Source organism: Mastigoproctus giganteus, chromosome 5, assembly GCF_048544385.1.
Source record: "Mastigoproctus giganteus isolate SK-2022 chromosome 5, ASM4854438v1, whole genome shotgun sequence".
NCBI classification, from domain to species: Eukaryota; Metazoa; Arthropoda; class Arachnida; order Uropygi; family Thelyphonidae; genus Mastigoproctus; species Mastigoproctus giganteus.
The window spans coordinates 93,553,560-93,625,648 of NC_143579.1; the positions used below are offsets into that span (position 1 = coordinate 93,553,560).

The 72,089-nt window shown below is 37.7% G+C and overlaps 1 protein-coding gene across 1 annotated transcript; it reads left to right on the top strand.

The window, feature by feature from the left end:
- Positions 1 to 4,807: 4,807 nt before the first annotated feature.
- LOC150085569 (spondin-2-like) lies at positions 4,808 to 50,707 on the top strand. The gene is made up of 4 exons (XM_090374114.1): positions 4,808 to 5,040; positions 31,296 to 31,507; positions 42,510 to 43,059; positions 49,333 to 50,707. Exons 1-4 carry the CDS (start codon positions 4,866 to 4,868, stop codon positions 49,536 to 49,538), a joined length of 1,143 nt encoding a protein of 380 aa, XP_090230240.1. The 5' UTR covers positions 4,808 to 4,865; the 3' UTR covers positions 49,539 to 50,707.
- Positions 50,708 to 72,089: the final 21,382 nt, after the last annotated feature.

The window sequence follows — 72,089 nt, forward strand, 5'->3', positions numbered from 1 at the left end:
GTTATATTGGGATGGTATTACTCTGCTTTTAATACTGCAATTCCACGTAGATTATGGACTAGTACAGTTGTTTACTGCTCTTTCCAGTACAGGGAAACACGACGAGGCAGTTTGTTGTTGAAATAAGAATGATATATCTCCATTAAATTCGAGCTACATTTCACTCATCCGAGTCCTTCCTACTCAAATCAGTTACAGCGAAATCAGGCACGCGAAAATTATTCCTTTGTTTTCGATGTAGTTTTGTAAACTCTATAATTCAATTAATTGCGCAATTTAATCACTATCTTGCACAGTTTTATTTTTCTTTGATGGAAATTCACAGAAAGGACAGTTAAGAAACATAAAAATATAATAACAGCAATTTCCCTTGTTTCTTCTTAGGTGATTAATTATTATTGCTCCTGTCAGCAATATGTAAAATTCTATTAATTCGATCGTGATTTATGTATGTAAAATGTTTACCCAATAAAATATGGTTTAATTATTTAAACGGTGCCGCATAATGGGAATGACATTTATCAATATAGAAAACGTTGATTGCAACGAATTTCGAGTATCTTATAAAATTAATAATGATTATCATATCTGATAATAACCAACAAAATATTGTACATTCTCTTATATTTTCCTCTGATTATCTTTATCCCTCTCTAAGAGTGGGGTTTCATGGCCAACATGGCGCTTATCTTTCAGTAAAATTTTTCCTTAAGTTTTTTACCTTCTGCTTTACACCTTAATAGTCTACCAAAGTGTAATTACCATGAAAATATCTCTTTAATAACAGGCAGGCTGGTTTCTTGACGAACGCGAGATGTACGTGGTGCAAATCCTGTTTCATTACGCAAGCTTCTAATGGGAACACATTTATTTAGAGATAACGTCTGCCTGAATAGGCACAGCACTCGACAACCCTCGTGTTAAAGTGAAGACACTTGTCTGCCTTTTTTTAAAGCTTTCATATCTCGTTTCTACTTCATGTGTGTGATCAATGTTTCAGAGGGTTCCTTGTCTAATGACCGAAGTTCATAAGAGTAGAAACCTTTTTTACAGCCAAATTGAAAATGACGGATGGTCATGACATTGAAAGGAACAAAAAATTAAATGAATCGTAATTGCATGTTCAATTCAGAATCATCTTTGACAAGAGATATGCCGCTAGATGTGTATGTTAAATTCTGGATGTGTGTGTCTGTGCGCTGTATGAATCGTAGTAAAATGAACATTTGTTTAACTAGACCCAAATTTTGAATTTTCTCCTATTTATTGGATTAAATTTCTGTATATAATCTTTTAATTAATCCCCCGGCCTTACTGGTGGATTTAAGTGGAGTGTGGTAAGTGTGGGATGGTATCATTCTCTCCTTGAAACCTGCGTGTTTTTTTTTATTTTATTTTATGATAATGAAAATTACTGCTAACAGTATTACTACTAATGATAGAATTAGTATTTTAATAACTGGAAAACTAATAGAATAACTGGATAACTAATAGAATTTCCCCATACAACCCCTCAGTATTTTCACCACCCTTTCGTCATACTCATTTGCGATAAAGCACGTGTGGGTTGTCATTTTTTTTCAGGGTTATTCACTGGGATATTTGTAGCGACATTTTTTCAAAAGTTCTCACTGTTTTAAGATTTCTTTCATCTATGTAAGTACTTCATTTAACATACCTTCCCCATCGGTAAAAGTCAAAATTCAGAGGCCACAAAATTCGAGAAATTCCTAATGCTACAAGTAAAAAAAAAGCATATAATGGGGCACTGTGAGAAGGAGAAGAAGGAGGAGGGAATGTTCTAAGGACTCAGGAAATGCATTCAGTATTCGAATTAGAAACTAATAGATCCAAAGAATGAGAACCAACTCTCATAGCTAGCGTAGTGGCTAGAATCACTGCGATTGCTGCAAAGGAAGTGTGGGTCCAAATCCCGTTTGGATGAGATTTAGGTATAAATTTCTTTTCGATGGGGAAAACTTTTATGGGATTTTTTTATTTCACACCATGGTCCAGTTAGTCTGTGTCGACACACTGACGCTTCGTGGTCTTAGATACCTTGACTCACATTCAAAACAATCCACTTAGACTCTCGTAAGAATTTGTGTATGAGCAACGACAACTTTTTTTTTTTTTTGAGTGATTAAAACGTAAGATGAGACTTCTCACATTTCAGGACAAAAGCATTAAAAATAACTTCCTCTGCATCCCAAAAAACAAGGTTTTTACCCCCTCCACTCTCAGTGTTATTTTAATTCTGGCCAACTGCTAACTCTAAAAATCTCACAAATCCATCAGCATGAGATATTGCTCCTACATCTGGGTAAGTGCCTTTATAAAAATCATCAACTCTACTAAAACGAGAGCGATCAGCTTAATCATTTGTTCCTCTCTTACAGACTTTCTCTTCCAATTCGCGCATGTCTTTCCTACAGCATTTCTGTGGGTATTGTTATTCTGCAATTTGTAATTTTACCCTTTTGTTCTAAATCAGAGGTGTGCGTACTTTTTCAGAATTTTTTCTTACGTCCGGAATTAATTGGCATGCTGTAAATGTAAATAGCGGTTAGAAACATTACAAATTCAATATTATTGATAATAATATATGCAAATATAAAAATATTTTATATACAAGAGTGAGTCAAATGAAAACCAGAGATTTCAGTTGTCGAAATTTCAGTTAAGCGCCGAAATCGGTGTGAATTTAAGCGTTGATACTAATAATTCCACTGAAAAATGGGACACCTTGACTGACCCATCACTCTTGACGTCTTATTGACAATATGGTGTTCATAATGATTGGTGCGTCTAAGCTAGCCTAGCGCAGTGATATGAAGAGGCGCACGAACTTTAAAGTAAAATAAAGAACGATTTTTCTGAAAAAATAATTGTTGGTTACATTTGACTCCATGTTGGACAACGTTTGTCTGCTGTTTCAGTCAACAAGAGTTAAACAGATAAGAACGAGATGAATGCAAACGAGCCATATTGCTTGAAAAATATCAAATAAGCAGCAAATGTTTGGAAAAGTGATCAGTTATTTTTAAATGAGAATAACTATTTAAAAACTTACTACCCTCATTATCTGGGGTACATTATAAATTAACTATTTATATGTTTTTCTGATTCTTTAAAATACTGCTGATTGTAAACACTAAGCGCACTAAAAATCTTGATCTGTGATTGGTAAAATTTCGGTCATTATTATTTATAGTATTTATTATTTTATTATTGTAATTTTTATATGTTGGTACGAGATTAAGACGCTGTCTCATTACATATTACAAAATAAAAAAATACAAAATAATTTTAGAAAATGCATTTATGTATGACAGGAGGTACACATTTCAGTTTAGTTGCCCATTGATAAGCCAGAATGATTAATAATCCAAGGACCCATTAGTGGGGAAAAAGAAACAGTCTTTTCCATTGTTCAGTTGATTAACAATGGACGCCATCAGTTAAGAGTTTTCCTGTTGTTTGACTTGAGAAATAAGAAGACGGAGGAAACTTGGTAACTTAGGACTTCACTTTTAAAACATATACTTTTCAAGAAATGCATTATTCCATAGGTGGAAGGTTATTCCATAGAATTGAAGTAAAAGAAATGAATGGTGATAAAAAAAAAAAAAAGTATTTCGATGAGTTTGGGATTGATGCGCAAGCAGAGCTGGTTGCTGCATGTTATTGGATTAGAAGGTACCGAAGGAATTACACAGGAAACAGCACTCAGCAGAAACTGAAAGTTTGTGTGACAGGGAGCAGAGTGAACGGGGTGAAGGAAAATTCACTGATTAATCTTATCGTTCTTTTAATTCAAGGATTTCATGATAAATTCTGCAAATGTGGGAACAGCATTCTATGAATCTTCCCACAAATGGGAAACTCTGTTCAAAGGATACTATTCTTGGAATATTGATTCTGTTAATCCTGCTAAATATTAAGGAATCTATAATTATGGTATGAATGTGAGATAAATTCCAAGAAAAGTTATAGAGGCTGAGATTTATTTTAATTAGATAAGTTTCTTCTTTCCAAGAAATCCTGGGATTACTGAAGGTGAAATACATTCGTTTTGCCAGATATACAACTGAGTTATGTGATCCACCGTCGAAAATTTTAAAATTTCTGACCTTATACAAAATACCCACACACAGACTCTAGAAAAAATAAGAACACATGAACCCTAGAGGGTGCCCGCGTAAACAATTCGAAATTTGAGACTATTCTTTATTTTTAATTAAAAATGATATGGCTATCATATACAGTAGTTTAAGGTGATAGCTTGCAGGCGCTCAGTTTCAAAAGATAATCTAATTTAATGTAACAGGACGGGGACCAGGAGTTGTCCTGTAGTATTTCGGGTCCCAAATAACTATCTTATTTTCCTAGGCCTAAATTCGGTCCAAGTATTTCAAAGAAGTGCTTGTACATTGTTGGATCACATTCTTTAAATCGTGTCGGGGGAATCCATACATTTATCCACTTATGACGACTTCTACTCTCTGAGGAATTTATTTTTGTTCGTTGCTGTTGTCGTTTAAACCAACAGTCTTAAGACAATAAATTTTCCTGTCTAACAAGAACATGCTCAAAGTAAACGTATTCTTGGCAATTTCACATGTTTAAACTATTAACGCCTCTCTCTATTAGCAATTAAAAACAGCCTTGAAGGGTGAGCCAACTCCTTATTAAGCGCGAGCAGCCAATGAAAATACTATGGCGCCATCTCGCGGCCACCACTGACAAGCGTTACCAACTTGAATACACGTGGTTTCACGTAGCAGCTTACTTCTTATATAGGAGGCCACGTGCGTAGCCAGAACAGGAGTGTAGGTCAAAGGGTTCGAAAGCTCTCATTCACAATGACAATGCTTTGGAGTGCGTGCTTACTTTATGTGTTTCATGTGGCATTCTCCGATTGTCCACCAGATAGAGTTCTAATGTATAGTGTGCACCTGAGTACGGAATGGTCAGAAGATAAATTTCCTAAACAGTATCCCAAGTGGAGACCAAACGCTCAGTGGTCCACTGTCATAGGTAAGCACACTGTCGTTTGGTGGGTTTCAGACACGCAATGTATTTTGCAGCTGGCGCGTGCAGGCGAACGTAATAAATTACTTATTTCTAACAATGAGAGGAGTTTGGATTCGCTTCACGTCCGATTCCATGTTAGAAAAATGACCGACTTCTCTCTGCGGAACGGCAAACGTGCATGTGATTGTCAATATGTGTTCCTTAATTAAGGACTGTTGATTTGTGTTACCAGAGGAGAAAATATGTGAAAAATGTTAGTTTCTAACGCCTAGTTATTATTATTATTGTCTTTATTGCTATTACCCCGTTCTTTCCTTTCCATTGCAAGTCCGTCTTTCGGCATGCTCTGATGGGCAAGAATAGGTAACTTGCATTTTTCTGGAAGGTCTGATTTTCTAGTTGGATGCTGGAGTAAGTTTGGAAAATGTGCATAGATATTTGGGTTCTTAAAACTCAATTTCTTTCGTGCTTTGTTGATGGTGCTGCTACAATTCTCCTCAATTTTAAGAAATGTGTAGTTATTTATAATGGGCATGTTATTCATTGTCTGCTATGACCTTCAGTCTCCTAGCAGGATGTGCACCATGGTCATACGATCCGCATAGTGCGCGAACTGTATGGTTCCGCCTACCTAACAAGGAAATCTCTTTCTCAGTTGAATGATTAGCATGCATTCGCCCGAATCATCACTCCTTTTACCTTTCCCGAATATCCATAAGACCAATAAAACTATTTCAGACGATGTCCCTGGATCGTACTGATATCATTATTATTGGCTGAATTGCAGTTTGCTTGACCTGACTTCAGTATTTTTATTGCGGTAACATTAAAATTGCTAGGTACTATTTATATATTAAAGTAGCCATTTCTTATTCGTTTTCTTTTAAAGAAAGAGCTGTAAGCGGTGAGTTGAAGGAATTTCCATTTTCCTCAATGATGGAAATACGACTTCCTTTGAGAAAATATGAAGTTATTGTTTTTCCAACGTTCTTAGTACGGGTGTATTCAATAAGCAGTACTGGATTATGAAGATAGTTCTAAGAAAAAAACAATACGCTATTTATTTATTTATTTGCACATTAAGGCAAATAACTCAGTTACATTGTGCAAGTATATACTGTATATCTTTTGCATATTTAATAAAAGTATTCAAAAAGACTTATATGAAATTGAACTTTAATGAATGGAACATTTTAAAAACAAAAAATAGCATAAAATAATGCAATGCACCCTGAACTTTTGAACTTTGTGAACAGTAACTTTTTTTATGTTTTAGAGGACCCGCCTCTCTCTTGATCTTACTTTCTTTTTTGCTCTTTCCTAAGGTATAGCAGTTATTTCAGAAATCATATATATATATATATATATATTTGCAATTATATAGTGAATTAAATAAATAAACGCATATTTAGTTGGAAGGTTTTTAAATTAATTAATTAAATTGATGGGAAATAGATCTCCAATCGAATATGAAATATTATTAATGAGTAATAAATAATTATTTTGCTGTCTAATTGTAAATGTAAATTGCTATTTGAGTATTATTTTCCATAGGGTGATTGAAATTTAATTGAATTTAATTTTAGACATAAATGAATTTAATTTTAAGCATAAATTAAACTTTTGATTTAAGCATAATTGAATTTAACAATTCAATTATAAACGGTAAAGTTTAAACTTTAACATTTGGCATTGTTTAAACTTAAAAGAATGCCAAATGAATATTATGCTGGTCGAGTCTGGTTTGACGGCTTAACCAGGCATTGCAGAGAACTCCTTTTGCGTAATCGTGAGGACCTTTCCCAGCCATTACAAATGGCTTAACTCGAGAAAAGCTAGACGCTGTTTTTAATATGGACGAAACAGGTAATACCCTCCCCCCCACCAAACGTAAAGTGTTGGCTGGCTGGTGCATTCACATGGTAGCCCGTTGTAGTGCAGCAGGTTCATATATTCTGACAGCTGTTATTTCCAAAGGATTCAGAAAGAAAGAAAAATGAATATAAAAGAAACACGCCATTGGGAACTGCTGTGTTCATGAGAGAAACTGGCTATAGTAATGGCACTGTTTTTCATGCTTGGTTCGAATATTTTTAAAACTTCAGCCTGCTGAAAGAGTTCCCTTATGCTAACTGGGCATGCATCGTATGTGAAATCCTTATGTGCTCTTGAATTTTGTGTAAGCTATGACATAACAGTGCTCTGTCTACCAGGATATTACACTCATCATTCACATCTTACTCTTTTTTGGTGACAGGGAAACAAGTTTATTTTTAAAAGTAGAGTCCGGTGGTATCTTTCAAGGTATTTTCAAAGCTTGAGGGTTAGCAGCAAGAGTATCGACTGCTGGCTCTGAAATCATAGACACAGGGATCTATCCATATAGCAGATCCGCTATTGAAGCTCAACTAACAGCATCACAGTTTTTCAAGCCCAGCATAAAATGATAAGAATATTGGAGACGTCAACTGCTAACCTGCATCATAATCAACAAATGAACCGCCTAGGCATTTCGGTGCAACAGCAATGAAAGAATTAACGTTAGCGAGTCATTCAACTAATTCTAAAGGGTGAAGAATCAACTGTTTCAACAATCTTGCCAGCTACAGTGAAACGGGCAGGTCTTGTAGTATGGAAAAACAAACTGGATGGCTCAACATGGCCTAAGTTGCTGGTGCACAACAACAACAAACGAGATCAAAAAAAAAAAAAAAAAACCGCTAAGCGCATCACTTCTCCAGATAATCTCAATCCAAGTGCGATGAAAGAAAATTGAACGAAAAGAATTAACAAATAAGACCTGTATAAAGGCAAAAATATACATCAATATCGTAATCTCAGGGCCTATTGAATCATATTACAACGACACTGTGTTCTTTTTGCGGGAAAATTTTTTATACCCAATCATCGTCCCAGCTGGTTCAATCTGTTCAATACGCGCTGTGCTGTGCAAATCGTGGTTTTCGTGAGCATTGTGTTGGACCTACAACAAATTAAATTAATAAGTAGAAAGTGCGCAGCACAGATTTCATTTGCTAATAATGAATTAAATTTCTGTACTGAATCTATTTAGTAAAAATAATTTTTCCTGAAATGATCCAATTCACTCACACTTATGGGAATCAAACAAAAACATGTAAAATAAAGCCGTATGGAGTATAAATTTAATTGCCCGATTCATTTTCTTCGTTGTATATGCCTAACACCGGCTCTACCTCTAAGAGTGAGAAGGGAAAAAATAAGAAGTTAAGGTGGGAAAATTGTGGTAGAAACAACGGAGATGTGTTTAAATTCGCAGTTTCGAAAGAGGTGTCTCGGCATATCGATGTTCTGCGGATTTTCGTATTGACATATTTTTCATGTTGGCTAAAAATATATCACATTTGTTGGAAACACAAAGAAAGAAAGAAAGAAAAAGAAGAAAGCAAAACATTAAAAATTTGAACTAAATTTGAATCTGTTTATGTAAATGTCTTCTTTTATAGATGTTTTTCTCATTTCATCCAAACATCACGGTGTCTCAACCAAAACATATCATTCACAAGAGGTCCCCCATTTTAAGAGCCATGCCATGGGTTGTTTATCACTGTTACCTATTCGGGAATTTAAGAAATTGATGCAGCAGCAAAACTTCCACCTGCTTCAACGCTCACGCAAAAGACTAGGACTCTCCGTTTGCCTAGAGAAACTCCTCGATTGGTTTGAAATATTTACATTAGGGCTCATCAAACATGTTTCAACCCCTCCCGTACTGTGCAAAATCATAACGATGATAGATAGGAATGGATGAGAATATCAGTGATATGGATAGTGGATAACATGCTATTAAGCAGTTTTTGAACTTCCATCAATTAACCAGAATGTAACTATGTCCTAAAACTTCTGTAACTATCAGAAGAGAAATGTCAAAATTCATAGAACCAAAATTTTAAAATTAATATTTCATTTTCCTGTAATATAGCCTGTTCACTGAGCGTGCATTTTGGTCTGGCTTTAGTGGGCATTCATTGTCTGGCACAAGATGCTGAAACACCTAGTCAGACCATCTTCAAAAGCAACAGTACTTTAAGATGTAGAAAATTCGCATTACACCTAGAAAAGAATTGCCCAAGGTTTTCGCTTTAAAATTGTAGGACTTCAGGATTATGGTTTGCAGTAAGAACAGCTCTGAACTGTACTGTTTACTAACAGTAAACTGGTTTAAACTAGTAAAGGATATTATTCGTGGTGTTCTTTAGCATCTAATAATTGACAAGCGATTATTCAAACGGCATATTTCTAATTCCTCTTAAAGTTTGATCTGCACTCTGGGTTATGTCGTGGCTGAAATTTAATTTTTGTTATTTCAAGTAGCGCCTTCAAATCTTTGGTTAATGATGTAGGGAACTGTGCTGCCAAAAACTGAAACTTTTTAAATAAAATTCCTCACGCTTATGAATTTGTGTGGCAGTCATTGGAAGAAAGCTGTGCTGAACTTTTAAAGTTGAGTAAACCGAGAGGGGGTGCACAAAGTACTATTGTACCAATTGAAATGGAAGTTCATTAGTAAATAGTATTGTTCAAACTTTCCAGATGCATAATTTTTGCAGAACATGAGCTATAACGATACTCAAATAATCAAAAAAAAAAAAAAAAAAAAAACTAAATTGGCTAATGACTACGCATTAACAACTTAATTTAATTAGAACCCTTCCCTTTTTTATTTTTTTTAATGGAACGCAGTTATAAAATCAGATTTTTTTTTTAAATCCGTTTTTTCGTAAAAAAATTTAATCGTGACGCGTACATACGAGGCAAATAGAAACTCGAACTTTTTTATATTTATTTCTCTGTATTAAGAACGTTTCGGGCTTATTTGTGAAAATGGAGTCATTTTGAAGTTTCTGAGGAACTTAAGAAAGAGTTTGAGGAAAATGGCACGTTGTCTTAAGTCTGTTATTATAAACAACACACTGTAATTTACCACTGATGTGTGCTTTGTACGACTTTTCTGTTTGTCTCAAACTCCTTCCGCAAGGTAACTAATGTTACTTAAACTTTGGGCTACATTAAATAAATCATAGTTCGTCTGAATGGCAAGACCAGTTAATATATTTCCTTGTTTGCAAGCCTTTTGCGCATGCGTAGACCCATTTCCGAGAAGGCGGTTGTTGGAAATCGAAATGGAGCCAGTTGAGAAAGAAGATATGCAAAATTCCTGTTTCTAATCGTTTCTACAATGATTCTAAAAGAGCATTCAAATGCATTGTATTCCATGGCAGGCGACTGACTCATCGCTATTCTCACGTGCGGCGATAAAATAAGAAAAGAAAAATAGTAATAACATACCTTTTGAGCTAACTACACCCTGCAGCGCCACGCTGTCTCAACGAAAGGTCATTCTGTGATGAAGAGACAGGAAAAGGCGCCGGTTGCACAAACACCACTATTAGAAGTTCATTTAGTTTATGTGGTATAACAGAGTATAGATTACAGAAGCCTTTCTTAAAGTGAGGTCCACGGACGCTCAAGAGCCCACAAAAATACCTCAATGAGTCTACGAGTGATGTCCGAAATTTATTATGCGTACTGAAAGTGCAAGAAAATTTACAGCACAAGAGCAATTTTCTTAAAAGTTAAAAAAAATTATATTGGCGATTTTTATATAAAAGGTTGCATTTAAACATATGCTTTACAGTGCTGGTGGTGCAAGTTCAATAATTAAGTACAAAACAAACTTGTCCACAATTATATTTTTCATCTCAGTCTAATAAAACCTCACTGGAGATTGTTTAAAAAAGATCGTTGACGAATATATGAAAACGGAGGTCCTGAGGCTTCTGTGGTTTAAGAGTTGCTAAATTAACAGTAAATTTTTCAACGTTGTTTAAAATATTTTGCAAAAATTTATTTGAATTTTCTGAATTGATCTCGCCTGTTAATTGAGAAACATTGTAATAGAAATAAATGCATTTAATTATTATTTTATGTATTGATTAATTTATTAAATGTAATTTATTCTGGTAAGTTACTGTTAACTGTAATAACAATTAACTGTTAATATCCAATTTACTGTTAACAGTAAATTAGATATTAACAGGAGTTTATTTGTACATTAGTTGGGAAAAGTGTCATTTGTGTACTTAGTTAAAAATAAATGAAGCGTGTGCAAAATGCAAACATAGTGTGAATGTCATTACAAGTTTTCTCTGTCATTCACTTCCAATAACAGCTACTTCTTAAGGAGAATTACGTGGCCTTTTCAGACATTGCAATCATTCGTGCTTAGTTTTTAAAATCTTATTATAGTCTTAGCTGTAATTATAAAAATAACATTAAAAATAGAAAAACAACAAGAAACAACCGAAGTCATTGTTTCTTGTCGTGGATTTTAAAATATTTTTTTTTAGTTATTGTGCCAAAGCAACAATGGCTGTCGCTGATGGTATCCAAAAATTGTGTTCATTCTGTGGTTGGTTTCCCTGTTGTTCTGCTTGAGAAATCCGAATCTCTGGGGTACTGAGGGAACACTGCAGCTATTGACTGAGACAGACAAGACTGGTCTAACATTAACATTTCTACGCCATGAGAAAAGTTCATAAAAATTTCTACTCTTAGAACGATTTCTAGCTAAGTATCATCCAAAATTTAGCTTCTGTGGATTTGGAATTGTTGGTTATCTTTGATTTGATTATTTATCGTCTGGACCTTTTTTTATACCATTTAGATGTTACGATTTCTAAATTAAATTTTTACCTAATCAACAATCTTTTTCTCACTGGTAAACTTGTTCTCCACCCTCGGTTTAGCCTAAAACAGCACTGGAAAGCTTCTGAAACGAAGCAAACTGATTTTTTTAAAGGAAAAAAAAATAACTTTCATCGGCTATTTTCACTCTTTATCTGAGTTAATTGGTCTCAGGCGTGAACAGCAAGAACCCCCAACCCCCAAAACTCAGGTTTTTCGTCCAGAAAAACAGAAAAATCGACCAGTTCTCACATGCAATTTGTGGACAATAATAAATATAGGTAGATGAGCTGGTTCTTTGGTAATCCTAATATGACAGTTTTTATGCAAATGTGTGCAACTAAATGTATAGTTTTTATACATTTAGCTGTGTAAAATTACTGGCTGTACGGGGACAGTTTGTATCGCCTCAGCTCATATTACAACCTTTATTTTGATTAGACAAAATTTTAATTTAGAAATCGTGAAATCTAAACGGCAATAGCCAGTTTTAATATCAAATTTAAATTGAAATACCCTGTATTATCTCGTGCTATTTTGCTTTTGTGATATTAAATTTAACTAGTCGTATTTTTCGTTTTTAAGACGCTGCGGTGTGGAAGGCGCACTCTAATTTTGGAACGGTAAACTTAATAAAAAAAAGTTTGAAAAAATTTATTGTTAATACAATGGAAATTTTAAAGTAAAATTCAATAAAATCAAAAGCCAATAAAGAAAAGTATAGGAGTATTACTCTTATTATTTTAGTATTATTCAACTTCAGATGCATTACTTACTTGATCATCATTATCTTCAACTTAATCATCATTATCATCAGCCTCTTCGTTAGTATCACTGTCACTCTCATACAGTAAATGATCTTCAGTGCGATCCACTGCATTACTTATACCACATTTTTAAAGTACTTGACCACAATTTCAGTCTTAATCGTGCCATGATTTCAGCATCTATTCACACACTTGTGCTATTGATGGACGTTTCATCCTTCCCGTAGGAGTCATATATATCATCCGCCATCAATTTATTCCATTGCTCCTGCATATTATTCTTGAATGGCTTATTGATGCTTATATCTAATGGCTGTAACTGGGAAGTTAAGCCACCCGGAATTACCACCAATTCTGTGTTCCTCATTTCGGTCAGTTGTTTGTTTTCAGTCCTATGTTCTCTAAACTGATCCCATACTAGTAGAGCATTTTTACGCAGTAGTCCACAGATTGCTTGGACCAAACTTTCACGAACCAATCCTTGATTCATTTTTTATCCATCCATCCCTTCGGTTGTACAAGTACGTGAATTCCATTTGGTAGTTTATCTCTCGGTAAAGTTTTTCTTTTAAAAATTAACATTGGCGGAAGCTTGGTCCCATCAGCACAGCAAGTTAAAACCTTGGTGTAATGTGTCTTTTCATGTTTTAATAGGTATGGATTTTTGCCCTTTTAGACTTATGGTTTTATTGGATGGAACATCAAAAGTCAACGGAATTTTATCCATATTTCCGATTTGGCTAAATTCCTAGTTGCTTCATTTTCTGGGATTAAGGACAAATTTATGGAAATCTAATATTTTCTGTTCGTACTCAGCAGGCATTCTCTGGGCTATTCTACTTCTTGTGCTTAAATTAACCCGTTTCTTTTCATGAAGCGATAACACTAAGATTCAGTTCCTTTAAAGTCGTGTATCCCAATATCAGCTGCTCGTTTCCGTGCTTCTGCCATTATCATTTTAATACTCACTGCAATACCCATCTCTAAGTTCCATTATCCAACTACAGATTTGCCATTTAGGTAGACTTTTATACGAAGGTGGTCCGAAATTTCGTTCTGCTGCTCTGTTCCCGTGTTCTTTGGCATATTGTACTGCTTTTAGCTTAAATGCAATAGTATAATTTTGGCTTCTTGATGCGTCTGCCTTTGATTAGGGCTTAATGTATAACTGGAATTCACTTGTTGGAGTAACAAGTGAATTCCAGTTATATATTTACTGGTAACTACTGAAAAGTGTACTAACGTATAGTAGTTAACTATCCGTTAACTACTATACGTTAACTCACGGTTTTGCGCATGTGCTGTATTTCCACTTTCGGCTTCTAAGACGCAGGGCGATTTTTTTAGGTATTTATAAGGGAAAAAAAAAGTGCCTTATAAGCCGACAAATATGGTATTTTTTCTTGTAAATGCTTTTAATTTTTTCTAAATACTTGACATACTTTAATGAATATGAACCGTAACAAATTCACGCTCTACTCTTTATGTACAACCCTCGAACCATCCGGCTGTCTAGTGGGTGAAACAAAGATTAATAAAAAAATAATCAGAGACTTAGAAGTCTGCTAAAAGCAAAGCAAAGCTAAGCTGAGGGAATATATTTAAAGCCATAAACACCTTTAATATATTTATTTAAAGCCATAAACAAAGAATATATTTAAAGAATATATATATATATATCTTCTATAATATATTTAAGAATATATTTAAGGCCGCCGTAGCCTAGTGGTCAGGCGCGCGGGTGCATAAGTACACGTGCCTTGAGTGACAGGGGTTCAAGCCCGTGACTGCTGAATACGGTGCTGTTTCTTGTATTCTTTCTATCTTGTGAATTCCTCTGACCGTTTGGTCGTCCCGGAGTATAAACAGAAAATTTATTTATTTATATATTTAAAGCCACAAACAAAGATTAATAATAAAAATCAGAAACTTAGAAGTCCGCTAAAAGCAAAGCTAAGCTGAGGGAATATGTTTAAAGCCATAAACACCTACGCAATTTCAGTGCTAACTTACTCTTTCGGGATCACAGAATGAACTAACACTGAGCTGGTGTAGATCATGAGAAGAACCAGGATAATGATGACGAAGAGCCACTAACTCCATCCGAAGGCGACCGTCGAGAGACTGATCATAGCCAAGTAAAAAGGAAGGAGTTTGACAGACCTCATCGAACAACGGAATAAAGCTATTGAGGCACTAATGGATTACTTCTAGAAAAAGATGGCCAAGATCGCCAATCTACCAAGCCATAAGGAGGATGACAAGCGGCAATCCCCATTCAACCTCACCAAGGGGACCCCACCCATCCACCCACTCAGATGAAAGAAATGAAGGCAGGAGGATGAGCGAAGAAGGCACTCCTTGGGAGAAACTACAATGACTCCATCAAGACTACATGGATAAGAAGGCTTCCAACGCATGGTTCACCAGCTGGACGCTCGTCCCCGAGACAGAAGCATTCATGTTCGCCATCCAAGAGCAGGTAATCAACAAGAGAAACTACTGAAAATACATCGCTAAGGATTCCGGAATGACAGACGACATGTCGACGATGCCATCTTGTCTGAGAAACAAGCACATGACCTCAAGATACAGTGTGATCAGTATTGAATTTTTTATTATTTTGATATATCCTTGCAAATAAATCCTTGGACTAATAGTTGTTTAGTCATTAATACACGGCTTAAACAACAGGAAGATATCAATTACAAGCAGCTATAATATCGATAATCCCTCTACAAATGTTTACAGCAAATAGTGGTGAGTACCGATATATTTTCATAATAATCTATAAATTATCTCTTCACAAACTGACGACTATACGGCGTTTCAACCGAAATATAACCAGTTTATGAAGTATTGTCGAAAGGTGGTGCCCATCTCAATGTGATTTACGCAATCCGTAGTTTATGAATCACTGATAGAATAATGGAGTTTGGTCAAACGCAGAAGATGTCATAGTGTAAGATCTGAAAATCTTACAAAAATAAAATATTTTTTTAGACCTTGGAAGTCAGTTTTCCTTTTTGGATTCTTGCCGTTGGTAGAATAATATGGTAATAGCATCAGTTTCAATAACAAGAATTATTCATTAAGAATTGTAAAATTAAAAGGTAGTAGGAATGTAAACAGAAAAATTAGCTTTACATCCGTTAAAACTGAGAACTGTCAGAAAATACTATGGCAATACCCAGCAGGGGGTACGGTGCGACAATCAACTTAGGTTTATGAGAGGTCACGCACCGGAAACGCATTCGGCAAAACGCACACAGTAGTTTCTAAAAATAGACGCAGTGTCACATTTTGTGGTTTTTCTGAAGTGCTATAGAGACAAGCTGTGATGACACAGGAGGAGTTGTTTTGATACATTCGGCCTACATGAAAGAGCTCAACGGATGTCAACAAAGAAATAAAAAAGGAGAGGGGTATTGTGAATCACGTGCTACTGGGCCGGCGGAATAAGGGGTTTTTTCAACAAATGAAATGAGATGAAAGCGAAAGTAAATGTTAGATTGGTGAAGTCACTAGGAAATGGGCGTGACGAAATCGGCACTAAGATGTAGGAAAAAGGCAGTGAAAGTGTGGCAAGAGACAAAAAGTTGAGATTTTTTTTGTGGGGTGAGAAAACATGGTTTAAGACACTAAGTTGAGTTTTGGCGGTGTGAACTAAAATGGTCTAAGAAAAAGTAAAAATTTTGTCGGTGTGAGGAAGAAGGGGAGAAATGTTTTAGTCGGTCAGAGTTGAGCAAGTGCTGACCAGTTGAAGATGAGATAGTGAGTCAGTGTGAGTAAGTTGAGGAGTTGTAGTAAAGATTAGTGTTGGGAAAAAGGAGAAGGACGAGGAGAGACCTGTGTGGAGCTATGTGGTTGTGTGGGTTGTTTTTGTGATGTTTTTTTAGAAATGGAAATAGTCAGCGGACACAGCAGTTAAGATTTTGGTCAGGGTAAATAAAAGAAGTGAGCAACAGTTAAAAATTGAGGGTTACGTCGTCTTGGAAATTATGTGTAGCAGCACCTGAGTTTCTGAGTGTTAGGAAGAGTAAGGAGATAAAGCCATTCCGAAACAGGAGAGGAGCATCAAGCGGGCCGAATAAAATGGAGCTGGAACCACCTCGCAGCACAATTACCAGTGCCTAATTCTTCAAGAAAAGTAAGACGTCGCCCCTGATAGAAAAAGATAAGCAGAACCTGACGGGAAAGACGGAAAGACATAGGGCAACGTCACGCCGAGTTCAATAAGTAAGTGGCTAGATTATATTAGTACCCTCATACATATATAAAGGACTGTAAGGACACTGATAATGAATTAAAAGAAATTTAAGAAAGATAATGTGAGAAATATACAAAGTACATAATGTAAGGATAGGTTAGTGAAGAATTAGTGTTGGAAGACGTTAAACAAAAGGGAATAGATAGATATACAAATTTTGTATGATAATCGTATTGTTTTAGATGATGTATAATTAAAGAAATTTTGGAAGGGAAGAATAGGAGAGACATTAGGAATAATTATATTACTGTATGTAGGCCCTGTTGTAATGTAAGGGTCCAGTAAGAGTTTAATGACCTAACGTTGTTGTTGTCATGACCAAATGGACAAACGCTAGTTTGAAAGATAATTTCAATTGTATAAGTTAACTTTGATTAGAGAAAGTCTGTCAATTATATCTCTAGGCAAGAAGAAAGTATTATATAAATCAGAGGATACGAGTATAGACACTCAAATTGATCTTCAGAGTAAGAATGATTGGTATTGAAGGTGTAACATTAACAAAATTTCCTAAAAGAGTTATTAGTATATGAAAGGAGTGAATGGAATGGAATTGATATTTCTTGTTTAATTGATGCAGTATCAAATATAGGTAAGAAGGAATGGAATAGAATTGATATTTCTTGTTTAATTGATGCAGTATTAAATATATGTAGGATGAAAGGCAAATGGAATTGATAACCCTTGTTAATAGTGTTTAAAGAATGCAGTATTAAGTATATGTAGGAAGGAATGGAAAGGATTATGATATTTCTTGTTTAATTGAGGCAGCATTAAGTATTTCTAGAATGGAATGGGATTGATATTAGCTTGTAAATGATTTTTACTAATGTATGAACATGATATATATATATACACATGTAGGTGAGACCTAATCATGTTGTCATGTGTATAAATTCAATTAATATTTGGTTTTCATTATGCTCATGTAAATATGTTTAATAAACTGATTTGTATATACAACATTTGTGTGGTTTCTTTGTTGTTCTGAGTAAAAGTCTATCCAAAGGGAATTAAACACATTAAGGAGCTTTCCCCTTGAACTTGGAATTTTCTGTAAAATAATAGTCAGATGCGCAAGTGGGGAGGGGTTTATTACAAAAGATATAATAATATAAATAAGATAAAAAAATATAAGTATAAACATTTATTTCCCCCCCCCCACAATAGGCTGGAGTATCACAACATCCATACACTTGGTGTATGGATGGCAGTAATCTATCCTTGGGTACTAGAATAGCATGTGAAATAGGGTCCATTCTGTTCAGTAAACTTCACCAAGGAACAATGGCCATTTATTTTAACTGCTCGTCTAAACATAATGATTGAATACTATGTAGCTGTGATGTACAGGATGATACGAATTAAATCAGGTAGCAAAGGCTTGACTTCACTAAAGACGGCTTTGTGTTTTACAAATGGTTGCATTCATTCCATTGAACGTAGCTATCTTAGGGACTCCTATGGATTTGGCTTAAGAACATCGTGTGGCATCAATGGCAGATGGACTTAAAGTTCCGCTTACTTGCTTATTCTCGCAGAGTCCTTATCGCGAATGTGAAATTGATAACGCCCCTTTCCCTTTTGCATGGATAGCTTCAGTTTAGTGGATATGGACTAGTGGTTTTAGCGTTGGGAGTTTTACGGGTTTCTATATCATTAGGAATAGACCATTGACAGGTTTTCCCTCTATGGAGAGGAGATCCTGAGACCAATAGTCTTTCAGTACTCCACAGCAGTTGGAGAAAGGTTTGTTTTCATGGCTGATAATGCCCAGCCGTATAGGGCACATCTGGTTGATAACATTCATAAACTGATCTTCTTTTCGTAGGAATTTCATATAGTAACCATTAAATAACTATGTAACCTTTGAAGAATTGCAACATCGAATATGTTCCTAAAGTCGAGACAACTCCTTTTAATAGTTTTGTAATGTAATTTTTGTATTGGTGAATTTAAAAACAAAAAACATTAATCCGTTCTCTCTCTGTCTCTCTCTCTCTCTCTCTCTGTCTCTCTCTCTCTCTCTCTCTCTCTCTCTCTCTCTCTCTCTCTCTCTCTCTCTGATTCACATATCTTTTCTCTTTGATAACATTACATTAAGAAGTAAGTTGTTTTAAAATTACTTAGCTGGACCAATATAAGTAAGCCTATATATCTTAACTTATCTCATTATATCTAATTATGCCATGTTCTATTAGCTAATATGGTTGTCTTCGGGCCAATGATACTAAGCCTGTTTTGCAATCAATAAAAATAATTATTATAATTATCACTACGTCTCACTCACTAATTTATTCAGAACTCGTATTACTTCTCAATCCTTCCTCAATGATTATTTCGTGTTGGGGAATGCCTGCCCACCATTTCTGCAACTTTCCCCATTATCTCCCCCTCGCATTTTTTTTTTTTCGTTCATCTTTTCCTTCATCTTTCGCCATTCTCTTTTGTGGTTGCCTTGGGCCCGGTTCCCTTATAATTGCGGCCGGTGTCATGTGTGCTGTCTTGTATGAACTACATTTCTGCAGACATAAGAGGCGTGGTCTTGACAATATGAGTTCCCAAAGGAAGAGCCACTTCCGAACGCTCATTTCCTTGATTTTACTTTTTTATGCGACATTATATTAAATATAATTTATTACGTAATATTTAATTTATTAACTATACAGATATATAAGTTAATATCTAATAAAAAGTTATTATATATAATAATAACTGTCGAGGTTTCAAATGATTTAAGCCTTTTTCTAATGACAATGTAATTAATTTTTTATCTTGGTAAAGAACGAAGATATAAGAGAACTCAATACTATCTCAAATTCCAACCTGGACTTAATTTTAAGCTATAGAATCCTTAATATATTGCCTGGCCACGTTATTAGGACATCATGAACTATTAGTATGTCAGATTGCCATTGGTCCGAATCACTGCGCCGATACAACATGCCACATAATAAGGTATCGAAAAGTGACCCGAGGAATACTGTACCTTTCATGTAACAAAACACCACTCAGTTCCTGGAGTGACATGGGCAGAGGATTATGCTGACCAGCGCGGCTTTGCAGTTCATCCCGCTAACAGTCAGTGGGACTGGCATCGGAGGATTAAGCTGGTCAGGGAATATGCTTGGAGTCTGTCTCGTATTCACCTCAAACCACTCTTTCACACATTTGGTGCAGTGGACGGTCCATGGTTATCTTAAACGTACCGCTGTCCATATAGGGTTAAACATGCAACATTACCGGGCGCACATGATTCACAACGATGTTCGAATTTGCTCTGAAGTTCACGGTGCTCCCCAGCAGCCTGTAGGCAACAGGATGGCCCCAACGCCTCGTGTGGTTCACCTCTGCACGTACACTCTTCCATCGACGCTCAAAAACTAACTCGGGACTTATCGGACCATATAACTTGCTTCCAGTCGTCCTGCATCCATCTTTTGTATTCCCCGCACCATATTTTTCGGTTAGCATCCGAGGTCAGTGTCTTCCGTGAAGAGTTTTGGCTGTATGCTTATCGCATGACGTATGCGTTGTTTTATTCTACGCATCTTCCAGGCTGGATGATGACATTTTCTGTGGTATGGTTCAACGTTAGATTGTCATCCAGTTGCTACCTTACAGTTGATAATCTCTTCCTAGGACTTGGTTAATGCCATATTGGATTCCAGTTTTCTGTATATTAACCAGCTTACAGCTTTCCTTATTGTTTTTGGTATTTGCTTTATCAATTATCTGATGTGATTAAGAAACCTGCAGCGATTTTAAAATTTTATTGTTCTCTTGTTTGTCGCAGGATACGTTTAGTTCATTATGTATAGTGGCGAATGATTTTTTATTTTTGTAAAGATAATTCAGATGAATTTATTTCAAAACGGCCTCTCTCTGTCTTTCGATGCTTCAAAGTCGTATTTGAAGATGAAAGGTTTAGTATTGGATCTCAGGCTTCTAGAACATAAAAACAATAATTAAAATCCTACAATAAACCGTTAGTCGTTGCTTTTGAGATATTGCGGTCTCTCTTTGTCCGATACACTGGTATATTTCTCTGGCATATGCTGACACTTTTACGTTTAAAGTGTGACTAGGTACGGTACCCTATTGCCAGGCTACAATGGCTTTATCCTTGACTTGTGTAACTAATGATTAAGAGCGTCTTTAGTTACGAGGTATTCCTTTAGCATTACAGTTATCAAGTTTCACTTCAGTTGTAAAGAATAGATACAGATTTATATTTGGCTCAAGGTTGGAAACATGTATTTAGTTCAAGGGTAGTTTGGGTTTTTAACACTCACACTTTAACCTATACTCCAAATTCGTCCCTCTCTGACGTCACGGGCATTTTAAAGAATGTCATTGACATAAAACTTGGATGCAGGTTGATTAATCATTGATAGTTTGTCGCTGCAGATTGTGAACTGAAGTCGTAATGAGGGGATGTTTGGGTAACATCAGTTCATTGCATCGAACTTCATTCACTATAAGCATGCGTTCTTGTGATCTGTTATCTGTCATAACTGTATGCAGTTTTCTCCCATTAGATAGCCCTTAATGCTGATTGAAGGATATCAGACAAGGACGTTAAAAAATACTGTCATCATGAGCGAAAACAGCTTGCTTAGCTATAGTGCTAACTAAAAGTTTCTTGCTGTTTCAATAAGTGTTTATAATCTTGAAATGGGGAATATTACTTCTAATATTACTTGTAATAATTAATTCTAATATTACTTCTAATATTCCCCACACGTGTCAAAGAATGGGAACTGTAGAAAGTCCACGTGCTGCTTATAACATGCGAATTTTCGTCAAGCTAAGTAAAAAATCGGATGCAATATAAATGATAATTTATTTAAAATTTTAAATTAATTAAGGGGAGGGCAATTCTCTGTAATTAGTATTGTGCTTATGGAGGCTTGGCACTGTCGGGTTACAGACCACCAAAGATTTAGGGGTTTTCGTCTTTAATTTGGTACCACTGGCCAGAAGGAGGTAGTCGGTTAGTGGCAACCGTTGTCTGTCAGATATATATATATATATATATATATTTTTTTTTTTTTTTTGTGAACAAGATAGGTTGATCAGTTCTTATAACGTGTACCGAAAAGTGCATATTTGTGCCGTAATACAGCCCCAAACTTCCATTGCAACAACTAATAAATTTTTATAGATTGCTTCCCATAAAGGTAGATATATAACATAAAATATAAATAAAACGCCCCCTGTTGCTCTGGCAGAGCAGTGACAAAACTTGAAATAGTTTATCTTCATGTTTATCCTTCTTGCTGCCACATTTACATGCACTGCATATCAGAAAACGCATTAAAGAGTGTGTGGTCTAAACACTACAAACTGCTCCACGAATTCGAAATGATGTGGACAGCTTTTATTTTATTTATTTTTTTCTCGTTATGGGCCGAACCCTTTCATCTCTCTCTGTCGGGGGTGGAATGAGATCCAATGATTACTTCACCGTCCTGTGTGATCGCATTCATTTGACGACGCAGCTACTCTTCCCAGATGGAGATGTCACAGGTCACTTAAACAAGAAATGGTTTGAGTAACCTTGAAGAGGACGTTCTCATCTACACGAACAGTTCCAATTTTACAAATTCAGGCATCCTACTGAGAATCTGTTGGAGGGGAAATTTTAGTTTACACGAACCTTATTTACTGCTGCTATATTCTTGCAACGATTTAACGATCTATGTCGATTTTAAAACGAATCACTATTTATCCACTGCATTTACCATTACCTGTGCTTTTCTCCTTCATAAACACAGTTTAAGATCGATTAAGATTTCTGTTTTTTTTTAAAGACTTATCAATTTCTGAAGCTGATCAATATTCGTGGTGGGCCTATCTGAATATCTATAAAGAGTAAGTCAGCAAAATATCATCTGTAGCTCATATTTCCAAAAGTAAATAACAATTTTAACAAAGTTTTTAGATGACTGTTGAAACGGAGAGATCGTCTATCCCTAAAAGCCTTAATTTTATTTATGTGTATTTTGTATTATTATTTACAGTCTTATTTTCACTATACAGACTGCATATATCCGTCGTCCAGTGCTTCTGGATTACACAGATCAATTAAGTTTTATCGAAAAAAAACCTTCGTATATTTTCAATCATTTGACAAGTAATGTTTTATTGGCTGAATACTAAGGATTTTTACTGAGAGTATGCCCTCTTCCCAGGGGTTCTTTGCAGATGTCATATATAAGTTGGAAAGCCTTAATGAATATTTTTGTAGCCTATAACTGCTTTACCATTACGGGGTTTCTCAACAACATGAAGTTTTTACTAAAAATATCTGAAGAGAGCTGTCGCATCGGACAGAGGGGTGGCTTTGCTGAAGACATCTCACGAACGTCTTCTAATATTTGCAGATTTGCAGTTCGTGACGTTTTCTAGGTTTCTGTGGTCAGCAGTTAAAACAAGGTCATTTTTGTTTCGTTTCGCATTTTATTATGCTAAAGTATCCTGGGATTTTCATATAAAATATAATACACGCAAATGTATTATCTTTCATACGAAAATCGGGAGAAAATGGCAAGTGAAATACTTGAATTATTGAAATAGTATTTTTTGAATTATTGAAATAGTATGCGTGCAACAGTTTTTAATGGCTTCGTTGGTTTAAAAATCTATGGACGTCAATCGAAAGCAAGAAGCATTTCAGATGCATCCCTTCAAATTTAGCAATTCAGTGTGCACCTGAGGGAAATAGTCAATCAGTACTTATTTTGATTTTATAAGATATAGTTATGCAGCTCGGAGGAAATGGCCAGAAAAGTTTGAGGGTTCTTTTTTTTTGTATAAGAAAATTTGAAAGGAGAAAGATGCCTGGCGTAGCGGAGTGGTCAGGAACGTGAATGCAATAGCACTCACTCTTTGAGTAGAACCGGGGTTCAGGCCCGTGACTGCTAATTAGATTAATGTTTGTATTGATGGCTTATTGTAAACTCCACTGACCTGGTGGCCGTGCCGAATTATAAAACAAGAACATTTGATCTAAAAAAACTGATGTTTAAAATCGCTAGTGTTCATACAATATTTTGTCCTCGGGAAGGAATTTGATCCGTTCTTTCGAGCAACATAACGAATAATAATAACGACAAAGAAAGAGCGCTATTTTTTAAGATGAATAAGAGAGGGAGAAGAAGAGAGAATAAGAAGACTGGTCAGGGACATCACCTTGAAATAATCAGGTTTTAAATGGAACAGTTCATGCACACAGCAAAAGTGAGCTATTTAATCGTTGCAATGACGTCAGGGCGGGCATCTGCAGTGTTCCTCATTAGTTTCCATTATGCACTTCATCCGATAAAAGAAACAACTGGATTAAGGAAAAATAAAAGCAGCTTCGCCATGTTTTTGATGACGCATCGAATGCTCACCTCTCTGTCCTTACGAATGCGGATCGTTTCAAAGGCCAAATGCAGAGGGACGTCATGTCCAATAACCTATTCCCATCAAGTCGGAGGAAGTTGTTCATCACAGGGCCGTGAGAGCAGACTTGTGACAGGCCACTATCATCACTGCGTTCGCATCTGTCTGATAAGGGGCGCTTTATAACTAGCCGCGATGCAATCCCTTTTTCACCTTAGCTGTAGGGGGAATGTCAGCACAGTCGCACGTGAGAAGACTGTAGCCACGGTGACTGTAGAGTACACCTGTATAACCTTGGGATTCTGTGCACGAAGTAGTGAGATCGACTATTTCGTATCTTGTATTCCTGTCGTATAAATTAACGAGCTGATCTAACAGTCCCTGATAGCAGTGCACGCTGAAGACGGCACTCTAACAGTACGATAAAAGAGTTCAGAGGGTTTCAGTTAATATGAATTAGAAAATAAACTGAAACTCACAGTAGTAAGATACGTGATTTCTTTCAGAAAGCCTTGAGTACTGCAACTCTGTCCCTAAAAATAGAACTGACTCACAAGTCATCCGTATTGATACAAGAACTTGAAATGGCCGAGTTAAGATCACCATTCGTGTCAGATCTCTGTAAGTTACTGTTATTACTTATCAAACGTCATCAGCCACGCACCTTTATTTTATGCGGGTAGGTTTTAAAAATGAGCTTTCAGTATTTCCACGATGCTGTAGTCTAGGAATCTGTAACATTTTAGGCGCGTTAACATGTATGCATAAGCTCCAGTTGTCTTCATCATGTGCGTCCGTTTGTCTGTCCGTCGATGACGCGAGGAACTTTAATTGGCTTTTTTTCACTCCGTGGCTTAGTTAGTCGGTCTCAGGCGTAGATAGCAAGGTTTTTTTCCCACAAAAATTGGGGTTTTTTCGTCCAGCAAACAGGCAACTCGACCAGAGAACACACGCAATTTACAGACAAATAAATATATGGGTAAGAAATTATGGGTGACCTTAATATAATAATTTGAATTTTGTCCGTCCGTCCGCATGTAATAGAGGGACTCCTAGTAAATGGGTTTCATGAAATTTATATTTGGTTCATATAGAAAGATTTGGTGAGCCATTCCAAATTTCATTAAAATCCGACAAATGGAAATCCGGTAATTATTATTATTTTTTTTCCCATACAATGGAAAAAAAGAAATTCATAGATTAAATGTGGTTTCATGCATTATTGTTAGCTTTAGCAGTCTTTATATGCTTCGCGTGTGTTATGTAAGATTCGTTGCCTCACTTGTTAAGAGATAACAGATATATAGACAGGAGGCAAAAAAAAAGAAGAGAAAAGAATATACGGAGGTGAGTAATAAATATACGTTTATAGTTAAACCGAAACGGCTAAACGCAGAACGTAAAACTATACTTTTATAAAGTGTTCTATAAAGTTATATTCTTAATAATTAACTTATAAGAATATAAGTATTTTCACTTCAATTAATCACTGAAAAAGAAAAAAAAATGCAATTTATTTTTATAAAAATAAAACAGAATACTTATGAAATGTAACACACTGCCTACATTACCTAACTTGTGATAGAAGTATATTATCGGGTGTTTAGACACTATTTAATAAGAAACAGTTCAGTCGATACATTTTCAGCGTGTTTCCTTTGTCCCTGGAAAGCTTTCTTAGCCTCCTCTTCCCCCCACCCCCAACTACAGAAATCTATTCATATAAATGAAAGTACAGTATATTTCGAGTATTACTCTAGAATGAAAAGACGAATCGAGGCCAAATTTTCAACCTATGTTCTTCTGTTGGTCCTTGGGAAAATTTCCGGTCCAGTTACGATTTCACAGTCCTCGTTCCCTACCCCTTACAAAAATCGGCATAAATGAAAGTACGTTTTCGCGTTAATTACAAAAAATGTGGGTTGGTATCAGATTTTTAACGTATGTTCTTTTGGCCCCTAAAATGGTTCTAAGTTCAGTTCCAATTTAATAGCATTTCCTCCCCACATTCCTCCTACAGAAATATTACTATAAATTTGGAATAGGAGCTCTGCTTCATTTCAAAATTTCAATGCTTGCTTAGGATATCTTAGGAATATTTGTAATAAATTTTCAGCCTGTGGTTTCATTTATTTTGTTAAAAATCATGAATTATTACTATTTGAAATGTAAAGCACCATGTACGTTAATTTATTTCAGGTTAGATCCACATTATTTCATTTGGTTGCATTAAATTCTTAAGATATGAGATTTACTGGTGATATAAGAAAAATCTTCAACGGACGAACGGCCATCTTGAAAACAGCAGATCACTGAAAGTCTTCGAACAACACAGCATCTCCGAAAGCTGATTTATCATTTCGGGGTTTTTTGTTGCACTTTTCACTAATTTGAAACAAAATTTGACGCAATTTCGCTGCTAAATAAAACCATTTACTCTGAAATGCGACGAAAGTCACAAAACTCATGTGTTGCAATAAGTCGTAACTCTTTACGACGTCTTAATTTCAAGATATAAATTTAGTCTACAAACTTTTTGATTGTATCTGCTATTAGTAGGAATCATGTTTCAAAGCGAGTGAGCCTATCTTTCTTTTGTCACAATTCTGGAGATTTATCGGAAAGATCGTGATCTCATTTGATGATGCACGTTTTATTAGTACAGGGACCCCTGACGGCAATTGTGTAAAGTGGGTCGCGAAGTAATTCGTTGTGCACGCTTCTTCGCGTAGCTAATTTGAAAGCTTTGCGCGTTTTGAACAAATATACAAAATGCTTTTCGTGTCGGATGAAGCAATGCTTGTAGCCAAGGAAGTGTCCTTTAAGGTTCAGTGGAGTTACAAGTTACAAGTTACAAGTTTCCTGCGTGTATTCTAGCCTAATCTTCTCAAATGGATAGTCAAGGTCGTGATATTTTAATTATCGTGTTTGCTCGTGAAGTTCTTCACCGTTTCCTCAACTGTCATACATGATGTTGGGAAAAAAAAAAAAAACATGCAGACTGTTTTATAGTGTGTAAAGTAAAAAAAAAAAAAAAATACAATAAATGGGCACGTGAATAAGAATTATTGGCTTTAATAGATATTGTTTACAATACAAGAGAAGATATTTCGTTTAATTTATTTAATGGACTATTGTGTTCATGCTAAATAAGAAAGTTGTTTAGAAATAAGAAAGCACAAAGATTGAGAGACAGAGAAGTATGGCAGACAAGATTCGCAGTAAACGGTTAATGGTAAAGGAAAACTGCAGCCATTATCAACCCACTGCAGGATGGAAGCCTCCTCAACAATTCATGTTGAGAGAAATGGATCATAATCTGTCACGCTGGTCCAGTGTGGATTGACAGATCGACCGTATTTAGAAGTCAGAAGCTTGAACCCCGATCTACTCAAAGAGCGTGTGCTACTGCACTCCCGCTCCTGAATACTCGTCTACTCTACGGAGGCCTATTAATGGTTAATGTGTGGATAAAAAGGTAATAGACCACAACGAAGCGGCCCGCTAGAGTTTGAATATTAATGGGGGGGGGGGAATGGAGAAGGGGGTCTGGCCCAGGGAGTAAAGTCATGGGAGACAGGTGCTCCACTGAGATCGCCATAAGAGGCCCATATGGTGGGAATCAATCCTATCCCCGAAGGGGTTAGCAGATAATCCTACCTTAGATGAACTTTACAGCTTGTCCAACCCCAAAAATTGGTAGTTTTTACGTTTTCTTACGTTAGCCTAAGTTAAGAGTGTGACCTCGTTCATCTCGCTATACTCATAATCCAATTTTGATAGTAACAATCTGGATGTCAGGGGTGTCATTGAATGAGCTGGTAAGTTGTTCATTCTGCTTTCATACTTATGGTCTTGAATGTCACTGCTGTTGGTTTAAAGTTTAGAGGTTCAATATTAGTGAGTAATTTAGTCATGTCCGGTGTTGGGCCTATACTAAGGCTTGTGATGGGGTTCACACAGGATGGCATTATTCGCGTGTAGATCTTCATCATGCCTTATAACCTTGAGGTGAAGTTCTCTATGGAATGTTACAGTGCAACTGCCTGAATGTTCCTCCTCTGATTTTTACTTCGGAGTTGAAACACGGATTGCGCAAATTCCGTGAGAGCTAGATGCTAATACTCATCTTGCAAATCTACATCAGGAGAGATGCTCCTGATGTTGCAGATTTTCCTAGACTTTGGAGATTAGCCAGATCCTATATTCCTCGTAGGGAGAGCACGAGTACATTACGTGCTCCCAAGTTCCAGGTTCCCCGCAAGTACAGAGAGGATCCTGCTCAACCCCCATATCGGTTAGCTTTTGTTTAAAGGAACCATATTCTGTGAGTAGAAATGTCACTTGTAGATCCCATGAGAACCAGAGAAAAGTCCGGAGGCAGACGCGAACAGCAGAAGGGAGGAAGAATTTTGTAATGGCATCCTTAGTGTGCTGTCCCAAGAATTCCTCCAAATTTCACGCAACTTTTCAACAATTCGTTTACGTTCCCTTTTGGGGTCACTAGTCAGATCCAGTTGTATGTTCGGTTTTGCGGTGAGCTTCCCTTTTTGAGCCTCTTGAAAAGGACTCTTTTAACTACCTCTAGCTGAAGGGGCAGATAGCCAGCTAGAACCTGAAGGGCAGGTATGCTCACAGTATGGCAGGCTCTGGTAACCGTGAGGAGCACCGCCCTTTGTATGGATTCTAATTTCTTTTGTTCCGGTCTAGGTTAGCTCTGGTGCGCCACACTGCCGCACCGTAGCAGACAATAGGCACGACGATGGATTTGTCACTTAGTACCAAAGTCTTACGCTTGAGGCCCCAGTCCTTCCTGCTGATTCGGGAAATCATATCTGTGTACTTTCTGATTTATGAGATTCATGTCCAAGATGACGCCTAGGTATTGATTTCTGGTTGCAGTTTGATTGTCTTGTTGGAAATTTTTATAAGTGGAGGTCTGCTTAGCTGTATTTGTAGGAACCCTTCAAGAGAATAAAATTTGTTTTGTCACCAGAGACGGAAAGCTTATTTGTAGTAGCCCAGCTCTGTAGTTACTTGTGGTTGGTTTGCTCTGATTTCCAACTGGACCCTAGATTTTGCATGGATAACCAGGACCAGTCGTCAGAGAAGGCAAGGGACGCAGCACACTCGAGGTTCATCCCAAGGAACTTGTCCAGAACAATGAACCAAAAGAGTGGTTCAAGGACCGAGCCTTGAGGGCAACCCCGAGTGACCTGCCAGCCTTCAAGCTGGAATCTGTTGGCAGCTTTCACTTTTCTCTGTATAAGATATAAGTAGATCTATCTGTATAGATTACTGTCTGCGCGGGTAGCACAGTGGTATCGTCACCGACCTCCCCACACCGGGTGGAAAAGGCCCGGGTTCGAATCTCGACGCGAGGAACTTTAATGGATGTTTTCACTCCGTGACTGAGTTAGTCGGTCTCAGGCATAGATAGCGGGGTTTTTTCGTCCAGCAAACAGGCAAATCGACCATATAACACACGCAATTTACAGACAAAATAAATATATGGGTATATATTAGAAATAATGGGTGGCCCTAATATAATAATTTGATTTTATTTGATTTTTGTACAGATTACTGGGGTATTGGATTACCTTAACCTCCTGAGAATACTTGGCCATTACAGATGGTCAAATGCACTTGCAAAGTCCACCATGATGGCCAGGGCATATATGATTGATGTGGCTGTGGCTGTCGGTATAAGGTGTTGGATAACATTTTTTTCTGCTTGTACCTTTTCTAAATTCAAATTGGCGAGGAGAGGCGCCAGGTTGAAGTCGATGTAGTATTTTTCTAACTGAAATGAATTAATTTTTCAAAACAGTTGAAAGAATGGGAAGAAGAGCGATCGGTCTATAAGACTTCGGAATCTCTGGAGGTTTATCTAGCTTTTCTAAGATAAGTTTGATAATTGCTGTAGATATAGATATTATTTGGTTTTTAGGAGCATTAGCAACTAAGGCCATATTGCTCCAGGGATATGCGGTGGTCATTCCCTGATCTTTCCGCATCTTCCGTATTTGGTGGTCACAGCCTCGAACCCCGGTCTAATCAAGAAGCGTGTGCTACGCACTGCTGCTCCTGCCCACCTGGCTACGGAGGCGCCGATAATTGCTGCCTTCCATATTTCAGGAAAGACGCCCATCTCGAGACATGCATTATAGGTGGCCAGAGGTGATGCTGGAATGTTCTAGTAAACTTCTTAATTACATCCACTTCTATCGGGTCATATCGGGGAGTTTTGTTTTATTTAGTGCAGTCTGCAGTTCTTCCAGACAGAAGGGCTCCTCGGTATGATTGGTTGTGTATTTCTCATTTTGTGCAATTATTATCTGTTTCTCAACACTAATTGAACCGACATCTGTAAGGAAAATAGTGTTTAACATGTTGCTCATGGCGTCCTCCCACGTGAGAGTGACCGATCCATCCGGTTTGATTCTTCACCCCTAGGGAGCTTATTTGTCACTATGCGGCAGACAACTCCCCAGGGGTCTTGTTTACCAGTTTCAGAGACCAGCTCCTGCCATGTTTTTTTCTTACTTTTCCTTATGGAGTCATATCGGTAAGTTTCCAGGTTGGTTTAAGGTGCGAAGGTTTGTAGACATCATCTAATTGCTTACTTATTCACCATTTCTGGTGCGATCCGGTGTTCCACTGTACTAAAGCGGGGAAGCAGTTTTCTTTTATTGTGATGAGCAGTTTACTCCTTGGAACCACATCAAGGGCAGTCTGAATGATATTTATGGAGTATGACATCTCCTATCCTGGTCTGCTGTACAGGGAAAGCACATGTATTGAACCCAGGACAGAGGTAATCTGCGCACGGGCCTTGTTGATAGTTATTAGGCGTGTCGTAAATTTGAATTTATAAATTATTTGGATATCGCTATGGTTCAGTGTATTACTCACTTGTGATCATTAAAATTTTCACTGTCCACTTTCCAAGTAGGTCATATTTTTTCACGTTGAGTTTTGGGATGAATTTTCATATGGAATTATTTTTGTGTTCACATAAGTGCAAGCAGTGGTTGGAATGAAAAATGATCATATAAGATCTCTATTCACTTAATACTCATTTTTTCTTCTATATTTTTCAGGTCGTTCCCATAATATTTCCCATCGGTTATGGCAAATGGGAGGAATAGCATCCGACCAGTTAAAGGTGTTTGTTGAAACCGGGAAAACTGACCAACTGCAACAGAGTTCTCAAGGGCAGGACGGAATATTTGACGCATTTTACGCCGCTGCAATTAAAAAAGGAGTAGGTGAAACCTCCGCCACTTTCTTTGTGAATGGTAACCACTCTAAGGTAAGTGGTAAGTTGTAATATAATAAAATAAATTAACATACGTAATTCTGATCTGTAACGATTACAGAAGCAAACTACAAACTAAAAAAAAAATAATAATAATTAAGGAAAATTGATAACTAAGCAATCCAGTATACACGATTGCTTAGATACAAAGATAGATCGATAGATTGCTGTAGATACAAAGATAGATCGATCCGTAAGCTAACTCGTTTTATCTGAACAGCACCTTATATTGAAGAAAGCTCCCTCCGTTCTCGTTTGGTTGCTTGTTTGTTAAGCGCCGAAGATAAAAAAAAAGGAAAACAAGCAACCCCTCGCTTGAGGCTGACTAACTCATCCAGTTGTGAAAAAAAACCCAAAAATATTCCCTTTTCCCTTCTGCAGAGTAGACATATGGAAGAATTACCGATTTGCGCGCTCCTTCTGCTACCTTATGTTGTGATGCCCAGCCCATCACTGATAACAACCGAAGGGCCTTTTTCAGAGTGATTCTTTCAGGATCTGTCTAAGGACCGGTTGATGAGTAGAAGTCAGCTAAGTATGTTGAATGCAAACAGTTTAAAATGAAGTTTGCCACTGGTGATTAAGTAATAACCACTTGTATTGTGGGCCCAAGTAGCCAGACGCGAGAGTGAAATAATGCGCACGTGTTTGAATGGAACGAGAATCAAGCTCGCGTTACTGCTAAATACGGTTAAATATTGTATTCATTGTCAAAATAATTGTAAACTCCTTTGACACAGTGGTCGCGTCAGAGTATAAACAATAACATATTCAAACTCTGCTGCTGATACATTATCCGACATTGGCCGGACTGGCTGTTTTCGACGAAGGTTGCAGTTGCACGGTTTTATTAGCGTGAAACTTAAACTTGGAATTTTCATCCAGAAAATCAGGAAAACGAAATGAACCATTGGACGCATGCCGTTTATAAGCACAATACATTGATACCTCATTCCTTTGTAGATTTGGTTATGGATTTAGCACAAAAATCAAGTCAGATACAGTTTATACACGCGTTAACACAGACTAATTCGTACATGGATATTTCGTCCGAACAGAAAAACGTTCAACTCTATCCAGCAACGAAAATCGAACTCAAGGCAGTTCCACCCATACTGTGTGAAAAGTGCCGCTATCCACTTCTGAAAGAAGATGCCAAATAAGGTTTCAGTATATCGCGTTTCATGTATAGTCAGTCGGTTACTTACTTTTCAGGATGAAAAACACTAATGATAGTGAGGAAAATGGCCCGATGCCTCTAACAAAAGGACAAAAGTAGCTGTATATGATGTGATTGGGCCTCGATAATTACTGTCATAATGATTCAATAATGAATGCCTTCAGTGCCCTTTGTTATTCTTTCGGCGAAGAAATCAAAGACAAATTCGTTGGCCTTCACTAAGATCCTGTTGATTACATCATATTTGGCTATGTCATGAGTTTACATTGAAGTATTCCCCTTTTTTCTTGTTATTTTGCTAGCCTTGTCGATTGAGATTAAACTTAAGAGTTACAATACGTCATACTAATTGTGTTACTTTTGAAGAAGCTCTAAGTAGCCTATATTCTTCCCACTTCTAGAATTTTTAAGCAGCGATAGTCTCAGAGAGCCCTACATCATTTGGTACGATGATCATGAGTTTATTGTGATTAGACAGAGATTAGAGTTATCTGACTGCCAACAGATATTTAACCACAATGCGGTTGATTTATGTAGTGATCCCATGTTCCAGAGTTCTTATACTTAGAACACTGGGACTACTGATAACTTATAAAAGGGAAGGATTTTGTGTTTGCTTAGTTTCTGCCCAGGCAGCTAAAGCCATGTGGGTTCAGTACACATATTGGACAAGTATATTGAGTATATTCTATCATCCGCTTGCTTGTTTTTAGGGATGAAAAACCCGATTTTCTGAATTAAAAAACAAGCGCAACATTCTCTGAGACCGACTACTGAGGCACAGTTCGAAAAAAGCCCATAAAAGATCTTTCATCCTGGGTTTCGAGCCCAGGAATTTTCCACATTGTGTGTGAAAACAGCAAACAGTCACCGTGCAACAGTATCAACACTTGTGGAGGTTGTCTGAGAACTTAAAACTTGTGAGCCGTTAGACATTAAGTTTTTTAAAGTTTTGAGAAAAGTTAGTTCCAGAATATTTGAATTACGGTCCTCTGTTGACAATTCAGCGTCTTACATAGCATTAATACAGGGCATACAGTCTGGGCTGCTGACAGTTGGGCTCTGAAGAAAATTTCAAATTGTTAGGAATACTTTAAAAGAAGCGACTTTATAATTTGATGCCAGTACAAATTTATTTATGCTAACAAAAGTGAAAAGGAGAGGAAAAGGTAAGAACAAAAATTATTAATCGAAAACGTAGATACTTAATATTTTGTGCATACAGACCAGAAGTACGATATGCTAACGCAAAAGAAAAAGAAAACGTCCTTTGCGTGTTTGTTGCTCAGATATGCGGCGGGACTCCTGAAATGAAAGGGTTTTGGGCAGCTGCTCACCGAGCCCATTAGATAAAATGACCTGCATATAGTATGGATAGTTTGCATGGTGTGTCATTTTGGTTCAACGAAGGTTGACCTCAGCAGCAAAATTGGGAACAACGTTTTTTGCTCTTGGCTTTTGTGTATAACCTGTGTAATTTTTGATTTAATGATAAATCCTCTCACTGCTAACGTGACCACTTATAAAGAGGTTTAAGTATCGAAGGAAAATCAATTAATATATTAAGCAATGGTGCGTAGTAGACTTAGTGAATCCTTGAAGATTATCATTGGCAATCTGAAAAAAAAACTTTTTAATATGAAACAAATATAAGGCATTCTTAAAAGTATCGTTAAATGTAAGCCTACAAGTTGTTCTATCCCACTACTGTCTATTGTTAATGAACTATTAACTATAGACAGACAGTATTAACTATTAACTCCTCTGACCGTTTGGTCGTCCCGGAGTATAAACAGAAAATTTATTTATTTATTGTACACATCTAATGCTTATGTGTAAAGTGAAATGACGTTTGGAGGAAACAATTTTCCTTCACACAGTCTCCTTGAGTACATCCTTTTGTTAATAGCGAGTGATTGTTTGCCGGCTTTCGAAATCTTTGTTAAAAATTTCTTGCGGCATCATATTCGAAGAGGACAGCAGACTTCAGATGAACTTTCAACTTCGTATCATTTCCATTACTTTCTAAGGAAGGTGTGATTTACCTGAGCTATTGAAGCAGCTGAAACAGGGGGGACGTTTTAAGGACAAATTCATCTCCGAATTCCCTCCCACTACTCATTCACAACATAATGAACTTCTCAGGTGTGCCAGATGAGAGCGTGCACATTAACATGATTCTCAACGTGATGGTTCAAACACGTATCTCGTTTTAAAGTTCACGGGGTCAACACTTTTACTCACGCCCGGTTCGCTATTACGCCCAGACGAGAGGGAGGAGGATTACAATGTAGAGGTTCTTTCGTTTTGTCTGGTCCACACGCTGTAAATAAATCTGTATCTCCGGGTTCGTGACTATGTAAACCCACGAACCGGGCTGCCCCAGATGCTCTTTGTACCTGGAACTTTATTCCAGGAAGGATAGCATGACATGATGACTCATCGAGTTTGTTGTGACACAGATAATCGCTAATTTGAAACTGTAGAGTTCCTGGGGTTAGCGGACGGTGCTGGAAAAAAAACCGTTTAGAAAAAACATTGTGCTGGGTGTTTATTGTACTAATATCTAAATGTTAATCTTCTGAATGTTAGCCTCTTTCTGCTTTGTGACAGAAATACTTGTACCTTATTACAATGCCTTGTACCTTGATACATTATATTTTGCTCTGGGCTTTTTAAAGAGCAAAATGTAATGAACGTACTGGTTCTGCATGGCCAAAGATTTTCTATTTTAAATGCTTTTCATGAACCGCATTATCTTTAATTTTTAATTGGGCTTTAGAGAATTTCGATGAGGCCGAAATTTATATGAACGGTGCGCAGTTCTTATATACAAATAAAGTGCCCATATGCGAGAGAGACATGCGCGGGCAGAGGCATTTCACAGATTGCGGATTAATGATAAGGTGGCTTATTGCAGAGTTAAAAAATGAGGAAGTTAAGGGTCTGAGATCAGAATTTTATACCCCACAGGAACACTCCCAGGGTACTTTTGTCGCAAGACGACACACAGCTAAATGTGCCACCTTGTGACAAACGTCTCCTCAACAATTCATGTTCAGGGAAATGAACCATAATCTGCCATGCTGGTCCAGTGCGGGTTGGTAGATCGACCGTATTTAACAGTCGCTGGATTGAACCACGGTTTACTCAAAGAGCGTTTGTTACTGACTCAGCTAAAGAAGCCTTCCACCCTGTATTACATCATTACAAATCCCACAACTTCCGGTGCATGTGCGGTGCTTAGTTGGTATGAATGGAAACAACTTGAACATCCAGCAGGTGGTCCGGAATTAGCATCATCGGACTGCGATCTACTTAGAGAAGCAAGGTTTTTTTTTTTTTTTTTTAATTTTGCCTTGGGTTTGATTGTTCTTTTTATTTACGATAAAACGGTTTTATTTTTATAAAGTTTAAGGTTCTATCATTGTTTTATTTAATATATAGATTTAAATTTAATTATAAAAATATTTAATTTATTTCGTATGATGTGATCAATACACGAAGGAACCAGTTTTTTCCTTGCTTCCTTTGTGTATCGTGGCCGGGATATCCAACCAACCGGTTATTCGGCACCATCGTGATATCCAGCCCGAGGCGGGAATCGAACCCGCGCCCTTTGGGTTGCTAGGCAGGCACTTTACCTACCCGGCTAGCCCGGTCGGTTTTTCGTTTAATTATTAAAAATAACTGGCATATATTTTTTTTTGTTGTTCAACTCTAACCCAAATGAAATCATTAATTCCTAGAATTTTTACGACCGCTGTTGAAGGGGAGGGTATCGCACAGTTTCATTCATCATTTCTAGGGCAGTGATATCGCATATTGTGAGACCCTCTAGATTATGCTGTTTTTGGATTAGCACCAAGTGAACTTAGGCCAAGAAGGCTGCAGTGTATCTTGTCTATAAATTTCTTATCTGTTTGGGGAAGGAAAAATCAGTAATTTACTCCATGAAAGCCACCCTCTAAGAGAGGTTATCCAGTGTCTGTTCAGTCTCACTTGGAAATTTCTCGAAACGTTCATCGCATTATTGATGGGATTCGAATTTGCACATATCCAAATCGGTGGCAAGTGGTTATTATTATTATTGCTCTTATATTATTTCTCTCTTATTGGGGGTTCCACCTTGTGATGGGTATTGTTACCAAGTACACAGGGTGGTTGTTGTTATTTCTGGTGTTACTGTTGGTCGAGGAACTCTCTGACTATCCTACATGTGTTCAGGATTGCGGCTTTCTGGAGTTCCTTGGAGATCTATTACTACTAGGCTGTTATGTAGGGTCTTTGGTACCATACCTGTGGTTGACACGATGATCGGGATGGTCGTTACTTGTTGCATATGCCACATCTCTTTGATCTCCTGTCTAGGTTCGTGTACTTCCTGATTTTTTTCCCCATGGATTTTCTGCAGGTTGCCAGTGTTGGGTACCGCTAAGACAATCAGATAGGTAGTTTTCCTTCTTGTCCACAAGGGTTATGTCCGATCTGTTGTGCGGGATTGTCCTATCCGTTATTATGGCGCGGCCCCAGTATAGCTTGTGAGTTTGGGTCTCTAGTACTGCCTGAGGTTCGTACTTGTAGTACGGTACACGTTCTTCAGTGAACTGGTATTTCCTCGCTAACTTCTGATGTATTATCCTGGTTACCTGGTCGTGTCGAGTGTACTCAGTCTGTGTTGGATAGTTTCTGAGGCCAGGTGGCATCGTCGCCATGTGTCATCGAACACTCCAGGCTCCTTGGCGATGTATTTTCTCTACTTCCTGGTATTGATTACGTGGTCTTGGATGGCGAGCATCAATCCTTCAGTCTCGGGGAAGAGCGTTCCACTCGTGAGCCAAGCATTGGAAGCAATTTTACCTATGTGATCTTGATGAAATCATTGTAGTGTCTGCCATGGAGTGTCTTCTCTGCCCATCTTTCTAGCTTCGTTTGTGCCTCCTGGTTGGGGGAGACTCCTCGCTTAGGTTGAGTAGGGTATACCGCTTGTCTGTCTTCCTTATGGCCTGCAGAAGTGCTGCTGTGTGTTTCTGGAAGTAATCCTTCAGGTTAACTATCACTGTCTTCTATTGCTCAATGAGGTTTATCAGGCACCTTCCTCCTTCTTTCCTGGCAATTGTCAGTCTCTCCACGGCAGATTTCGGGTGGTGTTGATGGCTCTTGGTCATCATTGTCCTTGCTTTCTCATGATATCCTCCTGCTCGGTGTTAGTCCAATCTATGACCCCGAAGGAGTATGTTAGCACTGGGACTGCATAGGTGTTATTATTAATATTATTGCCGACAGGGCTAGCCGGGTGGGTAAAGTACCTGCCTGGCAAACAAAGGTCGCGGGTTCGAATCCCGCCTAGAGCTTGGATCAGAGTAGTGCAAAAACTTTGGGAGATGCATTTTGACCACAGAAGCAAAAATTATTATTATCTATACATTAAAAAAGTTTTCCTCCTAGTGATATTTATTCGAGCCAATGGGAGAAGAGGGCGAGGCAATTACGTCACTACAAATGCAATTAATTATTGACAACTGCCTCCATAACGTTTACCAACCTCGTGCACGTGATTCACTGTCTAACATTAATGTTCCATTGTAACGTTTTTTTGTATATTAATGAATAGCATATATTTGTAAATACTGTAGTTTAGTATTTTGTAAATAGTTTAAATATTTGTATAATTTCTAAATATTTCAGTTAAATATTTTAGCCTGCTCTTTCGGATGCAACAATATTACTCATGTATTATGGAACCCGAAGCAAAAAGACTTTTCCTAAGTGGCCTATGTAAATGCAGGTAAATAATTACACAGTGATATTGGCTGAAGTCCAGTACAGTATACACCGGCAGGTACTTCAATGAAAGCGAGGAAGATGGCGATAATTGACAGGTAAAGGCACCTCCCTTTTCTGATTGTTCTGTGTCGTCGAGGAGGAGGGGCTTAGCTAAGGTAGGGTATGGTTGTCCCTCCATTCCGGTATTTTAAAATGGCCAAGAAGGTGTCTCCTCCCGCCGTGGTAAGGAATCGAGTCAGGTGCTCGATTCTGAACGCCAACGAGGCTTGATGGCAGCGAAGCTGCATGGTTCAGGTCCGTGTGTCCCTTTTGCAAGCTCAGTGTTGAAGTTAGTCACAGAGTTGTAGATCATGTCCTTTTATTCTAGTTGGAGGTGTGGAATTTGTTGTGGGAATAGTAGCTTGTCCCATTTTATATTGTCGTTATGTTGCTTGTTCCATTCTTAGTTGCCTTTTGTTACTTGTTCCTCCTTTACCGTTTTGGGTTGTGGATCTTTCTGCATTTGTCACTCCATTTAGTTTCCGGTTGTGTTGTTATTCGCTTGTTGGGCCAGTGTGGCTCGGCGTTTGCCAAACAGTTTCCGTGCAATTTCAGTGAATGCCATATATGGTTCTTTATCGTCCAGGATGAATTGCTCCTGGTCCTTCGGTGAATGCTGTAGTCTTGTCACAAGCTGGCAGTGGATGCCGTCGTATTGGTGGCAGTCGAACATTAAGTGCGACCAGTTTCTGGATCGCCACAAGTACAATTGGGATTTTCAATTATTCCCAGAGTTGTTGTTTGGCGTTTAAGGCGCCATGTCTTGTGAGTAGGTATGCCACAAGACCAGGTGCGTACCAGATTGGTAATTTAGGTTGGAATCTGTCTACTTTGGAAAGAACTTCTTTGTTATCCCACCTTTGATGGAGACATCACATCGTGCCTGCCACGCCTGCAGCAAGTGGGTCTGGAGCCTTCTTTTTTTTTTCGCAATGTGGTTATTTCCTGGGTCTCCGTTGAAGTCAAGGTGTGTACAAGCATTGCGTTTAGCGCGCTCTTGGAGGATGCCTCTCCTCACCATCTCTAGGTTCAAGGGGAGGGTTCCTGCAATGACTTGCAGGGCGTGTGTGCTCACTGTGCTGCAGTAAGCACACACACGCCCTGCAAAGGATGAGTATGTATATAGAATCAAGTATTCTTAGGTTTGCAGCTTTGCTGGCCTTTTTTTACCAGGCACCAGCTGCGTATGTCGCGATTGGTAAGAAGGCTGCTTTATAATAAAACATCATCGTTCTTTGTTACTAAAAGAGTTTGGACACCATTTGATAAACCGCGAGCTTTAATGATCAGATTAATAAGCTGTTATAGTCTTTTGGTCTCCGAGTGAAAACATCGACTTAGAATATTTTTGAAAAAAGAGCGTTTTGACTGACCCCTGTTCTAAAGGTGTTCAGTCTAAAAATTCGGAATTGCAGGTTGGAACTCCAGACCAGCCGGAGCAGTTGTTGGACTTTGATATCCTCGAATCAGACGCTGTTCGCTCTATGGGATAGAGAATTATCGTGCTGGAACATGGAGGGAGCCCAATACCATATAACTGCCAGAGTGTGCACATTAATTCATGAATCGACGACGATTTCTATCTCTGTTTTGGTCTACTGTACTGTTTGCGCATATTTGTATCGCCTTGTTCTTCCATCTTTTCAATATATCGGAAACTTGAATTGTGGCTCGATTTCGTCACAAGATTTAACCGTAATCCTATGCCAAACTCAGATCTAGCTCTACTAACAGAGCCCATCCAGCAAGAAGTGTTGAACAACATTCAGATTACAAAACAACAGCTGATCGTAGCCATAAATTCTCTACCTGCCTCGTCAACCACCGGTGATGATGGAGTTCCCCAATTCATGCTCGAATGCCTAAGTCCGTACATTATTCAGCCACTTTTAATTATCTTCAACCAGTTACTCTCAAACAAAATTTTCCCACAGCAGTAGAAAAACTATCTCATCAAACCTTTAGCCAAAGTTCAGTCGCCATCGAAACCTAAACACTTCCGACCCATCTCCAACTCCTCCAGCCTGCTGAAGCTCCTGGAAAAGGCCTTACTCCCCATCCTCACTAAGCAGCTCTTGCCCAGTAATCCAGCCCAAATTCACTCCTCCCTTCCAAACAGATCAACGATCACCAATCTGCTAGCCACCACGAATACTATCTTGTCAGCATTGGAGAATAGGCAGGAACTAGCTGTGACTTACTTAGACATTGAGGCTGCATTTGATGCCGTCCAAGTAAACCAACTTCTCACTCTCCTGGAATGCCACTTCCAGATCACAGGGAACATATTATGCTTTCTCTCCTCTCTTCTGAATAACAGAGTTATAAAGCTTCATACAGGAGATCGCACCCTTACTAGATCCGTCACCGCAGGAGTCCCACAAGGAGGGGTCCTTTCGGGCCTTCTGTTTTCATGCATTATCTTCCCACTGGTTGCACATTCTCGATGTCTACTGAGCTATGCGGACGATATCAAGATACTCACTCCCATCATCTCCGGTCAAGACCTAGATCTGGTAAAAGTGGAAATTAACGACTCTCTCACCACAGTCACATCTTACCTCTGCCAGTTTGGGCTCAAGATCAATCCTGCTAAGTCCGAATTCATGGTGTATTCATTGAAGCAAATTCCTTCTTCTCTCCAGCCTTCGGTCGGCAACACCCTCATCCCAATTGTGTCCAGCCATCGTGATCTGGGCGTTGTATTCGACCCAAAACTTCGATTCAACGCCCACATGGACATGCTCCTCACACGTGCTTCAAGACTCCGGTGGATAGCAAAACAACATTTCCTTCATATCACAGATAAAAAGATAACCGTGAGGTACATAAGAACAGTTATCTTTCCACCTCTACTCTATGCTGCTGAAATTTGGGCGTCAGCGACACCGTCAATAAAGAAACCACTCTTTGCCACAGAATTCTGGCTCCTAAAGTGGGCCAACAGGAAGCACAACCTTCCAGCTCTGATTCGTACCACGCAGCTTGCCAACTCTCTCGGAATTCCACGGCTTCCTACCTTAGTCGACTACCAACGCCTCCTAGCAACAGTCAAGATGATAACAGGCATAATGGCAACACCTTCATTCTGGGATACCTGTGGCTGGAGGATCCCCCTGCTGCCCTTAGGGCCAATCCCGAGCTCTACTCGCATTCAGCACGACTCCATCTCTCGGACAGGTTCCTTCCTCAGCAGATGTTCAAGCAAACCCAGGCACTGGACGCCGACCTGAACAAATTCGCTGCTGACCGGACTTACGGGAAAAAAATTATGACGAGTAGGACTAATCAGCAATGACTGATGTATACCTTGCATCTGTTCCTGTCTGATTGAGCTGGTGCTCTTATCTCGATGTTAAGCCAGCTCAATCAGATTTAACTCTCGTAAGGACTTCTCTCCTTTGTATTATAATATGTTTTCTTTGTAAATTTACCTTTTTGTAAATAATTGTTCAATTTTCCCGGAAGTTTGGGAAACTGTAAGCCCCTGGCTTTATGGCCGTGAAGGGTAATAAAGATTATCTCTCTCTCTCTCTCTCTCTTATAGTAATATGCGTATCTGGTAGTGGATAAACAATCTATCCCTATGTCCACAAAAAAAATTAAAATTCACCTTATTCATGGATTGGTTATTCCGTTTAATGCCTCTGATCTTATGTGGTCGTCCCGGAATATAAACAGAAAATTTATTTTTTTATAATTCCTCAGAATAAAATTGATTTGTCTACATTCGGTATGTTAAAATGATGCTGGGGGAGATCACGAAAAATGCAGAGTATGAAAAGCAATTTTAGTTAAGCAATACTTTTAATTTTAAATGATCAGTAGAAAATTCAAAATATAAGAACAAGGTTCCATATAGAATAAATTCCACAGAGTTTCTTCTTGTAAAATATTATTAGTTTAGACAAGGCTTTATTAACTGAAGAAAAAGTTTATATTAATTATTTTAGAATTTCACAATTCTGATCGTATTTTATCATCCTTCAGGTTTCGCTGATGAGTAGAATTGTTCCTAGTCCTGATTGGTTTATTGGAGTAGACAGTTTTGATCTGTGCAGCAAAGGTCGTTGGATTGATTCGATTTCTTTAGACATGGATCCTCTGGATGCAGGAACCGACAATGGTTTCACATTTACTTCTCCAGACTGGGAAACAGTTCCCCGTGTGAAGATATCACGCATCACTTCTCAGATTCCAAGTCATCCTGCTAATTCCTTTTACTATCCACGTTTGAAGAAGCTGCCAAGAATAGGGTACTTTCACTTCCAGAAAGTGGCTGAGTTTCACATGAGGAAACCTATTCATAAAGCTAGCAATGGTAGTAAGACGAAGCAAGTAGAGAATTGGGAAGAGAACGCTGTCTATCAGTTGGATAAAGAACCAGTTCTGAAGTCCGAAGTCCAATACGATGCTACAGAGCCACCCGAGCCACGTGGTACAAGTTATCTCGCCAATGAAGAGCCGGGGCTTAATGTCATCGAAACTCAGGAGAAGAACCCAGGGGTTAAACACAAGAAGAAACAACGCAAGAGGAAGCGTAAGTTTTTTAACTGTTTTGTGATCCTTGCTTAATCGATTAAGTTGCATAATAGTGCATATTATTTTTTAATTTCTCACTGGTGATCATAATTAACATCGGAGTTTGTTTTTTTTATATGGAAGGTTAGTCTTTTTTGTCATAATTAATTATCTTAATAATCATATAAACTGTTCCGCTCTAAAAGTACAGATTTATTTATCTGAGTTGTATTATAGTGGTAAGTCATTACAAGCAAGAAAAAATTAAAACATCAGAAAAATATATAGTGATTTAATGCGTAAAACCATCACATAGGAGCGAAGTATGATCTTGCCGTTTTGTTTGTTGTGGCATGGAGCGATATTCACTTAAGGATATCGCTCCATGCCTGGGTTAACTGTTCCCTTAAAATTGCCATGGCCTAGGTTGGTTGAGGCATTGCTCTAAGTTTTCTTCCCATCATGACCCAGAAATGCTTAACAGAAGGCAGATCAGAAATGACTGATGTATTTCTTCAGAGAAAATGTCTGAACGTTATGGAGTTTATAAAATTTGAAAATTGTTTAAATAAAGAGTTATATAACTGTTGAAGAATTGGTAAAATAACAGATCTTAGTCGAGTTTCAGCATAAATTTGACCTGCTGTTTCCTTTAACAAAAACCAGTGGTGAACGGCTATCATAAGAGATGGCACTGTGACATGATTCCTGTCTGATTTGTATTCCTACGATGAATACTGGCAGGTGCCTCTTTCACCAGGGTGTCGCCCCATACGGTCTGTCCTCCTTCTGTCATCGTTCTCCAGACAAACTTTTTCTGACGCTAAATATTATTATTATTATTATTATCTTTATTTTCTCCTAAGAGACACCCGCTTACAGCTATTAACCAGGGGGTGCACATTCATATATACAAATATACGTTATATACATAATTATCTATTTATAATTTATACAAATCAGTCTTTATAAATTATACAATGTCTAAATTATACATTTTCTAAATCATACATTGTCTAATTAATTATATTTTACACATCATTGGCTTATTTTACATGACAGGCAGATAGAAAGAGAGCACAAGCATAATTTACAATTTTTCAAGGAATTAGAGAATGTTCACATCTACAGCACTATTTACATCGAGTTCACAGAAAGAGAAGACGTCCAATATAAACATATCAGGAGCAAAAACAGTCCCGACCAGTTCGTTCTTCATTTCCTGCATTCTCTTTTGTTTCCCTCAGTCGGCATCACTCAACATTTATAGATGGAGTAATGCCTTTTGAAACACTTCGGTCCTGTACCTCTTCTCTGCGCAAAAATATATCCCATTCTTCATTTGAACTGGCTCTATCGTTACACTGCTAAAATTGTACACGATTGGATGTAGTGGGGGATGGAGTCGATAATGCAGAACATAAATCAGTCCTGCCTTTTCCAGTGTATAAGGGTATTTCTTGATAAAAATTAAGAAACATTGCCCCAGTGTGATGAATACCATCCATCTCAAATATAATTAACATGAAATTTTATCCTTTTCAGAGTTAAACCTGTCAGCAGAAGCGTTTTGGTAATTATCCTATCCTGTTTGAATGCTCAAAAATCTGCACGGCGGCTTTGAACGGCTATTCACTGATTCTGACATCAGCCAGTTGTTTCAGAATCTGTTTCAACGTGAACAGCAGTGGCACGTTATCCTATAGGCAACAAAGATATCTGCCAAGCGCAAATTACTGTTTCAAAAAAACTCATTGCTTTTTTTTACTAATATTTTTTAAGTGATTTTTTTTTTATCGGAAACTGAACTTTCTACCTGCCAAGGTCAATAAACTTTACTTGAAGCTTAATTTGAAAATTCCGGTTTTTTTCCAAAATTTGTTTACCGATCATTTTGATGAAATTTTATATTTAATTCTTTCTTAAATATAGTAGTTGAGTTAAGTGAATAATTAGATGGGGCCCCCAAAATTCTATTTTGCCTTGGGCCCCATGAAGGTATAACACACCGCTGGTGAACAGCGATTTGCTTAGTGGACTCTTATACTTCAAAGTCCAATTATGCAATGCACAGAAACGTCGTACGAGCACCTTAAAAAGACTTGGAAAACTGCCTCACCAATATGCCATCTTATTTTGAAATATAGACTGGCCATTAATCCTTCATACTACCCATTCCAACTGCTCTGTGTTCCTGCTTATTTTCGTTTGCGGTTTATACTGTAGCCTGTTTGATCATTAGCATATATCATCGCAATGCACCAACATACCAATTTTCAGATTCCATTAACTCTTTTAGGATTGGGCAGGTTTTCTGGCACTGTGTATATTTCTTACTGTACGATCTACGGCATAAATTGCATGATTGTATACTGTATAAAATATAATACGTGCGTATATAATGTATTATAATGAATATAACTTTATGAAATAAAATATGAGATGCAGCCCTACTTTCCTGCACACTGAGTACAATGAGATGGGAGAGGAATTTGTTTACACCACATATTGATGGTAAGGAAAACCGTCACCTGTCAGCAATATTAATAAAATAATATAATTTCGCAAAACATAAACATCTTTGGGAATCTTAATCTCTTGTAGGAATTCATCGAAATAACCTTTCTTTAATCAAAGAAAGGGGCAAGTTGCCAAGGGACTTCTACTTAAGGCATTTATTGTCCGAATTAGCTGACCTATATGCTGTCGACAAATGAATACTTATCTTGACATAAAATGGCTATCTATTTCTTATTGTTACAAGACACGTTTTCCTAGATTGGTATCAGCTCATTCATATCGCTCAAAGCTATGGAGGAGCCCAGATATACAGTGATATAAACTGGAATATAGACTGGCCATTAACCCTACATAATACTGCAACCCTGTTTAGGCAGAGAATAATGGTAATTTTTGTTTAAAGACTTATTTAATAATTTTTATCAATTGTGTTATTTCACAATGGTATAAATTGAAAATAGGCTTCTTACTCGTTATGAGTAGACAATCAGCGAAAACACCCGCATTTTGCAAATAGCTTATGGTAATTTGACAAATAATCAGACCTCATCTGCTTGGAGCGAAGGTATTCGTTTTCCAGTGGGATAATAGTGTACTCTGCGTGAACTTCTACTTGAACTAACTTGTTAACTTGTCACTTGAACTAAGTTGTCAGTGGAATTTATTTATTTAACTGTCTTTCAAACTACATACTCCACAGCCGACACAGCAAATATTATTAATACTACAGGAAGAAAGTCTCTCTTACATCATCCCGTGATCACGTGAGTTCTTCCATAAAATGCTAATCTTCATTAACATTCCAGTCACGTTTCACGTCGGCCACACGGAGTGACAGTTTTTTCATTGGCACGTGCTAGTTCCTGTAACTGATTTTTTTTTTTTCTCTTTTTTTGGGAGAGATGATGGGGAAGTTGGAATGCTCGTACTTTATTTCCTTAGCGATGCCCATTGTCACCTTTGCCAAAAACATGGACGAACTCGTTTCGGCTTAGTGCGAAATTACAGGTTACAGCAAACAACTCAAACTCAGAAAACGGAACTGGCTGACGTCTGGTAAGAAGCTTCTGTCCAGGATAACCTTCGGTCAGAAGAGGGCGTGTTTTATTATTGCCGCAGCAATGCCGCTACGAACTCCGGCAGAATAACAACGAGGAGATGTTCAGATGAAAAATTTTCCATTTGGAGACTTTGGGTGTTCATAATTTAGTGGATGATCTAGTTATTTAGAAGATACTTAATATTATTTACTGCTGTCCGATGTATTACATGGGCCTTTAAGTTGCTGTAAATCAACTAGCTTGTCTCCTCAAGGTTAATGAAATCGGAATGACTTTTTTCCCTTAAGTCTAAAGCAATATCTTTGCAAATGCAAGCAATATATTAGGCAATGCCAATGAAGGAACAGGATGTAGAAGAATGTCATGCATATGCATAGTTTCGGTCATTTTACATAAGACTTTTTTTATGGCGCAAAGGAGCAGTATTCACCACACCTGAGACCAATTTCATTGGCTATTGGCTATTCTTGGAGGTGTGGTTTATTCCCTTCGGCTGCAATAATGTAGCAGATAATGTTTCTAAGTTTTCCGATTTCTTAAATATAGTCGGACTTTCTATTTATAATACTATATTACTCACTGCGGGTGCATTTATTTTAATTTTTATTTATAAATATAATTACATAGTATATGTTGGTTTATTTAAAAACATGCATTAAAAAGTAACCATCTATACATTAACAATGTGTAAATGTTACATTATTGTCTCCCTATTCATTTATTGAGATTCAGCCATTAATTTACTCATTAGTAGGATATTCATCCCTCATGCTAAGGATGAATGAAATACACCGCTCGACAAAATTAACAGAATACGTAGAAAACTTGGTGTAATTCTGGAAAAATTTGGTATGGTAGTGTACCATAGAATAACTATGAAATGAGGAGACAACGAGAAACTTCTGACAGGTATAAGAGAATTTATAGAGACTGCATGAGAATTACCAAAAATGTCACATTACAGAAGTCTGTACAAGATGCTCGAAAATATGACATCAGTACGGCGTACGATGCCCTCCAACGGCGATATAGGCCTGACAGCGGTGAACTATGCTCCATATACGGGTGTCCATATGATTCTGTGGCAACAAATCCCATTCTTCCACCGGCGCAGGTCTTAGCTCATCAAGTGACCGAGTAGTTGGCTGTCGGCGGGCAATGCGACGTCCAAGGGCTTCCCACACATAATCGATTGATTTAAGTCTAGTGATCATTGGATATCTTTAGTTTCAAGATATTCCTACATCACTCGAGCTTTATGTGCAGTGTGTGTTGTCGTGTATGAAAAGAAAATCTGGACCAACCTCGCCCATAAAAAGTCGCACATAGGGTTCCAGGATCTGTTCTCGGTACAGCTGCGCAGTTATTGTACCCCTATCAAACATACGAAGAGTGGTGTAGCCGTTGATCATTATTCCGCCCAACACAAGAACACTGCCTCCACTGTAAGTGTCCCTTTCTCTGATGTTGGAGAGATGGTATCGCTTTCCTCCTTGTCTCCAGATTAAATGACGTGTAGAATCTGTTTGTAGGCTAAAACGGGACTCATCAGACAACAGAACTGTACCCCATTTGTCAGAGCTCCAAGTCACGATACCTGAAAAGATACCAGTATGATTTATACTAAATGATAGAGAAAGGCGAGATGATTCAGCTTTGCTCTGGAGACGAAACATGGTTTTAACCGCTTCAGGCTTCCATTAAGCAAAATTGTGCTATTGCACCGGGTCATCTTATCTCCAGGTATTGTGTGTGTGTGTGTGTGTGTGTGTGTGTGTGTGTGACATCGATTCTTCTGTAGGATTGAGCTGTGACATCCAGACCTCAATCCCTTCTTACATTGGTCACATCTGGCTGGCTACCATCAGCAAACTAGACAGTAATTTTAGGCCTTAAAAATGGGAAATATACCCAAGGTTTTTAATAGCAAGAAGAAGATTTGATTTTTGCAGAAAGACCAGCCCTTCCGGAAATCATGCAACACTCGACTCATAACTGGGACTTGAATATCATCTTTATTAGCGTTTTAGACCCCTAAGTGGCAGCCTTAGTTTTCATCACTAGAATTATGGTCACGACACCCTCAGGCCAATGGCAGCCAACTTGTCCTCAATGGCTCTCGATGTTTGTCACGCTTCAGGGACCAATCAGATTGTTGATTCTAGTCACAATTTCTTCTTCGTGTAACGAGGTTGAATTGCGTCAACAGGTGTAGTCACTATTTAGGGTCCCTCATTTTTTTGCCGTTGTATTAGGAAGAAGAAAAAAAAATATCAGAAAACTGTTTTGTTTGTTTCAAAAAAATAACTCTGTTTTATCGAAAGGGCAGAATTCAGTCTGGTTGATTTTCTAGTACAGTTGACGTAATCATAGTCCTCCCACACCGAGCGAAAATGGCCCAAGTTCGTATGACGTCAATGTGGCTGATCATTGGCTGAGTTAGTCTGTCTCGGGCGAGGATAACGTGTTTTTTCTCCCGAAAACAAAGGTTTTCTTCCAGTAAATAGCATATCGACCGAAGAACATGCGCAGTTAACACAATATATTACTTCTCATAGCCTCAGTTGCCTTGGCAATTAACACACATACACCTAACCTTTGCTCACTAAACATTGAGCAGTTTCGCGCATAAAGCTGTACAGAGCATTTTATTTCATATTGAAAGTGTTTTCTAGTGTATATTTAAAGAAATGTTTCCTTTGAATTTTCAGATGGTCCACGTCCTTGCAAAGTAGGGGAATGGTCAGAGTGGAGCGCGTGCAGCAAGACATGCAACATCGGCCACGCTACAAGAACTCGAGAAGTTCTGAAACCTGCCAAAAGAGGAGGAAAGCCTTGTCCACCATTACAGGAAACTCGCTGGTGTGGAAGTGCCCGGAATTGTCGAACAACTACTTATTTTTCATGGGATGGTTGAAGCGGTTGAGGCTGGGGGTGGGGGAATGGAGAGCGAGAGAGAAGTAGGGAGGGAGGGAGGAAAGGAGGTGAACGAGTGCGTGATATGTTATAGAGAGAGGGATGCAGAAATTGATATATGGCCTTCGTGTCACTAAAGGTTGTGAACTTTACGATCCTGTGATTTTGTCTGGTGTGACTTCACCACTCACGTATAATGTGCATTTTTCCTCCATTCATTTGACAACTAATTCGTGAGTGAATCAGGCTGCTACGTTTTAAGTAGCTCTTCATAAGAACCTAGTACAAAAACTATTCGTATAGTGGTCAGTTCTTCACGAAATGATAGCCGAAGCACTTGAAGCCCATGTTTTCTTTAAAACGAAAAATAGACTTTAATGTGTATTTGCCAATCACCCCTATCCATTGGTCTACAAACATCGTGTAATTTTTCTGTTAGCTAGCTCTTGCATCTATATAATTGTAGCGAAAATGGTTTATTATTGATAGTTTAGAAATAGACGACGCTATTGCGCTAATTGATTTTCACTAGTACAATGGTGTAATAAGATATCTGCATCATTTGAAGGAACCATACCTGCCAAACAACTCCTGTACATGCCCATGCATGAGTCGTCTGGCAGGCAGTGCAAAACGGTGGAAAGTGATACAAAGAATAGCGGGTGGGGTGGCAAACAGAGAATCAGAGAGAGAGACAGAGTGAGTGAAAGGTGTTAAGTACAAAAATTCTTTTTCTGGCTATACTTAAGTACGATAGGAGGTCAGCTGAAGAGAAATTATTCTGAAGTTTCAATTAGTGCGGTGATTGTTATTATCAATAGCTACTTAAATCCACTGTATTTTTTATCTATTACACGTTTGCAACCACTACTAGGCAACTTAACCACTGAATAGCGGTGGTATGTATCATGCATTGCTGCCTTAAGCATCACTTTATTCTTTGTGACTTCTAGTTTTAACTCATATCTATCTTAGAGTGGTGCTTTCATAGAATAGATAAGAAATCATTTAGGGACCTCAACTTATCCCCACGTGTGACTAGCAAAAGAAGGCACTGGAACCTAAGGAAATTAATGACTTTCGAGCCGAGATTGTAAATCCTTATATACTGTATTAAGTGTTCCTAACGATTTGGTGCATTTGTTGTTAATAAAGTATCAAAGATCTTGAGTTTGCTTCTATTTATAAATCGTACATTGAAATTAAAATAAGTTATCATCAGTGCTGCTTCATTTACCTATAAAGCAAAACCTGTATGGTATCCACATGGATCCACATTCGCTGGAGGCGTAGAAATGGAAGAAAACATGAATTTCTCATAAATGAATGAAAACGAATTTAAATTCAGATATTAGTCGGTATAACTGTTATCCGATAAATGCGCATATCTGGCTGTACATGTTATAACTAGCTCAGTGTTGTTAGAATTTTATACTGCTTGAAACAATTTCTTATACTGATTCTTAATAGCCAGTGCAACGGTACTGAAAACACAGTGATGAGTTAGTCGTGTTCACTCAAATGTATCTCGAAGATTAGCCAAACTTGGTAGTGGGGTAACGATGTCAGAAACGGGCACGTGTTGCAGTTCTTCGAGAGTTATGAGAACGATCCCTTAACAATAAACTTTTCTTCCAGCTAGAATTTTTACCACTTGTCGCAAGATGTTTCATTTGTCAATGTTGTGAAGTTGTTTCTTGAAGACGTGTGTACAACGTCAATGCTCCTTCGCACTATATGAAAAAGGCTGGATTTGAGTTCCGTTGCCTGCCAAAGTTGGGAAATACTTCTTGTTGAGATGCGAGTAGGGGGAAACTTTTTTATGTTATTTTTCCACACAGTGGCCAAGTTGGGCTGGGAGTAAACAAAGGGAAGCAGATCAGAATGCACGCAATTTACAGACACTGTATATTGATATTTCTGGCATTAGTTGCCTCTTCGCAAATCCTGACCAATCCAGTCGACTACATTTTAAACATTTCGCTCTTCGTATGCTTCTGAAATGATTTTGAAATTATGGTGATTGTAATTTTTAAGCTGAGGCTGCCATCACGTACTTTTCAGTCCTAAAATGCTCTGTAGTAAATATATTTATATTCTGATTCCTCCACAAAACAGTGCGCAAAGCATTAAAAACAACAACAGTAGCAACTTATGATTGACTTCTCATAATGGATGTTATTGCCACGGGTGAGCTGTTATATTTCGGTGTACTTGCAGCAAGTGCAAGTCCTTTTTTGCTGTGAATTTTTTCAACGCTATCATTAAAAAAAAAAAAACCACCCTGATTATTTAATTAAAGTTCACTGAAAAATGTATATTTTTACCACGTATGAGGTTGTGTAAGTTGTTTATTGAAATGTAATTATCTAAATGCACTTAAACCAAGATATTTTGACAACGTTTCGAATTTCAACCAAAATCCATCTTCCGGCCTAATAAAGTGCTGTGATGGCACTATGATGCTGGAACTGACGAGTTTTAGCTGAAACCCGTAAACGTTGCCATAACTTTTGTTAAGTATGTATTGAGATGATTATATTTCCATAGACAACTTGTACGACCTGACAAATGGTAAACGAATATTTTTCAATTCACTTTAGTTGCGTTTCAAATAACGTATCAGTCTGTCTCTCTTCTCACTCTCCTAATTAATATTCTGGCGTAAATCAGTTAGGCGTAGTGGAACTGACAATGCTCATAATGAATGATTTAACGCTAGCCAAGAGGTGCTGCTAGCTTAATGACCTGAATACAAGCTAATAATTCCTAATATTCGGATGATATTGAATCCGTACAGCTTAAGGTGGTCTGAATGACGCATATCTCTAAGAACATTTCATACAGACTTTGCGAACGCTTTCATTTTCAGAAAGTCCCACACATGTCGGTATTATCAGAGAATGGCGCTAATTTGCTACTCATTCACGAGATACTGTGTGGAAGGACAATAAATTGTCTTCGAACAATTTGCCATGGCCACGGAGTAATGAAGGTTGTCAGAGTGTGACAGCTGTGGCACCCAAAATCAAACACCTGAGCTCAACTGATGGAAATAAATTATCCTCCACCCTTCTCCCGAGATCAAGGCGTGCGTTCTAGTGAAAATTCTTCTACTTGAATGCTAGATCTGAAGGTCGTGCTGCGGTAATGCTTTCTTTAATACTTCTCGCCCTGTTTTTCCTCCTACGGGCCTCTCTGGGTCGCGTGCTGCTACTCGCATAACACACAGGCAGTTACTCCTGTCACCTATCTGCCTCTTGTGACATTTAATGATGACCGAGTGCTTTGAAGACCCGCCAAAGACAAATCCGGAAGGAGAGAGAATGACCTCGTAGGCAGCGGCTGACTCAGCTGCATAATAGATCTAAATTACTGTTTAGAAGTCAGCTGCCGATGCACTTTATGCTTATTCAACATTCGACCACCAGCTGCGAAGGTAATACGTTGAAACTTGGCAGGTGGCAGTTCTATTTCTATGATTTTAATAGTTCACATTTATACTTCTTGAGTTGTATTTCTTGGATGAAATGGTCTCTTCATGTGTTTTGATGTAGTTAAAAATACGATTTCTTTGCATCAATTTATAAGAATTTAGGTGTGTACTACGGATAACTGTTTCTTAAATTCCTGCTAAATTAAATTCCTACCAGATTGTTAGTTGGGCTCTATTAGGATGGTAAATGAGAAGTTTCATGCAGCGGTATGGAACTCTTCATTTACCATACTGATAATTCTTCTTCTTCTTTAATGCTGCCGAATGGCGTTTGCGACTTCGTTTTGATATTGTTCTCTGTCTAGCGCTGCGTGTAGAATTTGTGCTGTTGTCATGTGAAGCCAGGTGTTGATGTTATCTAGCCATGCCATTTTCGGTCTGCCTGGGCGTTTCTTGCCTTCGATCTTTCCCTCCAGGATGAGTGGTAGTAGGTGATATTTTTGTTGGTTCCTAGCGATGTGACCTAGGTATTTGCATTTCCTGCTGATGATGGTTTTGAGCAGGTCCCGTTCCGTGTGCATGTCCTGCAGGACCTGTGCGTTGGTTATCTTGGCTGTCCACGGAATTTTCAGCATTCTTCGGTAGAGCCACATTTCGAAGGCCTGGAGCTTTTTTGTAGTGGCTGATGTTAGAGTCCAGGTTTCTACACCGTAGAGCAGTATTGGCCAGATGTAGCATTTCAATGTGCGTAATTTGAGCACGATGTTCAAGCTTCTGTCGGTGAGGAGGGTTCTCCATTTGGTGAATGCCTGCCTGGCTTGTTCAATTCTGCTTTTGATTTCGGCCTCATGGTTCAGCTGGTCATCAATGAGCACTCCGAGATACTTGAAGCGGTGTATTTGCTCTAATTAGTTAATTAGTTTATTAAATAAAAAGAAATATGAATTATCATAAAATGCAAGCCACTTATATTCCAGAGAGTACAACGCTTACAAAAAAAAAAAAAAAAAAAAAAGATCATTTTCAAATCCTTTCTCCAATGATATCGTTGAACAGTCTTCGAGAAGAAATATGAAATGTTGCTTCTGAATCCGTCTCAATGTTGGAATCTGTTTCTTAAGGTTTTCTCGGTCTGTATACACGTCTCAGATAGCTATTAAAAGCTCTTTGTAAAATCCTTGACAATTTCAAGAATATACTTTGTTTGTAGTTGGACATACGAATGTTCTGTAAGAGACACTTCCAGTAGTGCATTGCTCCATGAGAGTATAACGCTGAAACTCGATTGTGTAATATTATGAGAGTTTTACGAAAGTCAAGTGGTCTAAGTACTTGACTATCGGTCATCCATTGAAATTTAAGTACAACAATTCAAGGATGGAGCGTTGCTAGGCAACACTTACTGTATGCACTTGTTTATGGTTTAAGTAAATAAAACGAGACACTTCAAAAATCATTATGCGATATTTCTCTTTGTCTGTTATATCCGTTATCACCATAGATAAGTGGATATACACTACTTAGTTGAAAGTTATGGGATACTTTGTAGATACTTAAAAGATTTTTCCGATATACAGATATACACAAAATCAGTCAGCCAATAAGAACTGGATCTATTGTTATTAAACAAAATCACAAACATTTACCAAATGTTAATTAATAATTTATAGCAACGAGAGATCCATAAATCATACCAAAGAAAAAGCGTGTTGATTTGTGTAAAAGTATTGACGTATTTTGAGTTGGACGAAGGGTTTATTGAACCTGTTGCGACTGGCAGTGAATCGGGTGTTTCGTTATAACACAGATCAATCATCTTGAAGACAGCCCTTGTTGGAGACAGCTCTCGTCACCAGAGTGAGACTACTGAATAGTCGCCTACAGTTTGGTGTAACAAATCTGAGGAACAGCAAAATATTAATGAAATAACAATTATTTACACAGGAAATTATGGGAGATATAAAAAACAATATATTATTTACAAGTTTAATAATTACTATATATATATATATATATATGTAATCTTTATTGTATGCAAATTTAGAGGTTAAAAGTTTATATTTTACATTATTCAATAAAAGATGAAAATTAGACAGATAACATTGGTGCTGTTGCCTTTAAACATCAGGTGTCAGGTGACACATTGCGTTCATGGCTGCTATCAGTTGAACTACGAACTGCATACTTCCACACACTGATGAACTCCACGTGCAACTAGTGCGATGCACAAAGAGATCAGGGCTGCTACATTCTGAGGGCACACTTCGTGTTGTTATATTTCAATATCTACGACAGCTTCAGAAAAAAAATATTGATGTAATGCCAATTGCTATGTCAGAAATTGATGTTGAAGTTTGAAGTTTAACCTCATGTTTTCTGTGGGCGAAGTGAACACTTCTGGTCACTTTTCCTTTGAAACTTCTGTATGTTTACAAAACGAAAAGTACAATTTTAATAAAGTAGTTGGAGAACAGGAAACAGTCTGGCGAGCAGTCAGACTGTTCTACAGGGATGGGGTACACTTAAATAAAAAAGGGTGCAAGAATATTTGCTAATGCTATTGAGACAGTGTTAGGTGGGTCAGAAAACTGCTAGCTTGGGGGAGGGATACAGAGACTAAAAGGTTGGCAGTGGCTGCAAGCAGAGGATATCCAATTAAACGAATAGCTTATGCAGAAGGATACTTCTAATTTAATAATGCGCACATAGACTCATGATCCAAGCATTATGGCCACTACTGTCTCCATGAAGACGCATCTCACGGCACTTAGGAATGACGTCAACGGCTGGCGCAGCATATATAGTGACGGCACGGATAGTGCATGTCAGTTCTACAGTAAGAAGCCCGCGCAATGAATGATTTGCGGCTCCAGGAGGACGAAGACATCTCGGCAGCCACAGGCATTGTCAGCTGTTCGGGGACCCCGTAGTGAAGGTGTGGTGGAAATGGTCTGAAGGGGGATGCACAACCACCCAACGAGCTAGGATGGGGGGGGGGATACCACATTGCTTGATACATTCAATTCAGGCTTTACACCTCACTACGGCGAGGTGAACGGCTGTTGGCATTTGTTGTCCGGAACAACAGACCGCTCTCGATCCTTCAATTAAAGGGCGGGCTACAACCAGAGCACGCAGAGAAACGTTTCCGAGCGAGTACATCATCCAGCTGATGCTCTTGCAGACATGCCTACCGATTAGGCGTCCTGTTCATGTGCTTATGTTGACCAACTGTCATCGATACCTCCACCTGTAGTAGGCAGGGGAGCATCGATCGTGAACATTGGACAACTGGAAAAGAGTCGTCTGGTCTGATAATCATGGTTCTATTTCCACCTTGCCATTGGACTGGTGCATATTTGACAGCAATCAGGTGAACAGCTGCAACTAGACTGCACGGTTGGACCAAAACAGAACAACCGCGGTGGTATAATGGTTTGGGGGATGTCGTGGCCATTAATGAGTCCTCATCTCCTACTGAACACAGCCTCACCGCAAGATCTACTGTGGCATTGTTTATATGCGCGGTACCACAGTGGTATCTTCACCGTCCTCCCCACACCCGGTGGAAAAGGCCCGGGTTCGAATCCCGTCGATGACGCGAAGAACTTTAATGGACTTTTTTCATTTCGTGGCTGAGTTAGCCGGTCTCAGGCGTAGATAGCAAGGTTTTTCGTCCAGTAAAACAGGCAAATCGACCATAGAACACACGCAATTAACAGACATAAGATACACTGCACGGTAGATTAATTTAATTAGTGGCCCAAAAATAATAGTTTGGTTTTTTTTTTTTGTGGCATTGTTTCGAACCAAGTTTCTCTATGCATGGTGACTATGTATCCAAATGGCACTGAATTCTTTCAATAAAACAACGCCTCATGTCACAAGGCCCCTATTGGGCAGGAATGGTACGAGGATCATGTTCAAGAATTTGGTGCGCTCCCTTGACCCCGACGTCAAATATTTGTGGGATGCGGTGGAACGCAGTATTCGCTAGTCCACGCCAGTATTCCCTCGCTCTGTTGCTGATCTCCGGGACGTCATGTCCAACTGGTGCAGGATACCTGAGGAAACCTTCCGCGGTTATCATGGAGAAAGGCTGCCTAACACGCTATTAGGTAGGTGGTCATAATGTTTGGCTCATGAGGGTGTTGTCTAGTGTATCATAGTTTTTGATTAACTAAATAGTTGCTTATCAGACAAATTTGACGATAAACATTTCAAATGTAAATAAGCGCCTATTCTGCTTTAAAATAGACTCTAAAATTAAGAATTCAAAATTCTCAAATTCACATTTTAATAAAACACACACGCGCGCACACACACACGCACGCATACATCGATATTAATATTAGTATTAGAATGACCAAATAATAAAATAGAGAAGCGGGCTTTTCTATATCTGTAAATGGAAAATTCCACTCACCCATGCTTTCCTCATCACTAAGAAGTGAGTATTTATTGAATTAGCTTTGAAGTTTATCAAACCTCTTATACTTTAGCAATTAATTTATCTAATCTTTATTTTTTCAGTGATTCATATAAAAGTATATTCAGATCAGCAAAAGGGGAGAGAGACAGCTTTTAGCAGGTAATCGGCCTCTATGAGGTCATGCAGCATGGTTTTTTCACTTCTTGATATGCAAATTGACTTAGAATACACAATTTACATACAACATACTGAACAATATATTGACTGTTCCTGGACTTCGTTGACTTTACTAAAAAAAAGCCGTTGAAAGCAATCTTATCATCAAGGCTTGTGACCAAATTATTGACTAATATTGAATACATGCTGTGGGAGTTCATTAAATTTTGTGGGTGCATTTTGGTTTTCTTCACCTGGACCACCACATCATATTACATGTCACAAAATGTCTTTAATGAAATTTTGTGACAATGCTCGAGTGGAGAATCTGTGCTGGCCGTGAGAGATTTGCAGCGTTGTTCTCATCTAACGAAGAGTCGCATATAACAGTATAGTAAGATCATTTTTAAGAAAGTGTTGTGTGAAATGCACTACGCGGGTATTTACTGTAAGAATAAATGAAGTGATACGAATCTACGTAACGTTTTCATCAGCAGGGCTTTCCTGGTAGGTATAAGGAATATTTTTATTTATTTATTTATTATTATTTATTTATTATTTTTTTTTTGTAAAGATGGAATATATTTAAACTTGGCGTGTCTTTCTGTTGATCGTGTTCTATGGAGTTACGGCAGGGGAGCATAGTTTTTAACTCCATAAGCAAGAACTTTTCATCACAGAGGTTTTTTCTTTTGGTTATTTTCAAGTTTGTGAGGACAGTATGTACTAAAGCTCTCATATCATAAATGGGAAGGAGCCAGTCGACTTAATTTTAGCCAAAATGCCTTAACATATAAGAATAAAAATGTTTTCAGGTTACTCGTACCCTGGACTCAAACTTCTAAAGCAAGAAAGGACTATGAAAAAGGAAGGACTACGTGTGAATTTTTAGATAATATTAATTGGATTATTTATAAGGTAAGAATTTGGTTGAAAGTTGGCTTAATAGTGACATATTTATTCACGGATCATGTCCTTTTCGTCCTGCAGAAATGTTCATTATACGATAACAAAACTCATATCAAGGAATTTAACAGAATGTTGGACAAATAATGGAATCAAAGAAATCAACAGGAATTGACTGTATTTTTTGAAACAGTGCATAGGCCCAACTTCTTGTGGTGGAGGTGGGCGAAATTTTCTTATGGGCTATAGGCCGATTGTGTTCTGTATTAAAATTATATCATGTATTGTATTGGTTTTATGGCAGACTTTTTTATTTGCACTTATAATTGTATAATATATATAAAGTTATCAATATGTCTTGGTGGTGTGTGTATGACATTGAAACTGAGGAAACACCATTGGAAAGGGGGTTTCGAAATGAATGTCATTGAGGAAGTTTTAAGCGTTCTGTGAAATTGCTGGTGAAGGAAGACAAAGGCAATGTCGATATGCTTTTTATTGATGACGTAGATCGCTGTAACACTTGCTGAAAAAGACGGAATAAATCTTGGAGAAAAACCTAATACTCCCTCTGTCTGAGATCTAACTGCAGCCCTGATTAGAGGCCTTTAGAAATCTTCCAGTTTTTACGATGGGACTCGAGCCCAGACCTTTCAAAACGAGTGGTAAAACCACTGTACTGCCACAAAGAACTGAAGGCACTAGAGGGGATTTGATTGGGTTTTAAAAGTTCCTGAGAGAAGGTAGTAACATGAATGAATGAAAGTGAAAAATTCACGGTATTGAATGAAGCCAGGAGACATAAATTCAAATTAAGGGAAAAGAGTTATAGGCCAGATTGTAAATACCTATGGGAGAATAAAACACGGTCAATTGAAATTAAGTATGGCGTAGTTATTATATTCTCTATATCGTAAGCATTTCTGACAATATGTACTTGTCTTGGAGTAAGAACAGATTTTTAAAATTTTACCTAATATACATGTATTTAGTGCATTGCATAAAGTCTGTACAGTAAGTCAACCGAAGTTGATTCAATGGCATCGTTTTATTTATATCTCATTTGTGAATACAGCATCTCTCATATTGTGGAGTTAATTTTACGACTGGGTTGTCAATCATTTTACCACCAGTTATCTACCACTCCACTGATTAAACTCCAAATAGCTCTGAAACGGCTGTCTGGGTGGTGGTATCCACTAAGAATAATCGACAATAGTCCTCTATTGGGGAAAAGTTACTTATTAGAAGTATAATGAATAGGCAGCTTGTTGTGAAGGCATTGAAAATATGAGATGTAAATAAAACGATGCTATTTAATCAACTTCAGTTCACTTACTACATACAGACTTGGGGTAATGCGCTAACTGTATCTAGTAAGTTTTCCGTAGTCTGAGGCTTTCAGAGCTAAATTTTTACTGATTTATCTAATACTAATACTAATATAAGCAATTATTTTATTAAAATCCATGGGAAATGTGTTTTCCGACACCCAGACAGAATGCTCAATATACTAAAACCAGCTTACTTAGAATTGAGGCGTTTCATACTGTCACACATTTCAAGTTCAAACTCTGCAATAATGCGACCGGCTTGGTTAAGAGCAAGCCGAACGAATTCCATTCGAACTCTTCATTTCACGTTAGTGAAATGAAGAGTTCGAATGGAATTCGTTCGGCTAGTCATCTTTTTATTAGATTTCGGCAGTCATCTTTTTATTCAGGAGAATCAAAGGACCTAGATGAAACCATGAAAAGCAGGGCTAAACTAGAATTAGTAAGAACACATTTTCACTGTTGGGACAGCATGGTCATATCAATAACGTTCTTCCAGTTGACACCAAATCCAAACTATCGGATGCCAACAATATCATACAAGGCCTTTTACAATATTCCAAACGCTAATTTCGATTTGGAAGAACTATTATAGAAAAATTATTTCGATCGCATAATCAATGGCTTGTCAGTTGATAAATGTATAAATAAAGATTATTTATTTATTTATTTATATGAAATGCCGAATACTCATTCCGATAGGCGGAGCTACCGATCGTCCATTCTACGTCTTGCAATATTCACACTGAGTGTGTTGTCGGTTGTGTGGTGTGCTGTGCGATATTTTAGTGATTATTTTAATTGACCAAATTTCGTGGCTTCGAGGTGTTCCCGCAAGTAAATTTTGTCGGTAAGTGTTTATTTTTTCCAAATATTTTTATGTTTGAAATATTTGAATGATACTTTCAGGTTACCGCTTTTCTTCGAGATAACCTAATTACCATTGCGGTGAAGAATGTGATGACAAAATCAAGACTTGAGAACTATTTGAGTCATAAGCAGTAATGCGTTTACCGTAGGCAATGATTTATTTATTAATAGCAAAATATATAGCGCTTTATGCAAAATTAAATAGCAATGGGAAATAATTTTTAGATGCAACTGCAGGGTGCGGGCCGAGCCTAACATCAAACCTCACACCCCTATCTTGGGATTCACCACAAGAGGCCCATTGTTTTATTACGCACTGGGGTCTGCCCTTATGACTCTATCGTCATTAATATCAAAGGAAGGTTGAAAATATAGACTGCGACACAGTGAATAAGCATCCTTCCTCCCCCACTGCTAATTGTTTCAATTTGGCGATTCAGGACGAATGAATCTTTGGAAGGCAATGAGCGGGAGGATTCGGCGAATTTTTAATATTTGCAAAATAACTCAATTTTAGCTGGTACTCACTGGTATTGCACTACCTCCAGTGGGTGCGGGATTTCAAGTGCGAATAGATGAGGGCTGATGACCCTCCTATGTGTGTGTCCTGTGGCACAATTTTAACTATGAGACACATTTTAATTGATTGTCCAGATTTTAGTAATATCCGTTGTACTGCTTTTAATCATCTGACTGAGCCCTATACACTCAGTCAGATTTTATCCGACAATGACAATGTGTCTGCTATTTTTAGATTTTTAAAATCAATAAATATTTTTACTCGTTTATAAAATTTACATTTTTCTTATACTTCTTGACATGGTGACCTAATTAATTAGGTCACTGAAAGTTAAAATTTTTTTTTTATATAAATGACATGGTCCTGGTGCATTATAGCCTTAGTAGCTAATGCGCCAATAAAACCGAAAACAAAACAAAGTGCGAATAGCGCTACAGTAAAATCAGACTCAAGTAATTTAACATACTTTTTAAGGACTGCTTTGTAAAGACTATATATTCCCAAGTTCTCAAGGTAGATTTGGGCTTATGCCTGGGAGCTACCCTGAATAAGAACACACTTGCACACACACACACGAGAGTTTAATGTTTGTCAGAGCATATAATTATATGTAAATATATCTTGTATATAAATCATGTATATACTTTTATGTACATAATGTTGAGACTATATTGTGTGTAATTAATAAATGAATGAAATGAATGAAAATGGTACTCAAGATGCAATTAAAACAAGTATGGTAATGTGATTATTCCTAGTTAGAAATAAGCATATAATTCGTGTACTAGAAGGTCCAAATAATTTTATTCTATTTATGATTTAATTCATTATAATTGAAGTAGTCTACCTTTATGAGTGGTCTCGGTATTAATATAAAAATGCTCTTGTTAATGGTCTTGCTTTGATTACCGATACCCTCCCTTCCACTTCCTCTGAGGATGCTATTTTTTTTTTTGGTGAATAACGATAATAGTTGATTATCGTTATTCAACTATTATTTAACTATTAACCTGTACGTGATATTTTCCGGAAGTGAAACAATTCTAAAATTGATCTATAATCTAGTAATCTTCAAGATTAACAAAACTATTATTCATCGCGAACACCCCTTCGGACCGTAAATATCTCGTATCGACTTCCTAATGTCAGCGGTGGCGCGTTAGTGAAATTTCTGTTGTACCTCTGCAGAAATAGCTCCAGCAGCGCTGCAATTAGCTAAAAAATAAGTAATTTAACAATAGAAATCCATCAGCAATGTAACTAACTTACTCATCAAATGATGTTCATCATAAAATTTCTTTAACAGCTGTCTGTTAATTAAATTTGTTTAGCAGCTTTAAGTCTAAATCCGAAATTATTGTAGAAAACGTTATTGATTATTCCTGTATATTAAAGTAATAATTCATTAGAGGAAACATTTATCAACATAAGCACACATAAATATGTTAATTGCAACTAAATAACTGCTCTCTTCCTATTTAATGACTTAAAGATACACGGAATTTAATTAATTGTCCATTGTTTCAACAGCAATCGCTAAAGTAATTAATTGCAGTGTTGGTAACCATAAAAGTCAACATTTATCTAATTCCTCGTTACAAAAAATGTTAGAGTGTAACAAAATGTGTCCACATTCATCTGTTACTGTAAAGCAAGCAATTATACCACACGGTTGGGAGGGAAGGTCTGGGTGCGAGTCCCGTGGAGACGAAAACTGTTATCAGCCTTTGTTGCCACACTATAGCAGATAACAGTTCATGTCCATGCAACCCTGGCCCAACACCGAATTAGACAGTCTGTTTTGGGGCAAGGCTCTGTGCATTTATTGTTCCGGAACTGAGTTCTCATCCAACAAACAAGTGGGCAAAAATCACTGACTGCGCAATTTGCAAACATGATGATATGTTTGCACCTCTTGGGTTTAGTCACAAAAATTGTCTTGCTCATTGAAAAGTGGTCATTCATAGTGGGCATTCAGGGAATATCTCTCCGCAATTGTTTGAATTCGTGATGATAAGAACAGCTGGAAGTAGAAAAGAGGTTGCCGATATCTTGACATAATGATCTCATAGAGTAAGAATTTGGGAAGTGAATGTTACGGAGCTATGCTGTTTTTATTAATTTGAGAAGTTTAACACCTTCCTCAATCGAAAGACTTTCGAGTAATATTAATTTAATCCTTTTGATAAAGTTAACCGATTTCAAATAATCGATTAACAGTACTCGCTAATTTTCCAGTTACATTTTACTGTTCAAGTATCTGCAACGGAGGGCTTCAATATATTTAAAGATAATCTTCTATTGTCAAAGTAATGCAAGATAGTCGTTTTATCAATGCTGACTAGTATGACTCTGATATGCTGCGCAGCGAATCATTCACGCGCAACTCATTTGTTGGACTTTGCTTTCCAGCGAGTTATCATTCGAGTTAAATTCAGTTATTAAATTTTTTTTTTCGCCTGATCACTTGATCTTAAATGCAGTCATGTAAATTATAGAAAAGAAGAAGAAAATCTTTATTGTACAGTAAAGATACAATAATGTGCCCGCCACAGCCAGGAGGCCAGGGGCTTGACAATGATATAGGGTAATATAAAAATATGTACAGTATAAAAATTTGTGCAGTATAAAAGATTACATAACAATTAAAAACGTAGCATTAGCCATTCAATAGTATGAGTACTGTCTCTGAGTACTGTGTACTGTCTGCCTCACAACTATGTACATAGTTGTGAGGCAGACAGTACACCAAGGTATGTGCACGTTCGTATGTACAAAGCACATATTTAAGCATATTCACACAAGTCAGAAAATTTCACAGTGCCAATTTAAATAAAAGCAAAGTGGGATCAGTTATTGAGAGATCTATCATCTGTAAATGCTTAGTTTGGTTACAGTTGTATAATTTAAACGATGGTTTTATTAGCTAGAAAATGTAAATATGAATTACAGAAACTTATCCTGAAAATACTGATATATTTGTTATAGCTCGATACAAAAATGCTCTCGAATAGTAATATTCCTTTAGTAACTGTGAACTTATGTCGATTCCCAAAACAGGAACCCAGCGGAATCACAAGCCAACATTTATGTAACTAAAGCGGTAGAGAGTTCTACAATTTGTAGACAACGGGAAGGTACTTATAGGAATGAAAAATTGACGAAAGTGAGGAAAAATCCGATCCATATTAAGGCGCCAGCGATCTGCGAATTCACTTTTAAGTAGCTGTTCTTAACGCGCTTGAGCAAAATAAATTAAGTCCAATCTGTCACGACTTTGCCGGAGACACTTCACACGATCTAGAAATGACACGAACTTCTATTACGTGGTTAGTTTTTTAGTGGTCCACCCGATAGTTCCGATCCATTGACTACAGGTCAAAGTCCACTTGAAATTTCTCAAGAATACTTAGTGCATCATTCAGAAAGTCTCTTGAAAGGCTGAGCCTGTTCAGTTTCAAACACAGGGATGTAGCCCTTCAGATCACGTGCTGGAATTCTCGACCCTGCAATTTTCCACATGTTTAGGTGTTCGTGCAATGCGGAATTGAGGTTAATAAATGCCTGATTGGTTAAAGAATTTGTATCGAGAGAGTATAACTCAGATTCTGGCGTAGTGTGATTTTGAATGGCAAGTGAGACTACCTGTTACCACACTTAGTACACAAACTCCAATACCCATCATTTCTTGACAAAATTTCATGATTTAAGTTGGAATCTGTGGTACTGCGGACTGTATTTCAACCATGTAAAGTAGGAGACGGCGTTTCATGATGGTATCCTTGTTGGGTATCTTACAGATCCCTCATAGTTTACCGAATGGTTTAATTGCTTTTGTGTGAATATTCTGAAAGCAAACATTAAAGTTGGAACCTAAAACGACGCTAAAAAAATTCACGGTGTTTATAAGTTCGGTTTGCTTACTCGTGACTTCGAATTATACTCATCTGAATGACGATGTTGAGTGTTTAGCAGATGTGAAAATCACGCACTTCGATTAATGCGAATTCGATAATAAACCGAATTTGACGTATGTACAGAATTCTCTGAGGTAGTGTTGGAGACAGTAGGAGTTGATTTTTTTTTTTTTTTGTAATCTTTCCCATCCCACTAAGCATGAGAAAGATTTTAAAAAAAATTAGGAAAGTAACGAAGGTCGCAGGAAATGGGAGGCTTTTCTTGCAGAACACCCAACACCTACAATTCTCTGTATTTCTAAATTGTTTAATACCATAAGTTTCGCATTAGCAGTGCACTACTGCATGGATTGAAACAAAGGCAGACTCGAGACTGCAGATACTGCTAGCCGTTCTGTTTGTGTAGGATTTTCTGTGTGAGAGTTCAAGTACGTGATTATGGACCTCCGTGTTATTGCATAGTGAGCGTGATCTTTTCGTTAATATGATAGCCTTGAAAAATGAATTTCTCTGTGCCTTTCAAAAGTGACGAGATTATGGGTGATTGTGAATAAATTTAAAAACTATAAATATCCTTAGACTAGTAATAATAAAATCACAGACCTTAGGTATTCCTTGAGCAGCGTGGTGCATAGATAAACTATTGTTTTAAGAAAATAAAGCACTCAAAACTAAGTTGGTATTATTATGCTTGTTTCTGAATTGGAAATATGTACACAATGGAGTCAAACGTTTTGTGGTATTTTCTTACCACTTCTTCAACGACCTGTCTATGTAATATCATCTTCACAAAAGGTTACTTCTCGCACAAGAACTTGACAGAAGTGAGGGAATACTTCTTTCAGATCGAATATGCTCTTTTATTAGATATTTTGCAAAAATATCTATTAATATAAAATTCTTATATATATGAATTATGTGTGAAACTTATATTGGATACTTTTCTTCAATAACCATTTTGATTTTAAATCAAATCAACTGTTATTTTAAGTAACAGGCCCACAGTTACAAAGTGGGCATTAGTCGCTGTTTGCATAGCTAATGATTAAAATTTCTTAATAAGGAAAGTTCACAACATGTGTGTTTGGTTTTTTAAAGTTTTATATAAAAATTTCTATATAATATTGTGGTTGGTCGTTTGGATCCTTATTCACTTTTCGTCACTTTTGAAAAAAAGTGCTGATTAAGTTGGAAGTAAATATCAGTGCGTATAAGCACTATATTTTATCACTTCTATATGTTTCACACATTTTCACACATCATGTAAGATAAGAATTTTAGATTAACAGATATTTTTACAAAATATCTAATGAAAGAGCATATTCGATCTGAAAGAAGTATTTCCTCCCTTCTCGCACAAGAACTTGTGACAGAAGTGATACCATATTTAGCAGTCACGCAGAGCTGAACCATGATCTACTCAAACTCGTCTGCATTACTGCACTCTTGCTTTTGACTCGAATACATCGGGTCTTTTAGTGTCCCACACCAATCTGGTGTTTCTCCTTCTCTAAACCGTTTCTAGAATCTGTCTTTCTTCAAGGATGGCCTCCAGATGTGAATACAATATTTTGATTGCGGTCTCAGCCTCGTCTTATATAGAAGAATAGTGACATACTTTCCCTACTGCGAAAGTCCTGTATATCATATGAAGGACACAGTGCCTTCCTAGCCACTTGTTTACACTGCATGCAAAATTTCTTGTCTGACTGAATCGCAACCCCGTCTTATTTTGTTCTAAGTCACTTTTAACTCCACTTCCCATAGTTTGTAACTCCTGGATTCTCTTCCTTAGTTGCAAAACCTCCTTACATTCAAAAGCATTAAAGCTAATTTTACATATTTTCAAACGATTTGCGCAACCCGTGTAAGTCATTTTGAGGAAAATGGCCTGGTACTGGTTTAACCATCCTTCCTACCTTAAAACCGTCAGCAAATGTTGAGAGCTTCCATTGCACTCTGTCATCAAGGAAGTAAGAAACGTGTGTTCCAAACACTGATTCCTCAGGGGCACTACACTGATTCGCCATAAAGTATGCTCATTTATGAACTCTTAGTCAGCCCATGATATAATGAAGGATCTTACCATTAATCGCAATTTGCTCCAGTTTATATAACAACCTTTCTTGTGGAACCGTATCAAAAGCTTTACTGAAGTCACTCTCCAAGTTTTTTTTTTTTTTTTTGCATTCAAGAGTTTTATGACTTCGTCATAATAATTAACTAAATTTGTACTTTGTCTCGATAGGTATATATCAATTAGGGATACCATCCCTGTCGAGATGGCCCGGTATTATAGCCTTATCTACTGTACACTCCATAATATTTCTGACCACTGAAGTCACTTACTGGTCTATAGTTGGCCATCTCCACATCAACGGATAGCATTCTTCACAGACGAATTATATTTACAGTTTATATTTGATGCTACTTTGGTACACTGTGTACATCTCCAACCATAACTGAATACGCCGAGCAGCTTGTACTTGATCGAAATGCCACCTGTTTAAAGTGTTCGCACAAGTAAAAATCTAATGGAATTAGGGCGGATGATTTTTATTTTTAACGTGCATTTTTCTGTTAATTTTACTGTACTTGGAAACACAGGGAAATAAGTTCCAATGTATGTCGTTGTCGAAGCGAGGATTCATTGGCTTGTTATGCCCAATGAAGTACTCGTATTTATCTCACGAGGAGAAACCTTACACATCTGCCTGAGACCGGCGAACTATAGCGTTTGGTGAAAAAAAGATGTGTGAGAAATTCAGATCTGCGAAGAGACTGGAACCGCTATAACATTTTATGTTATTCCAAGGCCATTTATGTGCGTGCGCGACAGGCATCACATCAATATGTTTCTAATCAATTTCTTCCTTTTTTTTTTTTTTTTTTTTGTACTTTTCCCGACAAAAGAATATTTGAGCTCTGGAATGTGAAGTGTATGGGGATTTGCTATACTACGAGGATTCGGATGACGCCAGTTATACATTTGCTGGTTATGGGCAGGTATTTAGGAGATGGCATTCTACCTGAGTGTTGAGATCTGATTGCTGCCAGGAAACCATTGCATTGGTGAAATGGTTTCCCCAGTCTAATATGGGTTTATTTTGCCTAAATGACACAATTATGCATATTGATACACCATTAAGACTAAATGGGCCTCGTCTGTCCTCAGAATATTTCACGGTCATATAGAATTGTAGTGGACACGTGTTTCGATCCACAAGGTCTATAGTCTGGACATGCAGAAAACCCTAGTGTACAGTGCAGTGTTACAATACAGCACTTTCTATTCTAACACTGAAATATGGCCAAAGTGCTGTAAAACCGACACGAACCCATTCTAGTAAGGTCATCGGTTGTAAACGAAGATGCAAACGGAAGGGTTGATGTTCGAGCATCAACAATCCCTTGTGCATTTGCTGTAGCTTATTTATTTAGTGATCGATGAAGGTAACTGTAGTCTCTAATACTTAGGTCTCGACACCTTCGCACATCTCGCTTCAAGTGTAATTATGAAATTGCGAAGAGCATGGTCCACCACGAATCTCATACAGACGGCAGCACTGTGAGTACAGCTGCAGCATTGTTTCTTTAGCTATAATACAAATTTATGATCTCAACGTTGCTTGACTGTTAGTGCCATGATTACGATGTACAAAAGCAAAACAGTTAGTTAAACCGACTGCTTCCTGTTGCACTTTGTTTCGTTCCAGTAACCACCCAGAAATATCCCTTTATTTATGGATCCAGATAGTTGTGAAGGGATATATATTTTTTTTTTGCACATATTAGTTCGTAGATAGTCAACTTATAGGTATGTAGTGCTGCAATAGTGAAATTTCAGATGCCTGTAACCGCTCTCTTAAGATATTCGATCTGGCTTGCCCAGGTTTCTTTATAATCACTGTCTGTGTGTGCAGGTACGATTATGAACGATCTTTCATATACAAAAGAACCATTTATATGAAATGGATCTTATCTGCCCTCGTTGAAGCAAATTTTCTGATTTTTGCGGATGACGTTGTTTCATTCCATGCTGCTAACGAAAAACAATATCTTCAACGTGCTTTAAACGGATTTAACGCTGGTCTGAACCTAATAATTTCTCGATGAATATTGCGAAGGTTGGAATGCAATGCCAACTAATGTTGTATACCTTACATAACCTGCATATTGTGTAAAAGCCATATCAATCACTGGTTCTTCCTATTTAAATACGCGTTGCTGTTGTTTTGAGAATCGTAAAATGACACTTATCGAGATAATGGAGAAGGCTGATAGATCTTAAATATCTTTTGCGATTGGAAGGGAAAAAGATGTATTTGAGACGATATAACCTACAACTGTTATAATATAATTAGAGATTGACGTCACATAGTGATTTTCCATGAAAATTTTCTCTCTAAATAACCACTGCTATACCACGTGGGTTTGTAAAGTTAGTTCATTTAGCCTTATTGACTAAATTAGGTAACTTTTCGGGAACCCAGCATCAGACCATAAATAGCTAAATAAACTAACTTTTAAGAACCCACGCGGTATAAGAGTGGTTATTTAGAAAGAAAAACTTTAACCGTTGGGTTAAGTGAGAATAAAATCATAAATGTTCGATTTATTTTTAAAATGTTACACTGCTTCGTTTTAAATATGCATCCATTATCAGATACAGCTTTAATCAGAAAAAAAATAACATACGAAGAGAAGAATCCTTGATGACCATAGTTATAAATGACTCGATCGTGATGGCAGGGTTTGACAATTACGCAAGAACCGTTTTAATTTTAATTTCATTTTGTAATTAGTTCTTGTCAACATAAGTGGTCAAGTCATTCACTATTCTCGGGATTGTCAGTCATTGAGGGGGAAAACGCAGACCAAAGTATTTACGAATCTGTGTGCCTTGCAGAGCCAAAGTTGGGCAAAGATGTTTGGCGTGGTTACGGCTAGTACAGTTACCAGACTAGTCAAAATAAGTAATGGGCCAAGGGTTGAACACCCCTAATTTAGCGGTGTCCAACCCCTAAATTAGGGGTGTCCAACCCTTGGCCCATGTACAGTATATTCCCCTTTTTTTTTTTCAGAATGGACCGGGACCAAGCTCATTCAGTGAAAACAGGAATGGAATTGGAAATTTACCATGATAATTTCATTCAAATTCTGCATGAGAACGGTGGTGGATAATGAAATACACTGATTTGTCTTCCCCCGACACGCATCATTAATTGGCATATGTATGTATGATACGGTGCTGAATACATAAGTAATAGGAATAACTTGCAGATCCGATCGAAGCATCGGTAGGTTTCATTAGTGTATGTACATTGCTCAAACTGTTCAAAATTACAGCATTATTGTTGGAATACTTCTGAGAATATAATGTACATCTCTGGAGTTCACAACCTGAAAAGGCTTAATATTGAACTCCTCTTTTAACAGACAAGTATTTGAAACAGACTACATCTCAAACTCTATAAAATGAGGAGGCATAAATTCTAATTGAAATTGGTTGGTTGCGGGATAGATGTGTAGAAATTTGTCTTCACCCAGCGGAGAGTTCATTTTGTTGGAACAAACTTCCATCTGGTGTTGTGGAAGTGGGTAGTTTGAATAAATTCAAGGGAGAACTAAATAAGCACCTAGAAGGATGGTGATAAGGAAATTTTTATTTTTTGCTGCTGCTGTATAAGCTTGCTTTCTTGCATCATTTGTCACCATATTTACACGTTATGTACACAAACTTGTCCACTAAATTAAACGATTCACTCTGCTTTGGTTTCTGTTTTATCACCGCTACGAGTTCTGATTAAGGCTGTGATCGGCAACCTTTTTGTAAAGTTGCAGATCCCTACCGTAATCAGACACAGCCATATGGCCAGGGGCTGGATTAACAAAATTTACAGATGCTATAAAAATAGAATAATTTCAAATGGGAAAACTTTAGCACGCAGTCCTCAGTTGTATTTGGAGACAATATTAAGGAGACACTTCTGGTATTTTTTGGAGTGGCAAAGCCTTCAACGGTTTTTGTTCAGGTTGGCTCTCTTTTCTGTACAATATGCTAGGGACAAATTTGTGAAGTGGGAGTGGGCCGTATAGATATTAATAGTTAACCAAACGGAACAAAACTTCATTATGGTTCCAGTTGTTCGTTTTTATTGAATATTAAATATTAAGAATACAAAAGTTTTCGGAAAAGAAAATAGAAAACTAGTAAGTGCCACAGGCTAGCAACTGTGTAAGAAGGAGGATTCTTCAGTTGCCAGGGGTTAGCTGAGCACTTAAGTTCTTATCTTGCATGGTTCTTCTCTAGTAATAATGAGGAAGATTATTGTTAAGTTAAAGAATTATTAGTAAGTTTATTACGATGATCTCGTGATAATTAAGCATGCATTTTTCTACAATTTCTTCATGCGCTTCCTAATGACTACTCTTCCACGTGCCAAAAAAAAAAAAAAAAAATCGGTAATTAACTCTAATCAGGGGAAGAAAACTCATTTGACGCTGAATATTTACTCTTCCTTGGTCTTCTGGGAATCTTAGTTCCTAGAAATGACGGAGCTCGATATCGAGCAATGAAAAGGACTTCACACGAAAGGTTTAAAGAAAGTGAGATTTTTCTTGTTTTCATGTAAGAATACACCGCAACTTACTCATTTCGAAATCTGCACTTAAGTGCGATGATAATTAAGACGTAATAAATGACGTATTAACTGATACGAACTTCGGGCAGTAAGAAAACAAGTTGAGCTTTCTTCTGGTGGCCCGTAAGAAAGTTACCTTGACTCGGTGTGTCGCACGTTTGGAGAGGTGCCAGTGCTGACAGCTGGTTAAGATGACTTCTGTCATTCGGACAACTTCTTTCCAAGGAAAACAAACTGAAGTGGATTTTAAAGAACTGCGTCATTGAAGCCGGCTTTTCCCTTAACATAATTCAACGAACAGCATCGAGCAAATTTCCCTTCACTTGTCATGTACGCT

Bases quoted from the DNA above. Each gene is read 5' to 3' on its own strand.
- LOC150085569 (XM_090374114.1), top strand. From the start codon at position 4,866: ATGACAATGCTTTGGAGTGCGTGCTTACTTTATGTGTTTCATGTGGCA. The intron at 31,508-42,509 runs GTAAGTGGTAAG...ATCATCCTTCAG, and splicing joins TGAATGGTAACCACTCTAAG to GTTTCGCTGATGAGTAGAAT. The intron at 43,060-49,332 runs GTAAGTTTTTTA...TTGAATTTTCAG, and splicing joins GAAACAACGCAAGAGGAAGC to ATGGTCCACGTCCTTGCAAA.